The sequence below is a fragment of the Mercenaria mercenaria genome, chromosome 5 (genome assembly GCF_021730395.1).
Source record: "Mercenaria mercenaria strain notata chromosome 5, MADL_Memer_1, whole genome shotgun sequence".
Taxonomy (NCBI): domain Eukaryota; kingdom Metazoa; phylum Mollusca; class Bivalvia; order Venerida; family Veneridae; genus Mercenaria; species Mercenaria mercenaria.
In genome coordinates this window covers 84,625,341-84,697,429 of record NC_069365.1, presented here as the reverse complement: position 1 = coordinate 84,697,429, position 72,089 = coordinate 84,625,341, and the positions used below count along the sequence as shown (strand labels likewise).

Genomic DNA, 72,089 nt, shown 5'->3' with positions numbered 1-72,089 from the left:
GTTCAGAATGAAAACATTGAAAACCATTTTTTCACTGGTAATAAACTATACAATGTACAGTTGTATGTTTAGGACAAACAATTGTTCTAATTCGTTTATCTCCAGCACTTGAAGTAAGATGTCGTAGACCAGAGATTAGATATGGAACGCTGATATAAGATGCGTTTGATCACCAATAGATGTTGTGCGATCAAAATAAGATTTCATCAGTCGAGATAAGATGTGGTGCGCACGTGATAAGATATCAAGAGATCGGGATAATATGTGGTTCGATCGAAATAAGATGTCGTGCGTCCGAAATAAAATGTCATGCGTCCGAAATAAGATGTCCTGATGTCGAAATTAGATGTCTAGCGCTCGAGATAAGATGTCATGCTATCGAGGTAAGAGGTCATGCAATCGGAATAATAATCCATGCGCTCGAGATAATAACCTGTGCGCTCAAGTAACAAGTGAGTTTTAGTTTAATTTAATTAGTTTAAACATATTTATTCCAAAAATAGAGTACATATATTGGTACATATGTCATACTGTGGTGAAAGCAAACCATTAAAGGATAAGAATGAAAGAGAAGTCTTATAGGTGAGTTTTGATGGCCCAAGATCGGTTACTTGATTTTCACAGCTTAAAGTAGATATGAAACCAGTCCCGCCAAATAGCGACTATATTTTTTGTACAAATCAGTATAATTGTGAATTGCTTGAGTTAAATGTTCCCATGACGCATTGTTTTACCAGCACAATAAGAGAAAGTCAGCCATGTTCAGTTTACGATTGCGGTTATTTATTTGTTCTGATATGGAACTAGCTATCTGGACAAGAAGATGTTTAAAGTGTCCACTTAAAACATGACCACTAGTGACACCGGCTTACTTTAACATGTCAATTCATATCAGGTTCTGTCTAAGTTATGAAGTTCGGACGATTAATCTTAAAAGATCATGACCCTTTTGTTTTAAGACAGATATATCTTGAGAGCTCGACTTATTATCTCGAGTGCATTACATATTATCTTAAACTTTCGACATTTTGTCTCTAGTACATGACATCCTTTGTCGGGCGCAAAACATATCACCTCGAGCGCACAACATCTTATCTCGAGTGCACGATATATTATTTTGAGAGTTCAACCTCTTGTCAACCAATATATGTAAACATTTCAAAAGAGTGACTTAATCCCTTCATAACTCCCTTTTAACAAACTTACTTTTGTATTTAACGGAATATCCACAATACTTGTTTTGTATCTCATCGGTGACAGTCGCTTTTCCTGGTTTCAAGATCTTATCGCAAACTTGTTGAACAAGCATAGCATGAAAAATCAGTTCCGAAAATAAAGTTTGAAACACACCCGCTTGTCGTATGACAGAAGATTTTTTTAAGAAATTCATTTCATTCATGAAGTGTCAATAAATCATTATATGGTAACGCCGCTATTCCCATAGAAGTTACCATTATCATTTTCACTAAAGTTGAAACATACATGAAATCACTATACGTTCCGATATATATCCATAATGCAATTCAAATGTTCTTAGATTATTAACATGTCGTGCTGTTTGCGAGTACATATTCGGGGACTTGAGCCGGCAAGATTTTTTTTGTCGTCTACAACGCTCCTATCATTAGTATGATCATTATCAATAAATTTCATTTCTATTGCTTTTATTTATTATTACACAATTACATGTAGGTAGTGTTATATGCCCAAAGGCAATACAATATGATTAAACGAAACTAGAAAAATAATTCAATTGTTTTCATAACAACGACCAAATTACCCTTAGGCTTTTGCTTTAATTAGTTTAGAGCTAGTATTTTCATATTGACCAGCTACATTTTGTAAATGCATTTTATATAAAAAATGAGATATTTTTTCTTGTATAAACTTTTATGTACTGGATGATAGTTTATGCAAGAGTGTTTTATTTATTTATTTATTTATTTATTTATTTATTTAACTATGAGTCATAATTGCAACGTTAATCAGTTCATAGCTTAACAGATAAGAGATGATAAATGTTTTAAATAAAATGTTTTTCGGTAGAGATTATACAGATACCTGACAAAGTTCCCGGATTCATGGACATACACTCGACAATCGACAATGTCGCACATTGCAGAAAACATGAGTGAATTACCTCCCTTCCGCAGTGACTTCACTTGGAATAGGTAGTCATAACGTCAAATATTTCTTAGTCCGAAAACAAATCTTTAAATTATAACCGATCAGTTTAAATACGTATACCCCCAACACAACGAGTCATATAAAGTTATAAATGTCAATTTCATTTATATTGTACAGAGAAGATACGATCTGTACTTTCAATGTTCTGATGTATTATTGTATCTTCTTGTCAAAAAATGTTGCAAAATAACGTATTTGAATAATGGTTTTATTATCGTTAATTAAAATTTTCATTTTTCAAACAAAATTCTCGGTGTAGATGTGACTGGTGGATATTTTTCTAAAAGTCACTGACGGGTGCAGGTGCTGCCAAACTGATTATTTTCTATCAAAATTACATCAGTGTGTCAGAACATGAAAGTTAAAGTTGTGTTCTGAGATTAAGATTGCTTGTAAAATTATGTAGAAAAAAACGAAAGCGCCGAAATTTTGCGTCTAATGACGTACGTTTTAGAGAAATCTGGCTGTTCAAAAGTACATTCATCAAGTAAGCGATGAGACTGACAATTTCACAAACTGCAAATAAAACTTATAAGTAAGTAAAAGAAAAAAGGAGAACAGTGTAATCCTTTTTGTACGAAAGACCGGTGGTGACTTCGAGCTTCATACTTCACAGTTCAAACTTCACACTTCACACTTCTTATATATAATGCTTAATACACATACAAATAATTGGAAAGTCTGAAGTGTGAAATTTGAAGTCTGAAATGTGAAGTCTGAAGTTTGAAGTCTGAAGTTTGAAGTGTGAAGTATGAAGTGGGAAGTGTGAAGTGTGAAGTATGAAGTATGAAGTGTTAAGTGTGAAGTTTGAAGTGTGAAGTTTGAAATGTGAAGTCTGAAGTCTGAAGTTTGAAGTCTGAAGTCTTTTTCGGGCGTTTTTTTCTATTCTTAAAATAACCTGGAATTACCGAGATTGGGCATAATGAAGTAGAATAATGATTATGGCTGAGTTACTTCTGACTCCAGAGGCGTAATTTGAATAAATATCGTAGAGTATAATATACTGTCAGAGAAGAAAATATTAAAAAGGTTTTCATTTATAAGTCCGTTTAAAAGTACTGTCCCTCGGATGGGATAATTTTGAATCCAGTGGCATAATTTGAATACCTTCAATACTAGAAGAGGGGCCTCCGTGGCCGAGTGGTTAAGATCGCTGACTTCGAATCACTTGCCCCTCATCGAAGTGGGTTCGAGCCTCACTCGGGGCGTTGAATTCTTCATGTGAGGAAGCCATCCAGCTGGCTTACGGAATGCCGGTGGTTCTACCCAGGTGCCCGCTCGTGATGAAATAATGCACGGAGGGGCACCTGGGGTCTTCCTCCACCATCAAAGCTGGAAAGTCTCCATATGACCTATAATTGTGTCGGTGCGATTAAACCCAACCAGATTCAATACTAGAAGACCGCTAGGTAATGCCACACACTATATATCTAATTTCTATGCCTTTCTGTTTTATACATGAAGATTTTTAAACACATTTTCCTTTCGTTTACTATGGCAATCACATTTCTGCATTGAATGAAATTGTTTTAGCAATTTGTATGTGCGTCACCCATGTATCATTCCCGTGAGATTGTTTAAATAATTATCCCAATAGTTTTTCTCAAGAAGATTTTGAACGGACGGACGACAGACAGTGAATTTCCCCTTATTTTTCGAATATCAACAAGTGATATAATCTAAACTCGAAAAGTCGTTTATTTTCCTAGAACATTCAAAATGTACACAATCAATAATACTTAAAACTCAAATAAGAAATGGCATACACATCTATGCCAATACACAATAAGCAGATGACGTCAAGTCACGTGATGTTTAACCTATGAAGTGCGAAGCGTGCAGTGAAGTGTGAAGACTGAAGAATGAAGTTTGAATTGAGAAGTATGAAGTGTGAAGTCTGAAGTTTGAAGTGTGAAGTATGAAGTGCGAAGTCTGAAGTGTGAAGTCTGAAGTCTGAAGTTTGAAGTGTGAAGTATAAAGTGCGAAGTGTGAAGTCTGAAGTGTGAAGTATGAAACGTGAAATGTGAAGTGTGAAGTTTGAAGTGTGAAGTCACTACCGGTCTTTCGTATTTTTGAAATACACTATACAACACGAAATAACGTTAATATTATATGCACCTTTTAAGACACATTTTTGTCACTGCTTACATATATTTCATTAACCCTTACCCTTTCTATAATGAACTTGTCCATCTTCCAATTCGGACAGTACTATCAACTGTTAAAAGAAGTGCTTACCAAATATGTACTGACTTAATAGCGAACAGTGCAGATCATGATCAGACTGCACGGATGTGCAAGCTGATCATTATCTACACTGGTCGCAAAGGCAGAGCCAAGCGTGTCCAGCAAGGTAAGTGTTATGAAAAGAAAGTTGGAAATTTGAAAAAAAAAAGAAATACTAAATCAAGACTAAAGTGTCTTTTTTTTCGATCAGTGACAACTTGGAGCATGTTAGTTTCATGTTAGCGATTTTTGAAATGAACATGCATTGCACGACAAAATATGATACGAATCAAATTGTATTGAAATGACTGTATCTAAAGACAATTTTTAAATACATGTATATGCTTAAAGTTATCGGTCGTTACAATGAATGCAGTCGTCAGTCTGCGGCAATGTATGTATTTTATTTATATGTTAATATAAGGAGCGTTATGTTGGTTTATACTTATTTGTTTTTAGCTCGATTGTAATGAAAGCTTTAAGCTTATTGTAACCACTCTCGAGTGCGCAGTACTGGTATCATATGAGAAGTCATGGACCCACGACCCCTGGAGTGTTGTGTTGTATAAGTTACTGAAATATCTATTTTGTTTCTGTTCTGTAAACAATAAAATATATGTTTACATCAATCGAAACTGATATAAATTTGTCTGACTATCAAAACCAGTTAGGTTCATCCGTTCTCCCGATGGCCGAAAAAAAATATAATAGCTATGTAGGCATCTTGGTGTCAGAAAAAAGCCAGCATTTCGTTTTTATTTATTTACAATACTTTTTTTAAATCATAAGGTTATCAGTAAATCCTTAACGAATAAACTTCACGATTTTACGATTTCATGATTTTTCGATTTTACTTCACGACTGAATTTTCACGATTTCGCGCTTTCATTACTTCTTCATTTTACTTCACTATTTCCATATTTCTCGATTTCATGAATTCTAGATTTTAATTGTTTTACTTGTACTCATTATTTCTCGATTTCACAATGTCATGATTTCTCGATTTTACTTTACGATTTCTCGATTTCACAGTTTCTTGAATTTATGATTTCTTGAGATCGCGATTTCTAGATCAAGATTTCTGGATTTCAGGAATTTCACAATTTCTCGATTAAAATTTCATGTATTCTCGATTTCACAATTTCATGATACGCGACTTCACGACTTAACTAGTCGCGTGACATCTTGTATGACGTAAGAGATTGGTTCCATTGAAGATGGCACGTGAACGTATTTTGAGCTTTTGTTTTCCTGCTACTATGTCTTACCGACTGTAAAATAAATTTATTGAAGGCCCTATTGTAACAAATTTCTGATCTGAAAACAGAGTGCTTCTGAAACCTATGGGCAAATCGAGTCAAGTCATGATCAATATAGGTTGACGTTGTCTGAAACTCCTATATTTTATAGTAGATAGGTAGAGGTTCTGCTACCGCCTCGGACTGAAATAATGCTTATTTACAAAGAGAGCCACAGGGGCGGCCTTCTTTAAATGACATTATATCTAACACAAATACAATAAAAACGTGAAGTCGTTTGAAATTGAGAAAGCGTGAAATAATAAATTTGAAATATTAACCACCGGTCTTTCGCGTGTACCGTCACATTCCCGTATTTCAGAAAATGATCCGAAGAATAAACACCATGCATTCGTTTACAAGTAAACCACTAAATCATGAGAATATAACAGGTAGTAGCTTGATCTGGGATTCTGTAAATTTTGCCAGGTCGGATCACACGAGACGCGCAGGCCCTCTCCAGGGCTTTAAGAATGATTTATTATATTTGCAAGACAATTTTATTAAAGTATTGGCCAGATTAGTATAGTGATACAAATACAGATTTTTGTTCAACTTCTATTTTTTATATTAGATTAACCAGATTAAGCTCACTGAGATAATATTTACATGTTCCGTGTGTCTATAACGTCAGATAAAACGCGGGGAAATATGCAACACCAAACGCTGCTATTTACCCCTTTGGAGATATTACGAATCTCATGCAACTTCTAACACGAAAGCAAACCCGGTGGTAAAGCATTTATTGGTATCTGTTGCCCAGAAATGTCTTAACAGTAAGTGTATAAAATTTAAAGAAAATCTACGGACCAACAAAAGCGTGTCCAATACTTTTTTTCTTAAATAAATCTCTTCCGCAAACGATAAGTTTTGAAACAGATTCTACTAAAATGTTAAAGATACAGAAAAAGTCGGAACAGAAATGGTATGTGGATACTTTTTTGTGTGAAAGTGAAAATGTCAGAAATATCAGATGATTTTCTCATAATTTTGTCTTTTAAAGAAAAAATGGGGTGGTTAACGAAAACGTGTCAGTAAACCACCTGTGATTTTCAAATCATCTTAATTAACAAGCAATTAAGGCCTTCGAGTAGTTTGGTGCCTGATTTACTATGGTTCAGAGTTCAGAGGCGCAGGAATTGAACCACAAGATCGTTAGCCCGATTGGTTAAATATCTAAGTATCTGAACGAAGAACCGTGGTAAATTAGATGACAAACCAAGAAGACTTTGATTATTTTCATTCGTACATAGAGATATTTTGATAAAAATTATGCTGGGCTTCATTTATCCAAGTAGCAATGAACTGGACGTTATTCTGGGCTTCATTTATCCAAGTAGCAATTAATTGGACGTCATGCGGCAATTTGATGTCATAATTGACATCATATTGCTTTCTTATCCCCGCGTCTACCGTTCTTTTATATCGCAGAATATACAGAGATTGGCATTTTTTGTTTGTTTAGCTGGCAATTAAATCGAGCCCTATTAGAATTTAAAATAAATTTAATAAATAAATATTTTATGAGGGAAAACCCTTTGAATCCGCGTTAGATCTACTAACGAAAATTGCAGCTGAATACTTCAGAAAGTCTCAGTATCAGACCATTTCTTTCTTAATTATACAAAAATTAAAAATACATCACCACGAAAACCTTCTTCAGCACATTTTATTTTAAAGTTAAATAAAGCTCGTTAACTTTTGCACGCAAATTACAGTCTGCTATGTTTCGAAAATTAAATGAACGCATGGATTTTCAATGCGTAAAATTTGCAAAATAATTTTATGTTTAGCTAATATTCAATAAAAAATGTATATATACATGTACTACCACTATCGTAGACATTTCAGTAAACGGCTTAAGTTAAATGCTATAACATTATACAAATTTCTATAGTTTAGACATTTAAAAAAAAAAAAATTGTCGCCATTTTGAATACATGATTTTCACCTGACGGATCACTATTTCCTTGGTCCAATTGGATTTGATGGCCATATCTTTGGGAACTACCTGTCAATTCTGCTTAAAAGAGAGTTTTTGGCAAAACATGCCTTTTAGATGCAAGAATACTATATACTTACTTATGATATAACGTAGGACCAAACATTACAACTAGATATAACGGCCGCCTGTGTTTTAGTAGTATGATCACGGTTTCAATTTCTAAACATAATACTAGGTATCTGCCGGAAGTCTGAAGCACTAAGTCGACCTTAGAAATAGGCTTTACAATGTACGGCTAATTTTTGTGAAAATTGCAATGCACCAATAAAATCCTACACGTAATCTTAAAGCAATTTACATGTAAGGATATAAACATTCGGCATTATGTCATATTAAATTACAAACATCAAATTATGGAAGTATGTCCCTTCAATTTCTGAAAGAAATGCCGGCAAATGTAAATATTTGCAATCTTTTACCAGCAGAAAATGAAATAAAAGGTCTATTTAACCAAACAATTTATAATATTTGCTCAACGTAATATGAAAGTGATTATCAATAGGAAGAAAGCACGACATTCTAATTGCCAAATGTTAAATGACAAATGTTCAGACCCAAATGAATTTACTAATTATAAATGCTATACTTCAACAAACGACAAGGAAAATAAATTTAATGTAAGGGAGGTAAATGGGTAAAATTGTAACTTTTATTGTATATTTAAATCAAAGTGTTAAAAATTCAACATGCTTCTGTTATAACGTAATTGTTCATTACACGTGTTTGTTGATATTTACATATATAAACTAAGCCGTGTGTGTGTGTGTGTGGGGGGGGGGGGGGGGGGGGGGGGGGGGGGGGGGCGGATGGGTTTTTTTTTCATCTTTTTTTCTAAATGTAAAATACAGCAGTATATGTCTATGGTGTTAATATCAGATCTTAATAACATCTGTATGCTACTTAAAATACGCTGACGCATTTTATATCAGTTGTTTCTAATCGATGACCTTAACTCATTCAAAATATTTATGGCCGCCATGTTGACATTAACTACCTATACGTTTTAAAGGAGTTCATCACAATATTTTGTGCGCAGCTCAATCGCGCAGCAAGCGATATTTACTGTAAAGTTCAGAATTCGCCGCCGAAAGTGCATAATTGTCGGATATGCAGCGCACTCGCGCAAAATATATCGTATGTACTGACAATATAGGTCGTGCATCCATATTTTACCTTTAAAAGTGATGGTGTTTTATCGGAGGAGTAGTTGTAGGAAGTGCTCGAATCGAATACATTGTGGACAGCCAATTTGAAAGTAAACTATTTCGTCCAGTAATGATGCAGCCGACTCCAAGTCAAATAAAATTCCAGAAAATCTTAACGTAGATATATCTCCTTCAAGTTCAAATGTGACTTCCTAAAAATGTTGTTATACTTTTTGTGTCCCATCCCGCATTTCACGTAATAAGACCAGAGTTATGGCCCTTGATAGTCAAATTGTACATAAAGTGTCTAAACATTTGTGTCGCATGTACCTCAAAATTATATGTGCCAAGAGTCATGAAACCACACAAGAATTAAATTCAGCATGCGAAGTTGTGCACCAGTGCTTTTATTTGAGGTTTCACTCAATAAAAACAGATTTATGTCCCTTGACGTGGTCAAATATATACGTAAATGGGATGTGAAAGCTTGTGTAGCACGTATCTCAAAATGTATTTGACCTAGAGGCATGCAGCCTTAAAGGAGCATTATTCCGCATGTGAGTAAGAATAGTGGTTAAGGAACTGATAATAACTTTGTGCAATTTGTTTTGTAAGAAAAAAAATGTTCATAATTTTTAGGTGGGTGGGGTAATGAAAAAATACTTTTGTGGGTGGAGTGTATTTTTTAATTTTTCTTGAAAACAAGCACGGGTCGATATTATTTTTTTGGTTTAGATTTTTTGTCTTAGTTCTAGCTTACATAATATAAAATATGGAAAAATTCTGTCCGCTAGATTTTTCATATCATTAAGAAATACTTCGTGTTTTTCTCAGTTTCAGATACCTTCGACATCTGTCAAGAGTAATTTTTCTGAGTTAATATATCTATATGTTGACATTTTATGCATAGTTATAGTGGTGTTATAAATTCGGATGCATAAACAGTAACATCAGGGTGAAACTTCGAATAAATAATTGTTTGCAGTAGTTTCATTATGACATGTAGGTACTGTTTCTTTGGACAAAAATACCGATTTGGTGTTCTTAATATACTTCGAGTATTGAAAAAAGAAGCACGGGTACCTATTATTTTTATTTTTTATTTTAACTTGTCATACATCAATCTATAAATATGCAGAGTTACAAAAAATTCTGTCCGCTAGAAATATTTGTGAAAAACATCTTTAAGAGTCTTTTTTGTTGGGTTTAACGTCACACCGATACAAATATAGGTGATATTGCGACTTTCCAGCTTTCCATGGCGGAGGAAGACCCCAGGCGCCCATCCGGGCATTATTACATCATGGGCGGGTACCTGGGTAGAACCACAGAGCTTCCGCAAGCCAGCTGGATTGCCTTCTCACATAAAGAATTCTGCGCTCTGAGTGAGGCTGAAAAACATCGGTGCGGGCCAAGTAATTTGAAGTCAGCGACCTTAACCACTCGGCCACATAGGCTCCATAATTTAGGAGACTAACTGAACGATAAATGCAATCATATTAAACCTTGCTATCCCTTCTTCTTTTAACTGAGGTTGTAAGGTATAAGGATTATCAGTTCATACGAACGCAGGATCAAAGTATACGAACAATGTTTTAAAGAAAATAGTATTTATTTCATTTGTTTCTAATAGGCATAAACTGTGTAAGTATCGATAAATGTATACAATTATTATAATACACAGTTAAAACGTTATGATTATTTAAATATTTTAAACAATGAAAAAAACATGTTTTGCATATCTATATCTTGGATGCCATTTTTCATTCATTGGCGACCATCTTAAATTTGAGGACTTTGCCAACGGACTAGAAATTTACACCAAACGGTTCTGCAACAAACATAATGATATGCAATATATAATTAGAACATTCATAATACACCTACTATCTGCTTTAGGCTACTTATCCGGCCATGTTTGCAACATTAACAAAGACGAAGGTCCAATAATAACATCCACGTCTTCACCGAAACAAATTGCGACCAGCATGGATCCAGACCAGCCTGCGCATCCGCGCAGTCTGGTCAGGATCCATGCTGTTCGCTAACAGGTTCTCTAATTGCAATAGGCTTTGAAAGCGAACAGCATGGATCCTGACCAGACTGCGCGGATGCGCAGGCTGGTCTGGATCCATGCTGGTCGCAAAGCCACTATGTTGGTTTTCCCATGGCACGGCTCATATTATTATTAGTTTAAAGAGTTCGAATATTCTGAAGACTTTATAATTATAGAATAAGAGGTTTTAATTACACGGTTACCGTAGAACCTCATTCTACAATGGTTTTGGGGGCTATCTCTATCAAAACGGTCATTGCAATAATTTTTTGACATTTTCATCATATACTTTATTCTATGACGTAGACGTCAAAATACTATGTCATTTCGCTTGGAGAACGGTAAGTAAGAAGCAGATATCCCGACAAGAGTTTCTTTTCGTAGCTATGGTAATTTAATACAAATGTACAGAGTTTCTAATCTTGGTAGTAGCATACCAGTATTGGATATACTGGTCACGCAAGCGTTGTTTAATTAACGTCTACATTGAAATCAGTTCATAAGTAACTTATTTCATGTCTGCCTAACACTAGTTTGACTGATTGCCCAGCAATTGTTATACTTATTATTAAGTTATTCGATAAAACATGTATACATGGGCGAGTCATTACACTTTATTATCTTCGGCCAATATTTGAAGGCTCTTTCCTTGCATATGGCAAATAAAGGGTATCTGCCTAGTTCGCAAAACACGGCAACATTCGATTACCTAGTATATTTTTGCAAATTTATTGTGAAGTTTGACTATTTCTTTAAAATCATATATACCCCAAACATCCGCACTGTACAATAGAACTGGAACCACCATTTTGTCAAGCATTATATTTTGTTTCACGTCTAAGCTTAGCCTGCTAAATATTGAAGGGGCCTCCGTGGCCGAGTGGTTAAGGTCGCTGACTTAGAAACATTTGCCCCTCACAGATGCGGGTTCGAGCCTCACTCCGGGCGTTGAATTCTTCATGTGAAGAAGCCATCCAGCTGGCCTACGGAAGGTCGCTGGTTCTACCCAGATTCCCTCTCATGATGAAATAATGCACAGAGGGACACCTGGGGTCTTCCTCTACCACCAAAGCTGGAAAGTCGCCAAATGAACTATACTTGTGCCGGTGCGACGTTAAAGCCCCCCAAAATTTATAAATAAACTAAATATTGAAATTAAACAAGAATAAGCTTTAGTGCCTGGTCGGAAAATGTTCTTTTCATATTACCTTTGTAAATGAAATTCACACCTAAACAGCAAAAGTGGTCTAAAATATATGTCCCTTTTGCTCCATTGATGTCCCATTCCAATCATGATTGTATTTCCTTTTCTCAAAAATACAATTTTCAGTCTTTTTTGAAATTTACCTTTTTGGCCCATTTTACTGAGTACATACTTATATTAAAAAGTTGTGCTTGTAACCTTGCAGCACTAGTCGTCATATCAGCAAAAACAACCTATACATAGTAAGCTGATCATCTATTAATGAAGTTGTGTAGTTTACAAACGAAATAAAAAGGGGAGGAGTGAGTGGTTCCCCTTGTTTTAAACCGAGTGTGACGTTTATTAAACAATACCACAGTTATTCATCTGGATAGTTTCCTTTGCTGTTCAGTATATTTTCGTAAGAATTTACAACTTTATCATTTGGTACACGTCGATGGAGATCCATGCATTGGTGAATCAACATAAAAGTCAAGGTTGATATTTCAATATAATCTGACCGTTTGCCTGTCCTTCAATTCAAGTCACATTTTAACGTGTGTGCACGCGTGTGTGTATGTGTGTGTGTGTGTTCGGGTTTAACGTCTTTTTCAACATTTTTTCAGTCACACAAACGACGATGTCTACTTGTAGCAGTGAGCACAATGTCCAGATTTACAGTGCTGCCTCACCAGAATATCACGCCGTAGACATGTGACATGATACCCCACCCAGTTACATTATACTTACATCGGGCTGTCTAGTCCTATCACTATCCTCTTAATGCTGAGCGCCAAGGGAGGACGCTATTAGTACCATTTTTTACGTTTTTGGTATGACGCGGCCAGGGATCGAACCAACGAATTTTTTAACGATCTGTGACTGTTTGTTGTCGTTAAATAGCTAGACACAAACGCATCGTTTAAATGTGAGAAAATAACAGGCACACCATGCTGCTTTTATCCGATTACTAGACAAATATGGATTAATTGTATTTTGAAAGTGCGCATTTAGTTTTATAAAGGATCGTTGGCCATTATTTATTGTTTAGATAACAATGTAAAAACTCGTCAGTTAATGAAATATGTATAATTATGAGAAAACAATAGTTGTAGAATAACCGTGCGAAACAATGACTCATTGTTTACAACAAAGCATTTTGATAATTGAAAACATATTGTCTGAAGTGTTCACTGAAGCAATTACTCTAATGTAGGGTCAATAAACCAAAGTTAAACAAAATGAGAAAGCTTCAAACGGAAATTGATCTTTCAAATTCTTTACCCGATTAATTGAAAGTAATTGAATAAAAATAAATTGACGTAAACGATGAAAAAAACATTAACGTGCCATTGTCAGTTCCTGTTGATTTTGTAAATTGAACCTTTGCTTAAAAATAGACTCTAATACTACCGTACTACCGTTGACGAAGTACTTGTCATCTAGAATTCATCAAGAAATAGTTGATATAATTAGACATTTAAGGTAGGATGGAGTGTTCTCTTGTTGTTATATTGTATCTTTTCTTGACACATGCAGCAGTTGAAGCCGGGAAATGGACGTTATTTAGGCGGATGGACTCTCTGGACGGAAAGGTCTGTGAAGGTGCAGATACTGTATTTAGTAAACAAGTTGCCAAAGACAAAAATATCTGCTTACTGGAATGTGTGAATCACGTGGGCTGTGAGAGCATTTTCTATGTGCAAACCAATGGAATCTGTGTAGGATGCACAGTAAACTACGAAACAGCAACTCTCCCGACAGGCCTGGCAGCAGGGTCTATTTACTACGGACATGCTAGTAAGTGGTCTTTATCTCTTCTGATCGGTTGATATACTGTATTGTATGCCACCATATAAAGGTTTTTAATATTATCTCCCGGTACCTTATTTGTGTGACCATGTTATTAAATATCATCTTGTTGAGCGTTGTTTTATTTCTGAAATGACTTTAAAGGCTAATATTTGTTTGCTGATTTCATCTCAAAAGATACGTACTCACTTTAATATTATAAAAAGAAACTCGTCTTATAAAACATAACACACTCTTGCACTAAAAATACTATTAAATTTGTAAATCAAAAATTTACAAAAAAGAAAAGTAATAATCAAAATATCAACAGGGCTGTCCAGTTTTGATATAATGATTAGTATTTTAGTCTAAATTTTAGATTGCCCAGAAGGTTGGTTCATCATCGACAATTCATGTTACTTCATACCTGACCAACTGATGAATTTTGAAGACAGCGTTGTAAGTTTACTCTTTAGTTTCAAAAATGAAGCTTTTAAATACTAGAAAAAGTTTGTTTATAAATTATATATTTTTATATATTTTTTAATTTTTATAAAATGATTCGTTCAGAATTCACTATCGTTTATTTTTCTTATCTTTCAGAATTGTTCAACGAGTATTAAAATCTTTGATTAGTGTATAAAACATATCTACATTTCGTTTTCATAGCTACTGTCGTAGTTTATATAATGAATTTTGTAAATGTTGCCATACACTCTTTACGATAGTATTAAAGTCCGAAAACAGTTAAAATAATATAAGTTGTGTAGAGAATGAAAGTTTGGTGTATCGAAAGATTGATGATGTAAGAAAAACATTGTGTTCATTTACGAGACTGTCTAAATTAGTTTGTTTCACAATTTCAGGCAAAATGTGAATCACTGAATGCTCACGTTGTCATCATTGATAACGTCGATGAAAACAACAGTCTAAAAGCAAAGCTTATGACGTCTGCAGGTATGATTAAACGTTTATATTCAAATTGTCAAAAAAAAAAACGTTTCTTTTGATTCATTCTGACTACATGTACAAATATCTTTTAAGTTACATAAGCAGAATTTTGACTGATATGATGATCTTAATAGTGCATGAATATCACAGACGCGAAAAAAGAATCATATCACAATGAAAAATAAAGATCGAAATGGCAAATTAAATCATATCAAATGGAGAAAAGGTGGGGGGGGGGGGGATTTCTATCACGGCCCAGGGCGACTTGTTGTCCAGCCTGATAACATCTGAAAGCAAGTAGACTCAAAGAGAGACTGACAATTTGGCTAAAAGATAAGGAAAAAATGATATCGAATTGTATTGTCTTGTGATTTTTTTTATATTTTGCGATCTTACTGTACCGTTTTCACTGAAATAAACATAAGAGTATATTGTATAGGAAATTAAAAAAAAACGAATTTCATGACCTAACCACCTGATCTGAGAACACAGTGTTCATAAAGTTGAAAACGTGTCTCACGAAAGCACGAGTTTTAAAAGTTTCGAATGCCCACCTCACTAAACATTTTAGTTTTGGATATTTTTCCTTCAAATGAAGAAAGTCTTCACATATATTTGCCTTAACTAAATATATATAATATGTGTAGAGCTGCTCTCATTATTAATTGCCATGTAAAAACCGCCGATTTGTTTAAAAATAACTTCCACTGTTTCAATGGCATTACGCTGTGTTTAGCTAAACATGTATAAAATGTGTACTTATTATACCTAACGCATTGTACTTTTAATGCCCATAAACACAAGCCATCTTCTGTGCATGTCTGTCCAGAAGTGATTGTCAATTGGAGCTCACGGCAAAAATACGCAAATTATTACATGTCCACACGCATTTAGTGTATAATATGTATAATATACTGACTAAAGGTCAGGGTTAGTATTACCATGGTTACAAAATATTGGACTGAACATTTTCAAAACATTGTCTATGTCTGCCTATATAAAAAATGCCGTCACATAAGCTTTTCTACCATAATCCTTTAGTATACGGTTAGGACCCACGATAAGGGCCACGTATATTATATATTTAAAACATTTTTTTTTTCGAAGAAACTGTCGTCAATGTTTCCACAGAGTCTGCTTCTTATTTCCATAGACATTTCAAAACTGTCGCGTGAAATATAGCACATATATAATACAACAATAGTTTTGAATTTCAGAAGATGTAACAGGATACTTTATCGCCTTCACAGATATTGTTGAAGAAGGTACCTGGACAGTGTACGGCACTACAGACCCTATTACATTTCTGGACTGGGCACAAAACGAACCGACTGGAGGAAGTAGCGAAAATTGTATGGCCCTCTATGTTTACTTTAACTTACAATGGGTTGATATTAGATGCAACCTAGCGATGAAAACCATCTGCGAAAAGGAAATATTAAATTGATTAATGGCGGACTGAAACATGACTTGTGTGATCATACTGTCCTTATCATTGTTAATGCCTGTTACAATAGATAACATATTATAACATCTTTGTCCAATAGTTTATGTTGTAAGAAGAGCGCACATGAACGGATCACAGGGGCGTGCGTTTCAATCTCGGGCGAAGCATAGGTTTTCCTTGACAAGCTGATGCACAATCTTGGTGTCTGAGTCCATTTTGTCGTCAACAGGAGAAGTTACTTACGAAGAACAGGTTATTAATGGTACTGAATGCATGAATACTAGTTAGGCTAACTTTGTTCGTACACCATACAGACCAGTATATGCGAGTAACTTCGGCAAAAAATCTCTTTTACAGAACAATCGAGCTTATTGCGAATTTTATGCAAGACCGGATTTCTACAGTTTGGCTATTCGTTTTCGTCCTCTTTTGCAGCGGTGGTCAACAACTGCCTGAATCGAAATGAAAAGAAACCCTCTGTAAACCAGTTATTCATTGGTTACATGCACGTACCATGACCTAACTATTAAAATTAAGAGAAAGCGAGATATATGGAAAGATAAGAAGAGAGAGAGTCCGAAGTTCTGAGTCATAACTGGGGGAGGTACAAATGCATTAAGCTAATAATTTGGTCGCAATCAAGTATCTTAACGAAAATGCAAACTTCAGGTAGAGTATAAAAAAATGTTTGAAGTCGGATAAAGTTACTTTGTTACGCCCGATACCATGCGACTTCTCTTTCCAAAAATTGTTAATTATGTATTTACGGTAAAGCTTAGATTGACATACTTAATATTTGATATAATCTCTTTATAAACTGAACAGCAAAAGAAACTATCCAGATGTATAACTGGTTTATTTTTAATAAAAAACTTGAATTTATAAATTTGATTTGTTTTCTTCATTTCCCATTACACTTGAAGAACCTCACGTGTTGAAGTTTTAAAAAATCAAACAACCATGAAGTCAGTAACCCCACAATTTTGGTTTTGCATGAAATTCAGGCTATATCTTCTGCTCGACTGTTGTATTGTAACATTCCAATTACGCGCTGGCGCTGACTTTGATTCAGTCGTGCCATGCAATCAGCATATTTTTTTAACTTAACGCTGTTTTTCGAGTGAGTCAACCATCAATGTTTCTAATGACAATAAAATTTTACAAAGAAAATCGTTAATTACACGTTAACGTGAATTTCGTGCAAAACGGCTATTGTGAGACTACTGACTTCATGGTTGATTGATTTTTAAAATTAACACGTGAAGTTCTTCAAGTGTAACGTTTTACGAAGAAAACAAGTCAATTTTTTAAATTTAAGGTTTTTATTAAAAAATACCCCAGTTATACATCTGGATAGTTTCTTTTGCTATTCAGTTTATATAGAGATTATATCAAGTTTATTCAAAACAACACTCGTCTTCGACTTTGGAAAGGAAACTATGCGTTTTTAGCTCATCTGATTTATTGTCATTACTTGATCGGCGTCGGCGTTGCCTGGTTAAGTTTTATGTTTAGGTCAGCTTTTCTCCTAAACTATTAAAGCTATTGCTTTAAAACTTGCAACACTTGTTCACCATCATTAGCTGACTCTGTGCAGTAAGAAAAACAACCCCATCCTGCTTTTTGCAAGAATTATGGCCCCTTTTGGACTTAGAAAATCAGATTTCTTGGTTAAGTTTCGTGTTTAGGTCAGCTTTTCTCCTTTACGGTCAAAGCTATTGCTTTAAAACTTGCAACACTTATTCACCATCAAAAGCTGACACTGCACAGCAAGTACCATAACTCTGCATTGCTTTTTGCAAGAATTATGGCCCCTTTGGACTAAGAAAATCATAAGTAGGTCAATATTTCTATTATACAGAGACAAAAATGTCAGATGAGCATCTGCACCCGCAAGGCGGTGCTCTTGTTAATGTCCTTGTCATAGGGAAGTCTTTGAAATATATTTAAGGGTACTTCATGTTAATTGTTTTTTGTTACTATCATTCACATCATGCACATCAGTTCATCAGTATGATTTCTCTTTAGAATTAGCTTATCCGAGGAATTACATTTTGAAATATAATTATAAATCATATTTACTTAGAATATCTACATTGATTCCATCCTTATAATTATATATAATAAAAGTGTTGATGCAAACTTATGGTGGGTGTTGTTGTTGTTGTTTTTTTTTATATTTTTTCCTACATTCTTATTTAGAGAATGTTTCTTTTTCCTTATGCGGATGCAGACGTTATTCTATGTTTCCCTGTTAAATGACGTTATGTAATGGCTTTCGGTTTTAAGTTATCAAACGTGCAGAACTACCTTAACAAATAGAAAAGAATCGTGTAACGGATAATTTTATTATAGGTGGGCCGGTGGTCTAGTGGTAACACGCTTTACTGTCAATCCAGAAGTCCGGGGTTCGAATTCCGGTCCAGGCACTGGTAATTTCTGAGATGCTCTTGAGTGTCTCTGTGACAGGAAAGGCCGTACCGGCGACAGTATCCATCAAAACAAATCAACACCCTTTACAATATTTACAAATTTATTTTACATAAGATGATTATTTACAATGAATAGATGATATGAAAAAAAAAAACTGATTATAAGAAAGAAAAAAAAAGAAAGTTCAGTATCTCTAGATACAAAAGTTCTTATAGTCCATTCTAATCTGACGTGACACAGGTCTTTAATGTAATTGTGAACTTTAAGTAGCACAAACAAAACATAGCTTCTAAATTCAAAATACAGTCCCTTTAAACCGTGAATACGTTGATTCCGTGTTGGCTCCCTATGGTGGTAGGTGATTGCATCCCTGAGCTGACTTCAGAGGATAACAAAAATCATCGTCTTTGCGGTTTACGGCACAACCATGGGACGAAAGCTCTGCGCTGGGAATATCACATCCAGGCGAGTGAAGACAAGTGAACCTCGGGCATTGTACTTCCGGGTTATGACATCACCAGGAAAAATCGTCTGGCGGAAGAAGCTAAAATATATAACATATGGTAAGCACCATAGCAAAACAAATAAGTCAGGGCATATAACTGCTCCTTTGGGTACACCATACCTCCGTAGGCTCCCATAAATAATACGTGCTACTTATACAAAACATATGTGCTACTAAGTTCAAACGTCACATGATTAAAATACGTCACTTATTACTTCCATTATTACCAAAATTAATTACTTACTTAAAAGACTAAAGTTAAAGTATGAAAAAGATATGAAAAGTATATGATGAAACATTATAGATACGGACATGATAAACTGCAGCCATTATTTACAACTACAAATTAACAAAATTCAATGTAAATCAAACGTTATATGATAGTTGGCATCCATATAATATCTAATGCCATACACTACAACGGACATTAATTAGATGTGCTATAGACTGGCACACAATTACAAATTACAATAATATATTACATACACAGTACTAGACTTGCCATATAGATTTATACATAACAATACAATGCAGTAATGGCGTTCCATAATTAACAAAAATGTTTGACATAAGTTTTTGAAACAAAGTACTTTATAAATATCATGTTACAAATTTCAGTATAAATCTAACATCTTATATAAATGAAACATTTTAGATTCCTCTTTCGAAATAATTTACAAAAGTCTGAAAAATTTAATAAATCATCCTGACATACCGAAACTAGCCAAAATCACATGCCGAAAAGTAAATGTTACAAAATTCTGTAGAATGAACAAAAATTTACCAAATAAAAATCGTAATGCAAAAATCATACAAAAATCTAACAAATAAATTTCTTACCTCGATCGAGCATAAATTTCTAGCAAGAAAATAATTCAGACATAGATTCGTCTATAAAGTCGGAAGGTGGTGTGCGCAAGGCATATCTAGTCCAGTCTATTTAAAGGGTAATGTCCCGCCAAATACTAAATTTCATGGGATTCACGGCTAAGCCGTGGACTCCGACTATTTGTGTTTCCACGGGATTCACGATATAGCCGGGGAATCTAACTACTTTGGCGCGGATTTAAATTGACAATTTGAGGCCCATTATAGTGGTTTTGGGGATAAAAACATAAATTACTGAAGTTTATAAAATATCAACTTTCTTATTACTGAATAGAATTTAATGAAATTTACATGGAAATTTAAGTTATGAAATACAGAAAAACATGAGAGGTATTTCATGCGTGAAATCTGACATTTACCTCAATAACTCAAAAATTTACAAAAAGATGATGCAATACCTGCATTTACAATACATATAATATAAGGCCCGTATGTCAATTTGTGACAGTCTCCCACCTAACTAGAGGCTTGTACTGGTTCTTCCCAGGAAAGACGGCTTCGCGTGTATCGGTGCTATACACCGGGAACGTTAAAGAACCAGACTGTCTATTCGCAAAGAGCTAGGCTAAGTTAGCCGGACAGGCCTGTATCTAAAATGATTTCTCTCTATCTGTTATGGGGGCTTTATCTCACTCTGTCCCTCTGGTCGGATCGCTCTGTGTCTGTACTGGTAGAGGATGAATTTCGCACCCTGCGTGGCTGCGTTTGCTATATGTAAAGCGCCTTTGAAAGTGTTTATCATGAAAAGGACGCTATATAAATCTGGTATAATAATAATAATTATTATTATGCACTTGTTTAAATGTCTATAAAGTCCGTGGATATAAATTGACTATTCTCTTTTCGCCGCTGTGCTCACATGTGTGTGATAGCATATTGCATGTTAAATTTCAAAGAGAAATAAGGGCCTTGGTTTGTCTTAAATTCAACCAAAAGTTATCTAACTTGAGTATGTACGTACGATTGAGTAGTATGTCATCTGTGAAATTTAAGTCGTTATTGAGGTACAGCTTTATAGTTGCATGAATCTGAAACAAATTTTCTTCTAAGGAAAAGGGACATATTATCGGATTCAACCAAGAGTTATCTAACTTTGTTGTTAAAGCAGTTTGTTGACTTGAAAGTATTGAGTTGAAGTTTCATTCCAATACAAGTAGTTGTTAATAAGATACTCACACGAAAATCTTTAACTGAAAAAGGCGTAGGCTCCATAACCTCAGATCCCCTTTCTAAATTCCAGTTTGTTTAGTTCTGCTCATTGTTTTCTCGTTTAGGGCAAACCAGTTATTTTAACTGGGGACCATACGCCGCTTTTCATGGAATTACACACTAGTGTAGCATTGAAGGTTCCATGTGCACCGCCGTATGAACACATCTGCGGATGTCTCTAAAAAATTGTTTTTGTACTTTTAGCATATGTATATGTTGAGTTCTGCTCAGCCCGGGGCTAGAGGGCGTGGACGGTAGCAAGCATTTCCACTACCGTCCATGAATAGGCTCAATCAAACCGAGCCTGCAACATTTTCGTTTTTGTTGTGTTGAGCGACCTGTGGAGTTTCCACTTTTTCTTTTTCATGACATGTAATAAATCCAGCCAACAGTTATCTTACTTGGTGGATTTAGTAAGGTTAAGGACGTGGCAGCCTTGTATGTATGAAATGTCATTCTGTTACATGCAATGATTATTCAGATATGAATTTGCATGAACGACTTGAACCAGGGTGTCACAACGACGAGATAATAGGCTCTCACCATCCTTTGAATAGTTAGCCTGTAAATACGGTTATTTAGTAAGAATGAAAAAATGTTTCTTAGGGTAACGATCATGAAAATGAGCACTGTTTAACCGGGACGTTTTCGAGGGTTTCTCCCTCTTTTTCTTTTATTTGGTACAAAAGAATCATTACACGTGCATGGAGCGTTTAGCTTTGGATTATTTTTTTGGAAGAAGACACTTTCTTCTTGTGCAAGTAAGCGTCTACACTTGGGTGAACCACAATGTTTCACAGAATATAAACAAAAATTTTATGCGAATATATATACAGCAGTCTATCTTCATATCTTAAATTTGCAGGTTGAAATTTTAAATTTGAATCAGTTTATACGACTAGTTGACTGCTGTTGGTTGGAAATGAACCGAAATAAATGAGCAGAGTGGTAAACACGTGCTATTTTCTATTTAGGGAGTATCCTGTATAAAGCGAACACATGATCTACAGCCTAACAAATTTAGAAGATGAGGATCGATTACAACATACAATTTATGACAGAATAAACAATGCAGAAGTGCTGGAATAGTAATATGCAGGAAGTCACTTCTTGACATTCCCTAAAGTACGGTGTTCCGTTTGGACAATCGTCACTTTTTATTTAATACTAAACCGCGATGCACGATGGTACGATGACGAAAACGCAATGGCGCGATGGCACGATGATGAAACAACGATGGTACGACGGTGAAAACGCGATGATAAGATGATGAAATCGCGATGGTGCGATGGTACGATGGTGAAATGTCGATGTAATATCGCGTTTTCATCATCGTACCATCGCGTTTTTACCATCGCACCATCGGGCCATCGCGTTTTCATCATCGTACCATCGTGCCATCGCGTTTTCACCATCGTACTCATCGCGTTTTCACCATCGTGCCATCGCGTTATCACCATCGTGCCATCGCGTTTTCACCATCGTACCATCGTGTTTTCACCATCGTACCATCGCAGTAATTCAAAAAGTATCTAATAGATATCCTGTATGAAATTTTATATATAGCTTTAAAAAATCTATATTTTTGTTCAAAATACAATCGTGATTATTTCAGTTTTATATCTGTAGATTTAATATTACAACATTTATTTTACAGTTGTAGATTTCATTTTCAAATGATGCAAATCAGATACTGTAATAGCTGAAAAAAATTACAGTTGCAAAAGTGAAAAAAGTTACAGTTGTAGAAATATTACTGGTGTTGAAAAGGGGCATTAACTTAGGGGACGAAAGCACTGGTACAAAAAGTTTTAGGATAAATGATAATTCTCTGGAAACTACAAAATGGCAAACTAAATCAAATAGTAACGAAACAAAAACAAAATATGGAATATGTTTGCAGTACGCAGGAGTTAAAGGTGCAAAATTAAGACAAATGAATAGACATAAATCTTAAAAAAAGACTACACATTTTGTAATATAGTACTAAACATTATGATAGCCGTGCAATATTCCCTTGAAATCAACACAAGAACAGAGAAACAAATGATTGTTTCTGTATTTTCTTAGACTGACATGGGGGGTCATTTTGTCCTACTTTCATGTTTATCGTTTTTCCGTAATCGGTCGGAAATTCTTCGGGATCACGTGATTTTAAAATTGTTTCAAACGAATATCCGTTTAAAGACGCGCGACAAAATAACTGTATTTCCATGAGGGTAATTAAACACGACTTGCACGAAAAATATGAAATGTACAAAATTTATGTTTAAAATTGACAGTGACATATATTAGGCCAAGACAATGTAATTAATGTCTAAAATCGTTTTAAATTAATGTAGCCATATGTATTATGTACATAAATCAGTGTATTTAGGTAAATTTCAATCACATTTTGTTTCGGCAGTGTAAGACAGTTATTCATTTATATTCTTAAAACTATACTGAAAAGAGATTAACTGAAAAATTTTGCAGACGAAGTTGTAAAAACACTTTTATTCGGGAAGGGCCTGAATTGTCCTCCCGCAAACTTGTAGTATAACTGTTTATTACCAGTATTATAAGAATGATTTTCATGAAGGTTTTGTGAATTACAAAATTGTTGAATTCCATGTGCTAAGTTTGTAAAAATCACGTTATCGTTTGGGCATATAATATATTTCGCATCTATTTAAAAATTATAGCCTCGTTTCGGAGGATTCTTCCGAAAAAATCCGAAGATGCTCGACGGGTTCGTAAGCAGTCGGAAAACATACTTTCGGTTTGATATAGGCAACATTTTTTGTTTATTTGTTAGTTATTCGTGAACATATTCATGACTATTTGGTCAGATCTGATGCAGTGAGCCATATTTTCAGTAAATAGGAAGTCTCAGCTACAAACTCTGGTTTTCATATAATACTCGTTCGGGTTTTAGTAATGGACTTTTAAATAGTAGAAACTATGCATCAGATCTTGTTTATGAAAACATCTTTGTCATAAAAATATATTACAATTTAACATATTTTTACGGTGCCCCTAAAGTGACATGTTACGCATTTTTTTCCCACTTAGGTAATGTGAGACTTTTTTTATTTCGTTTAAACGAAATTATTCGAAATAACTATTTCGTTTAAACGAAATAACTATTCGTTTAAACGAAATAGTTATTTCGTTTAAACGAATTAGTTATTTCGTTTAAACGAACTGATTTCGTTTAAACGAAATAGTTATTTCGTTAAAACGAAATGATTTCGTTTAAACGAAATAACTAATTCGTTTAAACGAAATGATTTCGTTTAAACGAAATAAAAAAAGTCTCACATTACCTAAGTGGAAAAAAAGTGCGTAACATATCACTTTAGGGGCACCGTATATTTCAGTTTTGTAATTATTTCTTTTAAACTTATCAGCTTGAAGTATATTGTAAAGAATTAATGTCAGTGCTTATACATGCCGTTTTAAAACTAGATTAGATGTTTAAACAATTACACTTACTCTATAACAATTAAAACTCCAATATTTTAGAAGATGTGGTGTCTCTCCAGATTTCACATATATCCCGCCAAAATGCATTAAAGACGGCCGACGATACTCAAGCTTCCCTCCTAAAATATTTACAGCTGTTATTTTGACAAAAGACAAGCTGTAACTTTCAACTAAAGTTTTTACATCTGTATCTTTGAGACCTGAATATTTTTTTCATAACCTTCAACATCTCCCTTTAAAATTAAAAAGTATGCAAATAAAAAACAAACATTTTTTTTTAATTTGTAAATGACATTTATAATTTTATTTACGCAAGTTTATCATTTAATATACCATATCATTATTATAAAATTGATTATAATACTATATAATGATCTTACTAACCTGTATCAACTTTTGCCACACGTATATATATATAATCATATTGCAAGGATCATAATAGAAACATTCAACACAAAATATATAAATCAAATGGTATTACAAAATCCTTATATCCGACAGGATTGCTCGCTTTAGCTGAATGATTATATCCCCAAATAGTTCACTCAAAATGCTGTGATTTTCCTGACTGAAACACCCTCCATTGGAGACTACGTCGCCTAAAAGGAAATTAAAGTAGAAAATTATATTAATTTCCGCTAAATATATTCATCAAGTTTGTGGTAATTGTTCTAGACGGATGGTGATTCATATTATATCAAATATTAAAACTTCAACTCAATACTGACTGTTGATAAACCTTTTATTTCAAATAAAGGCTTTATTCATGTCAGAATTTATAAAACAAATAATTTCAATGATTGAAATGGGATTTTTTTATTACAGTTTGTTTTTAAACACATTTTAAAACGCATTTTTTCACTGGACTTGAAAGGAATAAAATGTAAACATTTCTATATAGTTCTATATTTCTAGTAACCTTTTACGCAATTAATGTGACATTCCTATTTAACATGTTGCAGTGTAGGGTTTGGCTGGGAAATATTGAAAAAGAATATTTCTAAAAATTGTTCTTTTTTCTTAGAAGGTTGAGGAAGGTGGGGGTATGTTTGATTGTAGTTAGGCTGAGTAAACATTTTAGTGTCAAACAATGTAATTGATTGACAAGGATGATATAAAGCATATCATAATAATTGCATTGGAGGTTATATAGCAGTAATTCGGTCAAAAAGTAGTCGAAAGAAGTCCCTAATAAATAGATCCTAATTTTTCCATGTTTCGCTCATTTGCGCGTAAACTGGGGGCCAAATTGGCATTATTTCACTGGTGGAATGAATTTTACATAAAATAACACACTTTTCATGATTACGTTCGCATGTTTTTTAGTTGTTTACTTGAAAACGAATGTAGGGTGTTTATTCTGCGGACCGCTTTCTGAAATGCGGCAATATGAGGGTAGTTGACTTCCATTTCACTGCATACTATTCAACACACTTTTTTCTTTTCGTTTTCTTGTAGCAAATGTATGGATATCTTGTGGAAAATAGGTCTACGACGGAGTGAAAATCTAGAAACTGTATCAAAATTGATCTGAAGTAGCTGAATTTTATATGAAACAAAGAACAATTTCTTTTATTGGTATATAGCCTGGAAGTACCTTCGTTGAATTACCGGGCTAAATGCACTTAACGTAGACGCATAAACTGTACTATTTTCGACACAGTTTGCGTTCTGTCGTTAATCAAGAGAACCTTCCTGCTCTAAAAAAGGTAAAGACTGACTTATCATGTCACACACGTGTATCCCGCGAACTGCCATTTTATTACAATTGTCTCTAGGACACCGATGTAAATATACAGTGCAGTTCAAAAGACAGAAATTTTATATAAAAGATATGAGTTCCTCCAATAGCAGTATTCGTTCATTTAATCTTTAAAATGAATCATGCTATTGTTTAGGGGGTTTTCAGGCTTTAAAATTTGGCATTTCAGTCTTATGTACACTTTGTTATTTGAACTGCATACTGCAAATATTTTACATCTTGCATCTTGCACTTTCAGTTCGAATTGCAAATATAATTCTTATTTTGCGGTTCAAGATAGTTATTGAACAAAATATCCTTTATTTCAACAATTTATAAATGCCGAAAGTTTTTCACTGTGTTTTATAAAATTTAATTATCTTACACTTTATTTATTTTTGTAATAGAACATACTTTTATCCATGTAGGTTTTTTTTTACCAATAATCAGATCGAGGACACTGAATAGTAAGAGAGTCAGGACGGGTCATGGCATCAACATATCTCAAATATTGTATCTAAAGCATCGAAAATCCTTGGTTCTATGAAAATGCTAAAATTTAAAGTTGAATCCCATCTATATCTCTTATTTACGACCTCAGCTTCTTTAGTTTGGGATAATTGCGCACAATATGAAAAAAGATACCTTAGAAAAATTACAATATGAGGCAGCTCGGGTAGTTACTGGCCTAACAAGATCGGTTTCAATACAAAAATTACTATATGAGATAGGTTGGGTAACACTCTCCGACAGAAGAAAAATTCAAAAATTACTTTTAATGTACAAAGTCAAAAGCCAATTATTACCACAGTACTTGACACAGTTATTCCCCCCTACAGTTGACTTGACTCAGCCAATGGCAATCACTGCTGGTGAAGATATAATGCCGACTACGCTTCAGTAACAAGAAGAACTGGAATTTATTCCAAGTCTGTTTTACCATCTGTATTACAACTTTGGAATGATCTTCCGTTAAATATTCGTGACTCAGTAGTTCCATCTTTTTTCACTAAAGGCGAAAGATGTTCAGCCGTTCATCATGCCCTTATAAGAAATAACTGCAGTAATCTAAATTCTGATTTGTATAACAATCATCTCTTTCCGAGCACGCCCTGTGAATGTGGTGCTGAGCATTATTTTTTCACTTGCAAACAAGGCGGACATTATTCATTAATACTAGAGCCTTTCATCCTCTTAGCACAAAGAAACTCTTATTTGGCATTGATACTTTAACAGAATCCCAGAATGAAATACTGTTCAAAGAAGAACAAACTTATATTAAGAAGAGCAAAAGATTCAAATAATAAAAAAAACACTAACTCGAGTTCACCATAAAAATGTAACTGCAGCTTTTGTTTTAGCGAAAAATGGGGCGTGAGGGTGGGGGTGGGGAGGGGTGGTGTCAGTACTAGCGGCAACTTAACAATGGTATAACTTCCTGATTGTTAATTTCCTTATTATCTTTTTTTTTCGTATTTTGATAACATTCTGTTAGATATCTAACAAAATGAATATTTAAGTTCATTACTTCTTTTCAATGAATATTTTCCAAAATCTTTAATTATTGTTAAAATCTTGAAATTGTACAGCCAACCACACAACCTTAACACATTACTTTTGAGCTACCTATAAACTGACTGTTCTGGGGAGGGCCCTAGATAATGTTGAAATAACTTTTGGCCTAACCCATTTGTATGTATTTGATTTAATGCTTGTATTAAATGTGATGTATACATGTGTGAATATATATATATATGAGTAAAGTCCATAGATAAATTAGGCTATTGCTGAAACGTTGTTTTATAGATCAGTAAGCTAAATTAACTTTGTAATTGTTAACCGAAAAGCGATAACCCTATATGTGGTATCGTCATACTCTCGACTTTGACAACATGATACGATAGCACGACAACATGATGCAATAGTAGGACAATGCAAACATAAGCTTATGGCCAAAAAATGCTGATGATTTCGCGCAGCAATTGACACGTAAGGTCATGACGTCTATGACATCATTTTAACGTCAAAACTTTAGAAGCTTTTCTGCTGTAATTGATTTATTATTTTGGCATTATTTAACCAGTAGGCATCAAATCGGAGACAGTTGTTTGTCATTGTCCAGAGGAATGGATATACAAACATATATTGTCGTGAGTGTTGTAATTATCCGGTTCCGCTTCAAAATGGACATGCGCACATTCAAAATGAATGGTATGCTAGTAGTAAACATTTTAAGCTCTATGCAATAACGGGGTCTCCGTGGCCGCGTGGTTAAGGTCGCTGACTTCGAATCACTTACCCCTCATCGGTGTGGGTTCGAGCCTCACTCGAGGCGTTGAATTCTTCATGTGAGGAAGCCATCCAGCTGGCTTACGGAAGGTCGGTGGTTCTAACAAGGTGCCTGCTCGTGATGAAATAATGCACGGAGGGGCACCTGGGGTCTTCCTCAACCATCAAAGCTGGAAAGTCGCCATATGACCTATAATTGCGACGGTGCGACGTTAAACCCAACAAAATAAAATAAATAAATCTATGCTTTTACGTTCAAATAACAGGTGTGTTTTTAACAAGGTGATATCAATTAGTTTCATTTTTATTTTACTTATAATTCCTCGCAATTACAATAACTAAACAAATCTTAAGAAATGTTTTTGAAACGTTGTTGTCAGCAGAAAAATTTAAAACTCGAAGGTGGCAGATTAATACAGATAACAGTCAAAGAGGGACAAAGAGTGGTCTTTATTTTAAGTGATCTTTATTCATATAAATCCACTATAAATTTGAAAAATACAAACAAAATCAATTGTATTAAGTGCTCTGAGGTGAAGTATAGTACTGGTTTAACTGTGTTTGTCTCCATGATTCTATCATTGAGCTAACTTAATGTTGTTTTTTTATTTTAACAGTTGTTCCTGTTTTGTCATAAGCTACACTGTCAGGATCAAGGTCATATGATGTCATTTCAGTTAAGATGAGGAAGATATACCTGATGCACCTCTTGTGCGTGCAATTTGTTGCACGATAGGCCACATGGAAAGACAAATCAGAATAAACACCTGAACATTACATTCCGAGCGTGGTTGTACAAACAGTGTTGAGAAGCAATAGATAAGAAGCTACATTCACCACTCGGTTGCGAAGTCCACTACTTATATTCTTGCAAAAGTTAAAAGTGATTGACGCGGACGACTGGTTAAATTCACTGAAATATTTCATCTTTGTTTGGCCACCAAAACCATTCCATTGTTTTTCAGAATGGCTTGTCCGATTCTTTTCTGCAACTGTCCAAATGCGACCGTGAGTTTTATTTCACTTTTTTTAATCTGCTATTTCTCTTATGCTCAAAAATATACAATTTCAAATATATCAAAAGCTCTATAAGGTGAGATATTGGTGAATAATACAAGTAAGTACCATTTGAAAAGTAGATTGCGCATTTGCGCATAGATAAAGAACATGTATACAATATATGAAATGGTTTATAATTATATATTGAGATGATACACTCACAACTGCGACACATTTAATCGTTTGTTCAAATTAGCATATCTAAAGATAAACAATAATCAAAGCAAAAAGTCAAAATAAGAAAGCCATTTGAATTATAGTCTGTATGATATTTCAAAAATATTGTTTTTTGAGAAAGCCATATAGCCGACTGGTCCAGTTTTCTATTCACTTAGCGTCTGATAAAAGGTGTATTCTTACAGAGGTATATGGTAATACTAACAAATTATAACATAAAGCAACATAAATAAAAAAGGATAAAAAAAAAAGGTAAGGGTAAATTTCCTGGAATCACAGAGCACTCCTAACACAGCCATAGAGCCATGAATTGCAAAGTAGGACCGCAACAAAAATAAACTGTAACTGAAAAAATAGCAGATGGATGGCTTAAAAAATCCAACAAGTACATTCTGATTATATGCAAAGTACAAATTAGGTAAGTGGTAGATAGAAGGGTGGGGATGTTGGGGAAAGTGAAAAAAGCAAGGATGACTATTCAACAGGGAAAGCCACACTCCAATAACGCACTCTCCCTTAACCGTATTCCACAGCGCAGACAAGCAGGAAAAACAGCACTAGGAACGGCTGGCGGCAAAAAATCTGGTGAGCATTTAACCTCACTAATACAAAAGAGAGGGCTTAAATGCAAGGGGAAAGAGAAAAGAAACACCATCAACAAGCAAGAAAATACACGTAACATAAAGTAAGAAACGGACAAAAAACAAAAAAACAAGTGGAAAATGTGGCCACCGCCTTCGAACGGTCGATAACCGGTATAAAGGAAACTGGGGTTTTAATCGTGTTAAGTTTTTTAAGTTCTACTTAAAGACCCACCATAACCTAGTGACCTACTTTTACCTCCTACCTGAACTTCGTGAAAATCATTCTGATAATACCGCTATACTACAAGATGACAGATGGAAAATATAGGCTCTCCCTGAATTAATGTGTTTTCACAACTTCATCTGCAAATTTATTCAGTCAATATTGTACACTCTAGAAACAAAATTTGACCAAACTCAACATGATGAAACTAGTTCTGTGGATACCAGTACTGTTACATAGATTAAATAACATATTTAGACACTTTGCCTTGATCTATAATATGTCACAGTGACTGTCAATTTGTAACAATTTGTAACTAAATTTGTACTTTCTCTTATTTATCGTGCAAATCATGTATGATTACCATCGTGGAAATACAAAAGAATACAGTCATTTTGTGGCGCGTCATGATACATTTAGAAGTGTGTTTGTTTGTTTTGGATTTAACGCCGATTTCAAACAGTATTTCAGTTATGTAACGGCAGGTAGTTAACGTAACCAGAGTTCCCAGATTGTGTAACAGTACAAGCCTGTTCTCCGCAAATACTAGCTGCCATCTTCCCAATGTGAATCAGAGGTGGAGGACGAAATGTTTTCGGTCTGTTATCAAATCGCCACGGAGAACATACATCTCTCCCGAGGATTGAACTCACGACCCCACATGGCAATCTGGCCAGATGGATGGACAGAGTAAGATAAAGACCCCAGATCAGAGAGAGAAATCCTTTTTGATAAGGCCTGTCCGGCTATCTTAGCCTAGCTCTTTGCTAATAAACAGTATGGTTCTTTAATTTGCCCGGTGTATAGCACGGATACACGCGAAGGATTACGTGAACTGGAACAAATTTTGTAGACAGAAACATTCTAATCGGTGAGTTGACTAAGCTCTAACGACAACTTTCTGATTACTACAAAAAAGTTTTTGTCAAAAGGTTTCATCAGACAAGTTTGCCCTAATCTCTTTAACATGTTCTAGCGTATGAATTTACTAACATGTACAGTCAGTGAAATATAACTAGCACATAAACTTTCATATAAGTATTGAAGCAGCTGCCGAGTGATAAAGACAGCTAGCCTTACCACAATTGGAAGCAAGATTTTTAAAGTTTCAATAAAGTTTAAGGTTTAGGAGTATATCATCAAAATACAGAACTATTTGATAAACGAACAACATCTTTACCAACAATCAACCTAACGATTACGCGTTCTGTCATACTGTCGTGTACAATGGATACTTAAAATATTCTGAAAAAGTTGTCCCCCTTTAGAAATGAATGTCATTAGTAAACAATTGCTGAAAACTATGTTCCATCTAGTTATCATGTTAAATGTCAGCACTGGGACATTATTGGAAATACATCAAAACAACGATATGTAACAGGTCTTTGAAAATATTGAGTTTTTAAAGGCGTAGAACTGTCCGAATGTGTGGCCCCTTTATGCAGTCCTTTTTCGGAATTCAATCTATCTATCCGAATACTGTCAATTGTTTTGGAGAGTAATATACATGTTTTATACACAGATCAATTTTCATGTGAAACAATCCTTTCTTTCAATGATCTGGCGTTGTTTTGTTTTTTTCTCAAAAGGCACTGGTCTTTTTGCAGCACCTTCTGAGACTACATAAGCATATTCGGTCAACTGATGTTAACAATGAACACCAATTACGTCAAACATTGTCATATTGGGTAATATTTAATCATTTGTGATAGGAATTAAGCTTTGCTAATGCACATTTATTATTATAGTATATGTTATTAAGCACATTTAAAAATATATATTTAGCCAGTTCAATCACGGTAATTATATTTTTGGTATGAAATCAATTTGGTGTGTTTAAAATGTAGACCTTCGGTTGATACCGTTACACATCAAGTTTAATCCAATCTCAAAAGAAATAGCATAACTGATCTCATTCTGTAAATGAATGCAATAAAGTGTAGATAAAGAAAAATCTTATACAAACGTATAACAAAAATGTTTCTTATAGAAACTTATGTCATCGTGTACTTATTATCTCTGTGATCGCTTATTTATGTTAATATACGGGTATGATTTAATTAAAAGCCTTGATAATGAATGGAAAACCAATCCGAAATAATATCATATTAAAAAATTCTTTCATCATTTCTTCATCTTCTATGCGTTTGCTATCGCGTTCTATAGTCATCAAATGTTTGCATACGTTGAATTTCCCTAAACACGAGAAGGAAAGTACAATGTCATAGTAGAAAGAATCACCTGTATTTTTATCAAATGTTAGTATTTGTTGAATAAACCTAAACATGAGAAGGAAAGCACAATGTCATAGTAGAAAGGTTCATCTGTATTTTTGTTAAATGTTAGTACTTGTTGAATTACTAGTAATCTAACTGCAGGAAAACATGTTAGTCGCGAGTATACTCTTCTAGAGTGAGGAGATTACTGAAGATGATGATGATGATGTTGATGATGACATGGCAGGATATTGTATCAATACTTTTGTCAATACTTTCATCACATATCAGTATATGTTGATTTCCTCTCAATATAGAAAAGCATACTGTCAATGTAGAATAGTGTATCAATATTTATTCATTCGTCACCTGTTGAATTGCTCTTTGTTCGAGAAAGCGGGATGACATGATAGAAATGATAAAATAATGTATCTATATATCTGTCACATATATATGTCACATGTTAGCATATGTTGAATTGCTCTCAATATGGGAAAGAACAACGTCATGGCAGAATTTGAACTGCTCCTGAAAACAGACAATATAAGAACATAAATCAGCCATTCATTCAGAAGTATATTTGCTGATAAATGGTGAGATTGTTATTTTTTCCTTCGAGTGAATAACTGCAAAAAGTTTCATAACTGATCTAGTCGTGACTTAAACTGAAATATAAATGATATTGTTCACGGTTGAAGAAATGTTTGATCTAACATGTAAAACAAACGTATTTCAAAGATCACCAATTTAAAAAGAGGCTATTTACTCGAAAGTTATGAATATTTCCATTATACTTGTAATATTGATTATGAAATGAAGCGGCAATCCAGCGATTAGAAGAAATCTTAATAAACGTACTGGTACATTTGACATATAAAGAGATACTAGTATTAGGTAAACTACAAATGCATATGTAAATAAATACATAACATAAAGAGACATGTACATGAATGCACGTACACATAAACTTTGCAGAAGGCAGAGGATAACAAATACGTCATAAATGCGCGAAGACAAATCAAATGAAGATCAAACATAAACAACAAAACAAACTATCAAAAATCTTTTAAGGACATATAAATAATATCATCAAAATACAAAACTTAAATAATGAATTCAAATTAGCTCTCTTATATCTTTTATTAACTCACAAAGTTTGGAACAATCTGTTGGCGTCTGACTTTCAACTGACGTATCACTAGGGGGATTGAAACTTCCTTATCGAATCTCAAACGCTCAAAAATATTCATCAAAACTGCGACTAAACCGCTTCGTTCAGCACCATTCCTGTAATAGTAATATAAACACTGATTTTCAAGAATAGTACATTGAAACGAAACATTATAAAAGACTTGTTGCTGCTTTTCTAACATAATTGAAATAATGATGTATAAATAACATCTGTCTAAATTTCCGTCGCCGAGTGATTAATGTCGCTTACTTCAAATCAATTGTCCCTCATCGAAGAGGGTTCGGAACCTCGCTTGAGGTGCGGATTCTTTTATATGAGGACGCCATTCAACTGGCTTATGGAAGGTCGTTGGTTCTACCCAGATGCCCGCCCACGATGCATGATTGACCAGCATGTGGGGGTCTTCCTGCACCATACAAAACCTGGAAAGTATCTAATTTAAAATCCAAATGGCCTACAATTCTCGATTTGATGTAAAACCCCGGAAAAAAAATCCATAAAGGTTTTGTGTTGATATAAATAGCCAGTTTCAAATTGTTAACGTTACGAAACACAGCATTTCACAAAGTAATATGTGAGTATATACACCTGCTTCTGTGATATGAACAAATAAGCAAGCTTTTAACCGGTAAACGGTGTCATCTGAACGGTCGCTGATTGTAAATGTTGTCGGAATTCAAGTGAGTTGATACCCAGTTTATTTAGAGGCGGTCATTTTTCAAAATCATGCAGAGCGGACGCAGATGTCCAGTAGTAAAATTGACTGACATTCGAAACAAAGGTTCGTGAGTCCGAGACCCCCTAGTCAAACTTAGAATTACTAGCATCGGGGTAACAGCTTCATGTTTGGAAGCTGGACACCCGGTACGCTAATGAACCAGGAGATATTCTGCAAATAAAGCGTATTCTGTATCTATCTATTGAAATTACTAATAAAGCTTGTCAAGGAGTCGCCTATATTGCTTATCGGTAGTGTACACACACATACGCACATACACACGCGCACACGTACACACACATACAATAATGATAATCCGTCCAACACTCATTAAATGTAGGTAATTGCTCACAAAGTCTATGACTATCTTATGTTTTAAGTCAGTCATTTCCAGTTCTGATCAACAGCTGTTCTTTTTTTAGTCGGGCAAGGTCAGTCTAAAAATCTTGCAATAATAACGTAAATAAGGAAACTATCAATGAGATTCAGTTGCAACTTTATTTCAGTGACAGTATTTTTTGTAATATATATAAAGGTTATGACTTACAGACATTGGATCAGTATTGTTTTATTGTCGTTTTGTCTCTGCAATGTTTCTAACTCTTCCAGAAAATATAACATTTTGCAGGGATCCGATGGTACCAAACTTGTCGGTGGCCATTGCTTGAACATAAGTTGTGTAACCGAGCGCTTCTACAAATTAATACAAATCAGATATTATAGGATGAATGCATGGTGTACGCATATTGAATGACAATTCATAGAATTGTTGATTCAAAAATGCACTGTAGAGAGGTTCCATCAATGCAAAGCCACTTAGGTTTAATACAGTTTATTGGAAAATGAAACTTGACGATGTCCTAGTTATTGTGCCTTTTTATGTCTGCAACAATTCCTGGAGGGGTATCGAGAGCCGTACTCCACAGTTAAAAGCTGTATGACCTAATACTGTGATAATGTGACTTGAGGTCCATAACAAACAAATAAGAAAACTTAACTGGACATGAGCAGTGCTCTAAATATTTAAAATGTTCGCGAGTTACTTCTTTTTACATACAATTGTCTTCCCTTTATTTCCTGCCTATTTCTGTTATCAATGTTATTTGATTACTTTCGTATAAATACCTCTGACCGAAATGTTAACTGGTAATCACGTTTGGTGTAATTCATCTGGTCGTCTTCCGCAACGAATGCCATAGAATATGGGCCAAGCTTAACAGATCCTTTCTCTGGTAAATAGGTACCGATCTATATATTTTAAAAATATAATTGATTAAAATTAGAAAAAAAATCTGATTTGGAACATTTGTACAACAGCACTTTTATCAAATTGTTATAATGTCGAATGCACAATCTACATCAGTCCTTGAAAGACCAAAAATGGAGAGTATGGTACTTCATCTGACTTTGAAAACAAAAACAAGTACCGAACAGGGAAAGCCTCGTTCCAAAAATGCACGAACACTCGCCCCCAGCCCCACCTAACCACAACCTAGCACGAGTACGTGCACACCCACAAACGAATCAAACACACGTAATCTAAAAGCACAGTGAGGTACTGCCAAAAACATTAATGGGAAGCTTAAACCGGTTAATGGTGCACCCAACCTTACCTTTACCGCCACCATTTTCCAAAGTCAAAGGACAGTGTAAAAAAAGGATATAGGAAAAAGGCATGCTATATATAACACAAATATGATCTTGTTTATGTATATAAAACAATCCTGAAGAAGCAAAAACAAATGTACCGAATGCCTTTACAGAAGACAGAGCAACAGGGAAAACTTAAGGGTCCGACGAAACAGGCCAGAAGACAGAAATCAAAGTAGCTCTGCCAAGGGGGAGTTTTCAACTACCCATCGTATTGACGACATATTGTTTGTTTAAATTTACAAAAGTGGGAATGCATTTATTTGCTAATTATATAATAATACCGTGCTGTATATAATTTATCTAACACCTTTCAATAACATGAACCAGGATATGACAAAATGTATTTACATCATCATCACCATTTTCTTGAAAAGCGACAATGACCTTGACCTCCTGCTCATAAACTAGACGACAACAGTCGATAGCTGTAGCCTGCATTGGTGTCTGGGTCAGAATGTAGCCAAACTTATCTCGGTAGCCCTAAAAGCGTATAACAAACGTTCAGTGAAATATACTCTGTCTTTTTCAAACAGATGAATTATATAAAATAAATAAAATGCTTTTTATATCGCAAATATTATTTCTTTGTTATTGTGTCTATCAATACGTATGACATTTCAATTGTTATATAACTTTAATTTTACAAAAGGGCATGATTAAATACTCCATGCCTCCTCCGATTCGAATAGGTGCAATATATCAAATTGATTTAATAATATTTTATTGCTTAAATTTTAAAACAGATTCACATATCACTAGAAATGACTATTGTTTTATAACCAAATTAATAAATGCATGAATAAATGATATATAAACAAACGGGTTCGGTCACTATTAGAGGGCTGGCCCCTCCAAGTTGTCACACTAAATTTTACAAAATAAGCATCACTGTCTTTGTAGTTCACAGTAATTAAAACGGCTTAAAGAAATTATATGATTACAACAAAATGATTATTAATACAGTGGCAAATAGAAATGTAACTAGAAAGGGCAAATACTATCTTTTGTTCATTTGAACACAACTCTGATCAAAGGAGCCTGTAATTCTAATCTAGATTCCATCATTCTAGTGTTATTGTTTTCATGAAATGTTACACATGCTGAAATATATCTTTCTACAAAATAAAGATAAACAGTAGATTGGCCTAGTAGAAATCCAACTTGATATTCATGTATAATGTAATTTTCATTTAAAACAAAATAAAATATTTATTCATGTTACACTTACTTCCAAACTTGAATATTTATGAGGTTGAAAAGACATTTTGAAAAAAGTAGTTAATGGTTTACAAATTGTGTTACAAGAATCCTTTAACATTTTCGGATCCGCAGAGTCTGAATTTATTTGTTACATGATTTGATTAATTGTCTGTAAAACGCTTGTTCTGTACTAGTGATGTCCTCCTAAATATTGTTTGTTTTCACCGAACTATCTGGCAAACTGGAATTTAAATCATCAGTAGTTAAAATTGATGGAACAAAATGTAGTTTCTATCTATAATGATCAGATTATCATTTGCATAAAGCATAATTGTTTCACAACTCGAACTTTCTTTTGCCAATAGTTTAACTATTTTCCAGTATTGTGGTTTATCAGTTATTGAGATTAGATCATAAAGTGCAAAAACAACCCTATATTAGAGAAAAGTTCCTTTTCATATATTTTATATTATTGACTTCATTTCTAAGCATTTTATAAGAGTACACGTTAAAGGTTCTTCCCGAGCCGTCAGCTTTTCTTTTTGTCTTTTGCGTTTTCTAGAATTTCAAAGTTCCGAGTTATACCAAGACCTGTCAACTTGCCTATTGTTTCAAACATCTGGAGTAAACATGACTATGATTCTTCAAGAAATGTACTTGTAAAAGTCTGCGTTGTGGAATTTATTTTATTACAAAAACAGGACATATCATTCTATCAAATGACTCTCTTGATCAAGTTTGTCAAAGTATGCGCTATCTGCGGAATCTTATCAAATGCATGCGTTCCAAACATATCACTGATATTTTTGATTGTTTCAAAATCATAAATATAATAATTAGTTAAAGCAATTCGGTCTAGTAATGTTACGGAAAAATCACTTGTAATTCAAGAAGGCACATTTCCGACATTAAAGATATTATTTCAAAACTCGTGATTATAAATGTAACAATTTCTCAATGCAAATTTTTATTCAACATATATTTCACAGTTCAACGGCTGAATGTTGTGGACAATATTAGCGGCATTTGTTTGTTTCAAATTCAATTTCTATCCAAATAGATTCCGACAGAGGGTTCTGTAAAGCAGTTATTCTTCAAAACCATAATTTATATGGTATGTGAATAAAAAAATTTCTGCATGGAACCTCTTTCTTATCGCAAAGTCACTTTGATCTTGACCTCTGATCTTGTGACTTCAAAATAATAGTGGTAATCTTCCGAACAGAGGCAATTATCCAATTAACTATATGTCAAAGCGTTCTTAAGTGTTTGAGCGGAAACCGACTATTGCCTCTCTATGATCTTGACCTTTCCTTAACAGACATTCAAAACGTCTGACCTGCAGCAATTATCCAATGAAGTATGACGATTGTTGGTCAAAGCGTTCTTTAGTTATTGTGTAGAAAAAGTTTTTTGTCTCAAGGTTACTGAGACCTTGACCTCTTCTGACACTTAAGACAACAGAGGGGTCACCTACTGACCAAGGCAATCAACATGAAATTAGACTTAACAATAAAAGGTAAGGGTAGATATAAGTTGAATTTAGTCTTATTTGGGTTTACTCAGTCTCTTAGTCACTGTGAGCCTTGCCTTTCACTATTAACCATCAAAACAATAGTGTCCACGACTTGACTACTCATCCAGTGAAGTTTGATCAATTTTAAACCAAGCATTCTCTAGTTCTTGATCGAAAAACAAAAAGTTTACCTACAGACCGACCGACAGACCAGCAATGAGCAAAAAAACAATATACCCTCCTCTCATCAAGTGGGGCATTATAAAGCATAAAAATACCAATTAAAGATACTAAATACATATTTTTGCTATTTGCTATCTTTTCGGTTGAAAATAATTCCACATCAGTGGTCCCAGATGCATTTAATGTACATTGTGTATATATCTGTTTTCTTACAACACCAAGAGCACTTCAAATTTAATCTTACCGGAATAAACACAGCATTAATATAATCTGTGCATCCAGGCACTTGTGTAAGCAGAAATGGCCGGAACTCGTTTGCTGAAAACGAAAAATATTTAAATAATTATATGTCTTCAAAAAGCGCAAAATATTATTTCTACTCTTGACGGAACTAATTAGATAATGGAAACGCTTAACTTACAACACAGAAGTATTGTATTAACGATACTTCTAGAAGAAATTCGTCTTCCCTTCATATATACGTATATCATTAATGTATGTATTTTCTCTCCATAATGCCACTTTTGTTATGTCGAAATAAATCCAAGATCCCGTTACTCATATTCAAATGTATTTATGTCTCGATGTGCCAAAGCGTAATTTGCTTCCTAGAAAAGCCGTGACGTTGTATTGCAAATACAAAAATAAAAAAAAAACTATACACTACTATTGAAAACATTTGTAAACAACGTATTCTAAGTCTTTTAACAATAATATGTACACAATCCAACAATTGATTGTATATACAAAATACGTAGTCTAACCTCATAAATGCAAACAATTTAAAATATATCTCAGTGAAAAGACTTCTAAAAAGTATTTACGTGCAAGTATATTGTCGTATCTATTTTTCTTTTTGTTCTCTGTTCTCTTTGCTGATGTATAATTATCATCCTCCGAGTCGTTTCCACTGGCAGTTCCTGATTCTCCCATCAGAGCCTGAAATAGTTAAAAACGACAACATGGCGTTTTAGTATGTAATATATTGCAGTATTTCATAAGTACAATTGAAAAAGCGTTATCTTATTGTGTCCCGTTATGAGTATCGCCGCATTTTGTGAGCTCGAAACAGCAAAAGTACCATAGTACGATGCTGAAATGTCGAAATAATGAAGCTGCGATGATGAAAACTTGAAACCACATGACGAAAACCTGAAACTACGATGTTGAAAGCTCGAAACAACGAAACTACGATGGTGAAAAGTCGACATTGTTTCGTACATTCGTCATCGTACTTTCAACTTTTCACCATCGTGGTTTCGATGTTTCTAATTTTCAACGCTATGGTTTTGTTGATTTGACTTTTCACTGTGGTACTGTCGGCTTTCCGCCACTGTAGTTTCCAGTTTTCAACATCTTACTATCGCCTTCCTTTCGCTCATGTGCACATGTCTGTTTACCGTTACACAAGGTAGAACATAATCCTGTCGTCTTAAGATGAAGCTGCTTTGTTACCATTGTATTCGTTGTTTTAAATTCCTTGCGTATGTGCATCTGGAAAGCGATATTACGATGGTAAAAAGTCGAACGTTCGATGGTAAAAAGTCGAAACTTCCTTGTTGAATAGTCAAAATAACAAATCCACGACGTTGAAAAGTCGACACAACGAAACTACGATGGTAAAAAGTCAAAAGTACGCCTATAACCATTTTAAAAGCAGATCATCATTATTATAAATAAACATTGAAAAAAAAATCATGATCTAAACAACTAAAAAATAAGAACAACACTGAGTCTACGGCCACTGAAATTGTTTTTGATGTTAACAGAATCTATAAACAGATTAATTTGAAGCAACCAAATCAATTCGGATTCTACCTCGTACTGCAAGTACAGTTTCGTCTTTCTGGTCTTCGAGTCAATCTCTTTGAGCTCACTGTATACGCCGTGAAACTTGTCCGTGTGTACAGGTTGCGATGGTAACACCAGTGCTTCCACAATGATACCATGTAGGTACTTATATTGTTCCTAAAAGATTCACTATTCATGTTTGTGTGCAAGAGATATTCATCATATTAACATTTAATATGTAATTTGTAAACCGCAACGTACTACACTAATCTTTGTTAATATTTAAGCTAAAAGTCTTTGAAGTATCCGATGCCGTTGCTTCTAAGTAAACTCTTTTTGAAGTCGTTGACAGATCTAATAGAAATATTTATAAACAGGACTGACAAAAGGCAGTGGAAAGTAAGCCAAATTGCCTGTGCGTCAGTAAAAGCCACGTTGGCTATAATACGCGAAACAAGAAAAATGTAAAGCCTTTTTCCTAGAAATCAATACAACAGATCTATAATGGCGATGAAAATATGAAAGTGTTAATCTTTTATTTTGCATAAAATACATTTGGACAACTGAAAGAAATCAATATAAATAGAAAAATACATACACATCATTAATATTAACATATATTGATATTTGTTTGTTCAACAAGAAATAACTTATGTTTGAAAAGCATGTATTCTATACAATATGACAACACTTCTAAGTTTCATAGAAGAAAAACATACATTCATGTATAGTTCACTTTGATAACAATGGAACCTGTTGGATTAAGTCGAAAGGAAAAAGCTGGAAATACCAAAACCTGATATATTAGTAATGTAGCAAATTCAGTTGAAATAAAATGTAACAGATGACTATATTGTTTACAGACCACATACACAGGTGACTGGATAGCACCACAATACAAATTTATTCAGAATACTGTTTTACTTGCGACTAAATCCAGCAGGTTTCATTGTTATCAAACGGAATTATGCATGAATGAATGTATGGTTTTCTTTTATGAACCTTAGTCCTTTTCAAACATAAGTTTTATATTCATATATATATATCAAAAAACCTACCAGAAAGACAAAGAACAATTACAGTTAACTTAATCTGTAATATAGGAAAGAATGAACTATAACACCAGAGAAAACGATTTTCTGTCAACACTAATTGAGATTTCAAATGTTTTTGGGGGCAGTATCTTATTTCAAAGCGTATTTGAATAATTAACATCACCCATTAGGGTTCTAAAGACTGTTTGTGAGCGCAATCAATACAGCTGAAAACCTAAACTGTTTAATCATGTATACATACTGGATCGCCATAAATGTTTTTGTAGAATACAAAAATGATATTTAATTAAGTTTAATTTGGGCTTATTTTTGAAGTTTTATTATATGACTTGAAATAAGTTATTGCTGTCGCCCAACAAGGCACAATTTTTACTGGCTTAGAATGTGCTGAGCGATGTGAAATGGTTGATATACAGCAACTCATACTGAATGAACAAGACTGCTTTCTATAGATAACACTGCTGTAGCAATTAAAAACAAAATATGGTAATAAACTAGCCGCTTAACACGACAAAACAGGGAGATGTTTTAGGACTGATTTTGATAGAGGCTATTATTGGACGATAGCAGAAATGCATGTTACCTTCCGCGGTTTCAGGTCCCTGCTTGAGCAGAACTACTCTTTTGCACATGTTGTAAACACCAAAATACAATTAAGATACATCCGCGGAGGTGTTTATACATCGATGGACATGAACCTTCTAAAGCGGCGTATGATACCTTCTGATAAAATGTTATACATTTAACTATTTAACTTTCTATTCGTTTCCCATACGAAAAGTGTAAACAAAATATTATTGTGTGTGTTTTTGAAAGTTATGAAACCTCAGCCATTGTGAATTTGTTTGGAAATGCATTGTGAATGTCTTTCTAAGAATTACCTAAATATCTGGTTCGTGTCCTCTGTTCTTTTTTCTTATTACGGACACTCTTTATTCTCTGTCTAGTGCTCCATTTTCTACATTGCCGAAGCTTGATTGACATTAGTCGATCACACTTACGACTCTTTCCTGCATTTTAACTGTTTCTTCTAGAGATCCCAGGCCTTATTCAGAGATTCTATATGGAAGCACATTATGTTTTATACTTTTCTAGAGACTGTAAGGTATTTCAAATCTTTTTATTTATCTTTGAGGTGGCTTTTCAGTATCTTTGCTATATTCAATGGATAATGCCATACCCTGCTAAATTTTCTTCCGTTGTTAAATAGGATTTTCTCAAAGTTCTAGACATATGTGAACAATATTTTTTTTCAAAATCTAGTTTGTTTCAATCAATATTCAAGGAAAATTAAAAATGTTCTGTCATTGCTTTTTTGTATGCCTAAATTATGGATTTAACAATTATCACGTCGTCCCTTCAAAGTATTCTCCCTGTGGAGTATCACAGGGTTATTATATTAATATAACTTTCATAAATGTGCAATATGAATGAAATAAACAAATCAGATGTATTCCAATGCTTGATTTCAAATTTAAAATCACTCATTCATCATCTTTAGTTCTATTGTATAACTGTGAATATTTTGCATGCTGTTCCTGTTAGTTTACATTTCGCCTAACATGTACACACTGCTGTGACCTCTAGTCCGGATGTATATTACGGAAGCTCATGCAAGTTTTTTTTTCTGTAATACAGTAGACACCGTCGATTATATAACTGAACAATTATTGAAAAAGTCGTTTAACCCAAACACACACACACACACATTGATGAAAGTATAAAATATGTGGTGTATCTCTGCAATATGACATATTTGGACAAAGTGACTGGTGCACAATGGAAGATAAATTACCACTTGTTCAATATGTTCCGGTCATCAAGCTGCGCATTTTAGGTGAGAATTGTACGCTTGAAATGAGTTTGTGTGTTTTCCCGTTCATGACCATGGTTCTTGTATTATACCTACGGGGAGGGTATGACATGTAAAGAGATATTTTCTTTTTGGTCTTGTGCCAGTGCCCTGTTCATGCTTTTTTTTAGTTTTCCCCTTTGTTTGTTTAGGGCTTACTTTGAACTGTATTTCACTTGCTTTATTTGCCATGCTCTGTGCATTCAGATGATCTTCCCTCAGTTTTAAGTTTTTGGTACGGTTTACTTTATTAATATGCTTATCAGTCCTGACTCTATTACCGGTATTGTTGGAAATTCCAGAAAGCGTTGACAAGCGCGTCCTTCAAACTTGATCTTTCGCCTGAACTGAGTTATTGAATAAGATAAGAAATGTCTACCAGTATGTCTTAGTTTAAGTGTTATTATTCTGAACTTGTTGCAGTATGTTTACTATGATATTAAGCCATAGGGATGTGTTGGTTGCAAAGCCACAATATTTCAGAATAGACAAAATGGACTTGAAGATTAACAGCAACATGCTTAAGACATATTTGTGCCCACTTAAACTGTTCAGTTGTTTATTTAAAATATTTAAACATAAACAGAGAAATGTTGTATTGATTTTATTACATCTGTAGTAAGTGGGGCCGAGTTAGGCGATGGTCCACTACACTATACAGAATAGTCGGCAACCTGACGTCTTATTCAGTGGCCTACTACCTTACACTGGAACCAAAATAGCGTTAGAATTTAGACCTTAGTTATGGAATCGAACAATTATGTTGCTCTTCGTATTTTGCTTGTCCGAGATTAACTCCGCCCCGAGAGGTCAAATAAAATGCAATATATAAACAAAGTGGATAAGACAAGAAAAAAGTAAACTTTTACCATGTAGCACAAAACTAACGAATGAATAATTAATTATGTCCACATACGTATATGTTCCGTGTAGACAAACCAACATAAGAATTAAGCAACTAAAACATCTATAAAGAAATATTAGGAATTTCTATGGTTAAATAACTTTGAATTTTTCTTGGTTACTAAGTATCCTTAATCTCAAAAACAGCAATTATGTTTCCATCAGGTTCAGACAATACAGACTGCAGAAAAGTTTTGGAGAGCCGTCCCTCAGCAGAAAGTGGCGTATATAAGATAACTTTATGGAATTCAAAGAAAGTGATTCCAGTCTTCTGTGATATGGACAGTGAAGGTGGGGCCTGGACGGTAAGTCTTATGTGTGGTATGGACATTGGCGGTCGGGCTTTGACGGTAAATCTTTTATTATACAGACAGCGACGGTGGTGGATGGACTGTAAGTCTATGAAATGCAGAGTGACGTTGGGGGCTGGACTGTTAGACTTCTGTGATATGGACAGTGACGGTTGCGGGTTGGGCGGTTAGTCTTCCGTGATATGGACAGTGACGGTAGGGAGTTGGACTGTAAGTGTTCTTTAATACAGACAGTGACGATGGGGCTTGGACGGCAAGTCTTCTGTGATATGGACAGTGGCAATGGGTGTTGGACGGTTAGTCTTCTATGATATGGAAAGTGACGGCGGAGCTTTGACGGTATGTCTTCTGGATATGGAGAGTGAAGGTGGGTTGGACCGTAAGTCTTCTGTGATATGTACAATTACGGTGAGGATGGGACGGTAAGTCTTCTGAGATATGGACAGTGACGTTTGGGGTTGGACCGTAAGTCTTTTTGTTATGGACAATGAATGTTGGAGTTGAACGGCGAGTCTTCTCTGATATAGACAGAAAGGGGGTTGGACGGTTAGTTAATTGTGATATGTACAGTGACGCTTTGGGTTAGACGGTAGGACTTCCGTGGTACGGACAGAGACGATGGGGGCTGGACGGTAAGTCTTCTGTGATATAGAAAGTGACAGTGACGGTGGGGCTGGACGGTAAGTTTTTTGTGACATGGACAGTGACGATGAGGTTGGGACGTGAAATCTACTGTGATATGGACAGTGACGGTGGGGCTTGGACAAGAAGTCTTCTGTGATATGGAAAGTGACAGTGGGGGCTGGACGGTAAGTCTTCTGTGACTTGGACAGTGATGGAAGTGGACTTGACGGTAAGTCTAATGTGTATTTTTATGTGATATGGACAGTGACGATGGGGGTTGGACGGTAAGTCGATTATCAATAAAATGAGTGTGTTAGAAAATAAGTCTCATTTGCCGTGTTTTTTTTTTTTTGTTGTTGTTTTTTTGCGTTACTTTTGCATTATTCCGTAATGAATAAAACGCGTAGTAACGTGCATGTGTAACTTTAAGATGTCAAACTGTAAATTAAAACATGATAATAATATATATTTGTAAACGCAGGCTTTGACAGTTGTGCGCTTTAGCAAAATACTGAAATGATGATGTCAACTCGAGTAAATAATTTCTTCATGTGAAATTATATAATGAAATAGAAATATTCATTTTTAGTGTTTTCTAGGGTCCTCCGTGGCCGAGTTGTTAAGGTCGCTGACTTCAAACCACTTGCCCCTCATCGATGTTGGTTCGAGCCTCACTCGGGGCGTTGAATTTTTCATGTGAGGAAGCCGTCCAGTTGGCTTACGAAAGGTCGATGGTTCTACCCAGGTGCCCACTAGGGATGAAATAATGCACGGAGGGGCACCTGGGGTCTTCTCCCACCATCAAAGCTGTGAAGTCGCCATATGACCTAAAATTGAGCCGGTGTAACGTTAAACCCAGCAAAAAAAATAAATATTTTCTATGTAAAGAAAACAGTATTTCAGTCAATTATTCATTTTGAACCACCCAGTAAAAATCTCCCAATGTCTTCACGGGTCTACTTTGCAAATGTGTGACTCTAAGGCTGTGTTTGTGGTGTTTTGTGCTTCCGAGAAATCAATTATATTATCTTTTATCATTTTATACTTTGTATGATTTTCTTCAATAAGTTCATCTGTCAAACGAGTTATTTTAAACCATATCTGCATATACGTACACCATCGAAACAGAGACTCACATAGTAATGATAATACATTTTATGTATGTTAATTACCTTTTTATTTATTTGCAGGTTTTTCACAACCGGTTTGACGGTTTAACTGACTTTTACAGGAATTTTTCCGAATATGAGAATGGTTTTGGTGCACTTGATGGCAAATTTTGGCTAGGTATCTAATATGTTTTTGATAAAAATGTGATGATATGTTACATTATAATAAGTTTAAAGGGATACTATACCTTCAGAGAATATTTAGAAAAGTATATGCATAATTTCGATTCTAATTCGCTGTAAAAGCAGTTGGTGTTTTATTTGTGGCGCATTTGTACTTTGTTTATGTATGTTATGTTTAAACTGCGTCCGATATAGTATAATTATTTATCCATAATGGCTTGTGTTAACATGAACTTGGAATTTTTTGTTAGAAGTCTTTGCTCATGCTTTAAATTTGAATTTTTGATCTTTATTATCTTTAAGTTATAGTTATATTTTTAGTAATACATTATTGCGCATAAAGCTTTTTGTTTAAATTGAAGACGGACTCTCATGTGTGATTGTATGTTTAGTATCAAACATCCCACAGAAACCCTTAATGTAATTATGCATTTATATAATTTAATCCAGGAGAGTAGTATCTGAAGATTACAAAATATTATAAAAACTAGCAAAGGAAGATAGGAAATGGAAGGGTGTATTACTCGCGCATGGTATTTGTTTATGTTTTTATTGAGAAAACGGGAAGCGGGTAGAGAAACCATTATCTTTGACAAAATAGTTGTGCTACTTTTGAATCGTATTGACTTCAAAGAAAACCCTGAATTACCATGAATTAACCCTGTATTACCAATAAGGACATAATCGGCTTTTCCGATAACGTTTTAGTTGTCGCTTTCTCTTTATAACTGTAAAGATATTATTGTATGTTTGAATTGGATAAATCTCGAATTTACCCATATGTTTCAGCTGTCGTTTACAACCAACGCTCTTAACTTACTACTTGTAATTATGTATTGTTCCAACGCTCTTAACTTACTACTTGTAATTATGTATTGTTAACAGTAAAACATGTAATAATTTTAGGACTGAAATACATCCAAGAAACAGCTAGTCAAGGGGCAACGGAAATACGTCTGGAAATGAAGAAGAATAACGACGAAGAAGGCTACGAGACATTCAAGGACTTCAAACTTGAAGATGGCACAGATTATGCACTATCTGTCGATGGAAATTCAGGACAAAAATGCAAAGATGAGCAGGTACACTCATTAAAACGCCATTGAACGTTACTTTGTTTACAAAAAGTTAAATGAATTTATATATTTATCATATAAATCAACGCAAATTGTCCGATACTATAACTGAAACCTTGCATTCCCGTAACAATGAATGGCAGTCATGAATAGTTGGAAGGTGTTGTCCGTACGGGCATGAAATGCATAATGTCGCCTTTGTCAGACTTCTTTTAACTGATCGGAGACCAAAAACGTCCATGTACATTTAAAGCAAAATGATTGTCATATCGGTGTTGTTATGCACCATGGGGTTCATTTAATGAAAGTCTTGCTATGATACGCAAGTTGCTATGGTACGTGCGGGATGTTGCATAATTCATTATGTTTTATAAACATATTACTATATATAATTATAATAAGTTAAACTGGTTCTTCTTATATTTTGCTTGTTTGTTTCTTTGTTGTCTTTGTTTTGTTTTGTTTTGTTTGCTTCATATGGAATTCATTTTACATTTAAATGAACATTCCAAACAATTATTCATATAACAGAGTATCAATTTAGATATTGTTTTTTATTCCCATTTATTTACCTGTTAATGCGTACGTCGTTACTTGATGATATTAAGCATGTAAATACGAGTAAATGTACCTCATAAAATATCGATCGAACGATGTTCCTTTGCATTCAGTACACTCACTTGATAATGATTCATTCATGTGAAAAGTGACTTTTTCGGCGGTATCAAGGACGAATGATTTACGTCAAGAACTGAACCTGCAACATTTTGTTAGGCAATCTGTGACTTTCCACTTTTTCTGTTATATTTTTGTAACGTTAGTACAGGGTGAGTTGAAGGATCTAAGGTTAAGCCTGTACCCATCGTAAAATAATTGAAATAGTAATGCGAAGCGGCATTTTTATCATATCAGACGAACTGTGAAAGCATACCTCTCATTTAATTCATGAAAGTATTTGCAGGTTACATTCTAATTTCTTCATTATTAAGTTAGACTGGTAACAAACAAATATGTTGTCCACTTCTAAATAAAGTTTTTGTTATTATCATTATTATGTTTTATCCTATCACTCCAGATATATAGCTCCAGGCCTTCAGAATACCAGCCAAAATTTGAAAATTTCTTAGAAGTAACGTTTATATGTTAACATTAGAATAAAAAGAAAATAATACTATATCAATTACTTGAACTGATATGTTTTATATCTGTTGACCATTATATATACATGTATATATATCATTTTTCAGGTATATCCGAGAGAACTTCATTTGCTGACGATATTGGGTATCCATTCTCAACCTATGACAGAGATATGGATCTTGACAAAAGCAGGAACATTGCTATAGAAAGACACGGCGCGTGGTGGTATTCCTCGGGTACAAAACCGAATCTTAACGGGAGGTATTGTCAACCGGGTACAGTATGTAAAGATAGCGCAAATGGATATTCAGGTCACATTCATACTGGATTTGCGGGCTCAGAATCACTGAAGTCATCTAGGATGTTAATTAGACGTGTATGAAAAATCAAAACCCACACAGATAAAAACAAGACATGATAAGGAATGCAGTTCTTCTGTTTGTTAAAATCACATACAATTTGCTATCAGTTTTTAGCTCACCTGTCACAAAGTGACAAGGTGAGCTTTTGTGATCGCGCGGCGTCCGTCGTCCGTGCGTCCGTCCGTAAACTTTTGCTTGTGACCACTCTAGAGGTCACATTTTTCATGGGATCTTTATGAAAGTTGGTCAGAATGTTCCACTTGATGATATCTAGGTCAAGTTCGAAACAGGGTCACGTGCGGGCCAAAACTAGGTCAGTAGGTCTAAAAATAGAAAAACCTTGTGACCTCTCTAGAGGCCATACTTTTCAATGGATATTCATGAAAGTTAGTCAGAATGTTCACCTTGATGATATCTAGGTTAAGTTCGAAACTGGGTCACATGCCATAAAAAACTAGGTCATAAGATCAAATAATACAAAAACCTTGTGACCTCTCTAGAGGCCATATTTTTCATGGGATCTGTATGAAAATTGGTTTGAATGTCCACCTTGATGATGTCTAGGTCAAGTTTGAAACTGGGTCAACTGCGATCCAAAACTAGGTCAGTAGGTCTAAAAATAAAAAAACATTGTGACCTCTCTAGAGGCCATACTTTTGAATGGATCTTCATGAAAATTGGTCAGAATGTTCACCTTGATGATATGTAGCTCAAATTTGAAACTGGGTTACGTGTCTTAAAAAACTAGGTCAGTAGGTTAAATAATAAAAAAAACCTTGTGACCTCTCTAGAGGCCATATTTTTCATGGGATCTGTATGAAAGTTGGTCTGAATGTTCATCTTGATAATATCTAGGCCAATTTTAAAACTGGGTCAACTACGGTCAAAAACTAGGTCAGTAGATTTAAAAATAGAAAAACCTTTTGACCTCTGTAGAGGCCAAATTTTTCAACGGATCTTCATGAAAATTGGTCTGAATGTTCACCTTGATGATATCTAGTAAAAAATTGAAACTGGGTCGTGTGCGGTCAAAAACAAGGTATTTAGGTCAAATGATAGAAAAACTTTGTGTCCCCTCTATAGGCCATATTTTTCAAGAGATCTTCATGAAAATTGGTGAAAATTTTCATCTTGATGATATCTAGGTCAAGTTCAAAACTAGGTCACGTTTTTTCAAAAACTAGGTCATTAGGACAAATAATAGAAAAACCTTGTGACCTCTCTAGAGGCCATATTTTTCAATGGATCTTCATGCAAATTGGTCAGAATTTTTATCTTGATGATATCTAGGTCAAGTTCAAAACTGGGTCACATGAGCTCAAAAACTAGGTCACTATGTCAAATAATAGAAAAAACAATGTCATACTCAGTTCAAAACTGGGTCACGTGGGGACAGGTGAGCGATTCAGGACCATCATGGTCCTCTTGTTAGATAAAGAGGGCTGCCTTAATACAACATTATTAACATAATTGAATCATATCTCCGCTATTTCATAAACTGGCGACAAGCCATAGTTATTCTTAGGTTAGTGTAATTTTAGTCTGAATATTGGTGGTCAATTTGATAAGTAGGATATTCTAAAGTAATGGTTCGGACTGAATTAGGCTGATCAGTGTGATTATAAGAATATAAGAATATTTTAATGAGGCTGCTTATTGGGATAACAAGTATTTTCTAATGTATTGGTCTGAATCCGGTTGATCGGTGAGATGAGTGGGATATTCTTACGTTTCACTTATTAGTTGATTAGTCTAGAGGTCAATTTTCGATTTTTTCCTTTCCGGATTTGCTTCCTGTAAAATTGTCATTATTGTCGTTTTATTATTTTCACTACCGTTTGCAAATTTTGGGGTATTTGTTTTAAGATATTGAACTTGCAAGAAAAAAAGATCGTCCCTATGCTGTGCCCCACTGTGTTGTATTTTCCCGCTTGTCTGTTTGCTTGCTCTGTGCGTGTGAGTGTGGTTGTCTGTCTGTGTGTGTGTGTCTATGTCGTGTCTGTAAGTTGAATGTGTGTGTGTTTTGTTGTGTGTACGTGCGTGTCTGCACTGCTGTGGTTTGTGGTGTAGGGAGACGGCGTTTTTCTGGAAGGTCGCCTCCTTTTAAGGTATTGGACCCGTAATAGAGTACCTCCTTTTCGAAGAGTATTCAATTCCTACCATAAACCTACTTTGAATGCAATTTTCAGGGGGACGTAGGTTCAAGCCCCACTGGGACCAACTTTTTTTTCTCCATATTTTCCTTTTTTCTAGTAAGTGTTTACTTCTTTCAAGACTTATTATGGATTTATTGTACAAAAGTGGAAAACTTTCATTTTATAGGCGTTTTCTTGCTGTTCAAAGTGAATTTACCTCTGAATCAGGAGGGGTAGAGTTAGACTTTTTTAAAAATACTGAGTTACTGTGACAGGAATGGCCGTACCGGCGACAGTAACCATCAGAACAAATCAACACCCTTTACAATATTTACAAATTTATTTACAAAAGATGATTACTAACAATGAATAGATATGAAAAGAAAAAAAAAACTGATTATAAGAAAGAAAAAAAAAAAGTTCAGTATCTCTAGATACAAAAGTTCTTATAGTCCATTCTAATCTGACGTGACACAGGTCTTTAATGTAATTGTGAACTTTAAGTAGCACAAACAATATATAACAACATATCTTCTAGTCCCTTTAAACCGTGAATACGTTGATTCCGTATTGGCTCCCTATGGTGGTAGGTGATTGCATCCCTGAGCTGACTTCAGAGGATAACAAAAATCATCGTCTTTGCGGTTTACGGCACAACCAAGGGACGAAAGCTCTGCGCTGGGAATATCACATCCAGGCGAGTGAAGACAAGTGAACCTCGGGCATTGTACTTCCGGGTTATGACATCACCAGGAAAAATCGTCTGGCGGAAGAAGCTAAAATATATAACATATGGTAAGCACCATAGCAAAACAATAAGTCAGGGCATAAAACTGCTCCTTTGGGTACACCATACCTCCGTAGGCTCCCATAAATAATACGTGCTACTTATACAAAACATATGTGCTACTAAGTTCATACGTCACATGATTAAAATACGTCACTTATTACTTCCATTATTACCAAAATTAATTACTTACTTAAAAGACTAAAGTTAAAGTATGAAAAAGATATGAAAAGTATATGATGAAACATTATAGTAATGGAAATGATAAACTGCAGCTATTATTTACAACTACAAATTAACAAAATTCAATGTAAATCAAACGTTATATGATAGTTGGCATCCATATAATATCTAATGCCATACAACAAAACGGACATTGTATGTGTATGCAATAGACTGTCACACAATTTCATATTACAATAATATATACATGGTACTAGACTTGCCATATAGATTTATACATAACAATACAATGCAGTAATGGCGTTCCATAATAACGAAATGTTTGACATAAGTTTTTGAAACAAAGTACTTTATAAATATCATGTTACAAATTTCAGTACAAATTTTACATCTTATATAAATGAAACATTTTAGATTCCTCTTTCTAAATAATTTACAAAAGTCTGAAAAATTTAATAAATTATCCTGACATACTGAAACTAGCCAAAATCATGTGCCAAAAAGTAAATGTTACAGAATTCTGTAGAATGCACAAAAATTTACCAAATAAAAATCGTAATGCAAAAATCATACAAAAATCTAACAAATAAATTTCTTACCTCGATCGAGCATAAATTTCTAGCAAGAAAATAATTCAGACATAGATTCGTCTATAAAGTCGTAAGGTGGTGTGCGCAAGGCATATCTAGTCCAGTCTATTTAAAGGATAATGTCCCGCCAAATACTAAATTTCATGGGATTCACGGCTAAGCCGTGGACTCTAACTACTTTGGCGCGGATTTAAATTGACAATTTGAGGCCCATTATAGTGGTTTTGAGGATAAAAACATAAATTACTGAAGTTTATAAAATATCAACTTTCTTATTACTGAACAGAATTTAATGAAATTTACATGGAAATTTAAGTTATGAAATACAGAAAAACATGAGAGGTATTTCATGCGTGAAATCTGACATTTACCTCAATAACTCAAAAATTTACAAAAAGATGATGCAATACCTGCATTTACACTACAGATAAAATAAGGCCCGTATGTCAATTTGTGACACACGTCCCCCCTTAAAAAGAAAATTTATAATTTTCTTAGATGAAACAAAATGACATACTGAAAATAGCAAACATAAAAGAAAACACACTCTGTCACTATCTGTACACCATATAATATAGCCACCTGTCTACACTCTACTCAAATAATCTGCGCCTACATTTTCTCTACCAGGAATTGCTCTAATATTGATCCTATATGGCTGTAATGCTAATGCCCATCTCATCAGCCTGGAGTTGCTAAGTTTCGCTTTATTCAAATAAGTGAGCGGCTGATGATCTGTCTCTAATACAAAGTCTTTACCGAACAAATACCGGTGAAACTTAGCTACTGCCCATACTATCGCTAAACACTCCTTCTCTATCACTGAGTACTTTTGCTCCCTAGGTAGCAATTTTCTACTAGCATACGCTACAGGTAATTTCTCTCCATCACTTTCCTGAAGCAATACTGAGCCTAAGCCTACATCTGAAGCATCTACTCTCAATATAAAAGTCTGATCTAAATCTGGCAACTTCAAAATAGGCGGACCCATTAAGCTAGCCTTCAAAGTCTGGAAAGCCTTTTCTTGACTTTCACCCCACTCTACAAGATTTGGCTGACCCTTTTTCGTCAAATCTGTGAGCGGAACTGCAATGGCGGCAAAATTGGGGATAAACTTTCTGTAAAATCCGACTACACCTAAGAATGAACGTATTGCCTTCTTGGTTTTCGGTCTCTCGGCATCCTGTATAGCCTGTACCTTATTTGGAACTGGTTCAAGGGTTTGAACATCTCCTATCATGTGCCCTAAACATTCTAACTTCTGAAAACCTATAAAACACTTAGTCGGTTTTGCTGTTAACTTAGCCTCTCTTAGTCTGGTTAACAACTCAGTAAGAGCTACTACATGTTCTGGCCATGTGATTGTATACACCAGGATATCATCAATGAAGCTATCTGAGTGCCCTAGGTCCTTCAAAACCTTCCGCATCAGTCTACAAAACGTTGCTGGTGCGTTAACTAATCCAAAGGGCATCTTACGGAACTGGAACAAACCTTTCGGGGTTTCAAAAGCAGTCATGGGTTTTGCCTTTTCAGACAAAGGAACCTGCCAGTAACCTTTGCTCAAGTCTAGTTTAGAAAAATATCTATACTTAGATAGCTTTGAAAACATCTCCTCCATGTTTGGCATAGGTTCAGCATCGAAAACCGTCAGTTTGTTGACCTGATGAAAATCTATACAGAACCTTATACTGTTATCTTTTTTCCTTATGAGGACAATAGGGGAGGAAAATGGAGCATTTGATGGTTCGATTACTCCCAACTCCAACATTTTATCTACTTCCTCTTTCACTACTGGCTGCGAATGAAAAGGAATAGGATAACCCTTTACTCTTATCGGATCTGTAGTTGACAACTGAATATCATGTTCAACTAAGTTAGTATTTCCAGGAATATCTGTCAGTACATCTGAGAAATTTTCTAACAAGTCTACTACTTCCTGCTTACATTCTACTGGTAACTCTGAATTTATCTCTACATCTTTGTACGTTTCTGTACCCTGCTTTATAGGACACAAAACTATATCCTTTTCTACTCTACTTGAAAACTCATCACTACTTTCATTCGGATCTAATCTGTCATAATCTCTCTGATCCTCCTCTACAATAGCTGCTCCAACCTTACTTAATATACCCTTATCTGGTATAGACTTACTATCATCCTTCCTTTCACAGTACTGTTTCAGCATGTTTGCGTGAAAAGTTTTCAACTTTCCGTCTACATCTATCCTGTAATCTAGTCTATTTACTACCTCTACTACTACGTAAGGACCCTTCCAATGTAACAACAACTTATTATGTTTCGTAGGTAACAATACAAGTACCTTACTACCTGCCTTAAACCTCCTATCTCTAGCCTTCCTATTGTAATACTTCTTGTATCTAGCACTACTTTTTGCTAACTGTTGCTGAGCTATCTTACACGTATCCTCCAACTTTTCTTGCAAATCCATAACATACTGGTAAGTGGTTTTAACCTCATCATTCTCCGTCTTACCAGCCATAACTCTCTTAGCACAGTTATCGGTCCACGGATTGTTCTACCATAAAGTAACTCAAAGGGAGAAAATCCCAAACTTTCTTGCGGAACTTCACGGTAAGCAAACAACATAGCATTCAAATACCTATCCAATCTCTAGGTCTCTCACTACACATACGCTTCAACATCTGCTTTAAACTACCGTTAAACTTCTCTACTAAACCGTTACACATAGGGTGATACGGTGTTGTAGTTAACTGCCTTAATGACAATAACCTACTAACTTCTGCCATAAGGTCTGACGTAAACTGCGATCCACAATCGGTAAGCATTTCCTCTGGCACTCCTAATCTACTGTACATATCTACTAATGCCTCTGCTACTCTCTCAGTTTCAATACTAGGTAGTGCTATAGCTTCTGGATATCTAGTAGCATAATCTACCATAGTCAAAATGTACCTGTTTTTCCTATCAGTCATAGGTTCGATCGGACCAACGATATCGACGGCAACTCTCTTAAACGGAGTATCAATCAAAGGCATTTTTCCTAACGGAACTTTACTTACTCTACCCTTAGCTATAGTACGTTGACAAATACTACATGACTGACAGTACCTCCTAACCTCTGCCATTACTCCTGGCCAGTAAAATTCGCCTAATACCCTATCACTAGTTTTCCTTATACCTAAATGGCCTGACAGTAACGAATCATGTGCAACTTTCATCACAGTTTCTCTAAGACATTTAGGTACAATCAACTGTCTACTTTTGTCTAAATTCTGGGCGGTATACTCTCTATATAACAATCTATTCCTAATCTCAAACTTAACTGAACCTTTACCTCTACACTGCTTAATCGTACCTTCCTCAGCCTTCTTTCTACACAAATCTAACGTGCTATCTTTCTGTTGCTTTTCTAAGAATTCCTCTCTAGATACATCTAAAATCTGAGACGGAACTTTAAGCTTTACTTGCTTCTTAACTTTGGCTTGCGCCCTAGTCTCTACTGCTGACGCTAAACTACTAAACTGAGGTTCTACAGCTCCCTCTACGTTACCAATTATAACATCATTGGTAGGATTATCTACAACCAACGCCTGTACTGTACCCTTGAAATACGGACAATCAATATCTATTCTAGCTACATCTAGCCTATGTTCACTCCCATCTATGTACTTACATCTACGGGTTTTCTCTAAAAACTGACTTGCTTCTACTAAGTCCCGTTTCACTATCACACATGTACAACCTGTATCTCGCATAGCGATTACATCCCTACTATTACAAGTACCGGGTTTTGTAGGACATGTACTTACACTAAGCATACCTAACTCCTCTACATCACTTAGTTCTATAATACTATTTCCACTCTCTGACCTACTTGACTTACTCCTATCTCTATCTCTATTTCTTCCTCTACCTCTACTCCTAGATCGGTCACGGCCTCTACCTCTATTTATATTTTCCTTACTATTTCTATTCTCCCCTTTACTACTTTCCTGCTCTACCTCTAACTCTGCTGCTGCATTGGCACTATTACCGCCGTACTTTCCACTCCTACAGTAATATGAGCTATGCCCTATTCGACCACACTTATTACACTTCAGTACACCAAAGGGTTGAAAACCTCTACCTCTATTAGCAACATTGCTACTACCTCTATTACTAGTGCCTACATTACGACTACTAGGATACTGTCTCTGAGGTATTTCATATGGTTTATAGCTCCGGTCCTTATTGGTTCGATTCACGACATACTTGGGACCTCCACGAGTCTTTGCAAACAAATCTGCATCTTCTGCTACATCCTTAGCTTTAACTAACCTCTTACTACTCAAATTCTGGTATAGTTCTCTATTACATACATCTAAAAATTGGTCCCTAAGAATAAAATCTAACAATCCTTCGTACGTTTTATCTACCTTACTCAATCTAAGCCAACCATCTAAATATCTACTTATTCTGGCTAGAAACATCACAAAGGTCTCATTATCACGAGGCCTCTCAGTTCTAAACTTTTTCTTATAGCCATCGTCAGTGAGTTCGAACTGACGTAGCAAAGCGGCTTTCAGTTTATCATAATCCTTCCTATCTTCCAACGGAAGCCTATCAAAAACCTCTCTTGCCGTACCCTTTAGAAGGAACGGTAAGTTAAGTGACCATATCTCTTTATCCCAATCCTGCGCAACAGCGTACGTTTCGTACACATTCAAGTACGCATCCATGGAATCAATTTTCTCATCAAAGGGAGACATCTTAACCTTTACCTTTTTCTTACTCATCTTTTCTAAGTCTGTCTTAAACTTATGCTCTGTTTCTAATTTCCTACTTTCTGCTTCCTCCTTCTCTGTTTCTAACTTCCTAGCTAACACTAACTTCTCCTTCTCCATTTCTAACTTTTCCTTCTCAGCCTCTAAGCTACTACGTCGTTCATATTCTATCTTTTCCTTCTGCAACCTAGCTTCTAACTCTAATCTTTCCCTATCTGCTTCTAATCTATTCTTTTCTGCTTCTAAACTACTTTGTTTTTCATATTCTATCTTTTCTTTCTGCAACCTAGCTTCTAATTCTAATCTATCTTTCTCTGCCTCTGCTCTTAATTTCTCTGCCTCTAATCTATCTTTCTCTGCCTCTAATCTACTATGTCTTTCCTCACGTTCCCTAGCCTGCTCTTCCTTAACAAAGTTACGTAACTCCTCTCCTTCATAACCTAACTCCTTTCCTACCTTCGTTAACTCTACTACACTAGTCATGATTACACTACGTTAACACTATATACCACTACAGTACAACAGCTACTATAACAACCTGAGACACTAAATAAACAATCGTGAGGGAATACTAGACTACACTAGTTTACACTAAGGCTATACAGTTACCACTGAAGCCAAAACAAAATACTATACTCTACGTATATACTACACAAAACGTCCTCACTAAAATAATACACTAAGTTGCGCAACAGTACTATGTGTCAATCAAGGTTGCATAGGCAACAAGCAACAAAGTACAGTGACAGTAGGCTGCAACAATACCCTAGCCTTATCAAATATCAATCAACTGTAACTAGTGTTAACACTTTAGTGTAACAAATAAAACAAAAATAAATCAAAGTGCTTTATCCTAAGATAAAGTATAGGTATAACACAACAGTGTAGCACTAAAACATAAGAGTAGGTTAAAAGTATATGCAAGTAAACAAGCTTGCTAAAACACACAAATTAAAAAAAAAATACTGTATCTGGTATGTATACAGTACACTAATACAAAATAGGATCACTGGGAGAAGTAGGGCGACGCACAAGTAAGAGTGAGTAGGATAACTCTCCTTGTCAAGGGCGGTCACTCTCAGCACAGATATATGGTGGCTTAATCATAGAGTGACACAAAATAAACCCAAAAGAAAAATAAAAGGAACGAACTCACCCCAGAATCCAAGTGTCGTAAACAACTGTCTATCAGTCTGTGACCACAAAAGCTGGTTAGCTGAAGCTACGGATCTGTCTTGTCTTGTCTGAGGTAAGACGTCACTCTGAAAAATGAATAAAACTATTATATGTGTAACAATAAAACAAAACAAGAGGAATCTTTACAAATTATTGCTGCAGTTAAATGGGTGTTAATAATGTTCGAATAGCTACTGTGTCTGGTCGACCAATCCCACTTCTGACACCATTGTGACAGGAATGGCCGTACCGGCGACAGTAACCATCAGAACAAATCAACACCCTTTACAATATTTACAAATTTATTTACAAAAGATGATTATTAACAATGAATAGATATGAAAAGAAAAAAAAAACTGATTATAAGAAAGAAAAAAAAAAAGTTCAGTATCTCTAGATACAAAAGTTCTTATAGTCCATTCTAATCTGACGTGACACAGGTCTTTAATGTAATTGTGAACTTTAAGTAGCACAAACAATATATGACAACATATCTTCTAGTCCCTTTAAACCGTGAATACGTTGATTCCGTATTGGCTCCCTATGGTGGTAGGTGATTGCATCCCTGAGCTGACTTCAGAGGATAACAAAAATCATCGTCTTTGCGGTTTACGGCACAACCATGGGACGAAAGCTCTGCGCTGGGAATATCACATCCAGGCGAGTGAAGACAAGTGAACCTCGGGCATTGTACTTCCGGGTTATGACATCACCAGGAAAAATCGTCTGGCGGAAGAAGCTAAAATATATAACATATGGTAAGCACCATAGCAAAACAAATAAGTCAGGGCATAAAACTGCTCCTTTGGGTACACCATACCTCCGTAGGCTCCCATAAATAATACGTGCTACTTATACAAAACATATGTGCTACTAAGTTCATACGTCACATGATTAAAATACGTCACTTATTACTTCCATTATTACCAAAATTAATTACTTACTTAAAAGACTAAAGTTAAAGTATGAAAAAGATATGAAAAGTATATGATGAAACATTATAGTAATGGAAATGATAAACTGCAGCTATTATTTACAACTACAAATTAACAAAATTCAATGTAAATCAAACGTTATATGATAGTTGGCATCCATATAATATCTAATGCCATACAACAAAACGGACATTGTATGTGTATGCAATAGACTGTCACACAATTTCATATTACAATAATAATATACATGGTACTAGACTTGCCATATAGATTTATACATAACAATACAATGCAGTAATGGCGTTCCATAATAACGAAATGTTTGACATAAGTTTTTGAAACAAAGTACTTTATAAATATCATGTTACAAATTTCAGTACAAATCTTACATCTTATATAAATGAAACATTTTAGATTCCTCTTTCTAAATAATTTACAAAAGTCTGAAAAATTTAATAAATTATCCTGACATACTGAAACTAGCCAAAATCATGTGCCAAAAAGTAAATGTTACAGAATTCTGTAGAATGCACAAAAATTTACCAAATAAAAATCGTAATGCAAAAATCATACAAAAATCTAACAAATAAATTTCTTACCTCGATCGAGCATAAATTTCTAGCAAGAAAATAATTCAGACATAGATTCGTCTATAAAGTCGTAAGGTGGTGTGCGCAAGGCATATCTAGTCCAGTCTATTTAAAGGATAATGTCCCGCCAAATACTAAATTTCATGGGATTCACGGCTAAGCCGTGGACTCTAACTACTTTGGCGCGGATTTAAATTGACAATTTGAGGCCCATTATAGTGGTTTTGGGGATAAAAACATAAATTACTGAAGTTTATAAAATATCAACTTTCTTATTACTGAACAGAATTTAATGAAATTTACATGGAAATTTAAGTTATGAAATACAGAAAAACATGAGAGGTATTTCATGCGTGAAATCTGACATTTACCTCAATAGCTCAAAAATTTACAAAAAGATGATGCAATACCTGCATTTACACTACAGATAAAATAAGGCCCGTATGTCAATTTGTGACAGTTACACGCGGTAAAAGTTCTCTATTTTGCCTTCATTCTTTATATTACATATTGTGGAAGAAATGCAGGTAGATTTTACTTCTGCCCCAAGGTTATTTTTGAATGAAGTGAGCAAAATTCAAAACAGACCCACAGGATTCGACCTTAATTTATCAATGTTAGAGTTAGAATTCTGTCTCATTAAATCTGTTTACTTGAGGCACCCTAGAAAAAATGATATTTACAGTTTTATTTTGTTTTTTATAATTGTTTAACAATAGTTTGATGTTTCCTTTATCAAAATTAATGCTGTAATGAATTCTCTACAAACGTTTTAGATAGTGGCCATCACATTGAAATTTGTTTCTACTTGAGCTTGACGAAATACCATAAATTATACAAAATTTACAAAAAAAAACGGCACGGTAAAAGTTGTTTAAAATTTGCAACACAGTGCAAAACATGGTCAACTTTAAGAATATACCAAGCAAATGCCATTTTTTAAACATTACTTTTACGGGTCCAATACCTTAATTATTCGTCTTTGCTTTTTTTTTAAATTGCTACAACACCAACACCCTTTTTCTGCCCCTTCCCCCACCACCCACACACACTTTTGTATTTTACATGTAATAAATATGTACATGTTTGGCTTTTAAAGCACCTCGTCTGCTATAATATTATTTTCAGTTACAGTTGGCCGTTTTCGCGGTACATGACTTTATCGCTGTGTTGGGAGTTGTAAGACAACACGTAAAGGCTTGCAAATAGATTGCGTGAGCTAGATAAATATCGTTAACATCACTTGCATGTGTAATAAAATTTAAAAGGTAAGGATATATTTCCCGGAAGCACGGAACTGCATCTGGGAAATCTACATCTACTTCAGACTTTGAGTGAAATAATGACATTATTACTATCAAATGAAAATAATTTTACATGAATTGTGTTTTAAGTGTAAGATATATTTTTGAACATACAGTTCAACTTCTCCAGAGCGACACTCTTTCAAGCAAAAACCTCTCTATAACAACATTATCAAAATTTCCCTGAGCTAAAATATATACTATCGAATTTACCTCTCTAGAACAACAACCTCTGCATAACAGTCGATATTTGTATCTCCAGAAGGGTGTCGCTCTACAGAGGTCGCACCGTACTTATATGATATGAGATATTGATTACATCTGTGTGCATACAAATAATATGCAAATGATATTTGAGAAGGTATGTGAAAATCGAAATTTTTTTTTTGTATGCGGTTGTGTGATGCACAGAAGAAAACAAATATATCCATAGTGCATTTGTGTAATGTTTGTTTACAAATCAAAATGATCTATATGCTTTGCATGTGATATATATGTTATCAAATTTATATATGTCTCTTTAAAGGTTGTAAATTGCTTTACTCTTGTGAGTTAAACGGTCCTTAGTCCTGTATGGACGATTGCTGGTGGTCAATTAATAATCTTGTTTTAAGAGTCAGTATATCAAAGCTCTGCTTCACAGTACTTAAAATCAAGAGCAAAAGACTGTATCTGAACAAAAGTGAAACAAACGGTTTGTTGTAGAGAAGGGAGTTGCCTTTCGTCGATACTGTTTTGGGATTAGTAGTCACTGTGACTCGAGTCATACAGCCGTTAATCGTTATGCGAATAATACTTGTGGTCTTTGAATAAACTCTGTTGTATTTGATCAGTAGATGACCATTTACATTTAATGGTCCAGTGCATCAACGGACAATGTTACTGTGAATAAGGGTCTGGAAATGGCTTACTACCAATAACTTAAGACTACCTCCAAACTGCATATGATGATTAAATGGGAACGTTGAAGATCCTTATTGTTTTGGAGTACTTCAACTGCTAATATTAAGAAGAACTTGGAAACTAAATTCAAATTACGTACTTCATAATATACGATGAACCATCATGTTCGGGCGTATGTACTGCATGTTCTGTATGTTTTATATATTATATGTAAAATGCAAAATCCTTTCTACTATATTGTGATAAAAGTCCTAAAAATAACACATTCGTTCATGTTCAATTTTCCTTTATAATGACGTATTATTTTTAAGTATATAGCGTAATATACTTTTCCAACCAATTGTTTGTTGTACGTTACGACTGAAGTATTTCTACGTTCCCACTAAACGTCTGATGCACCTTATGAGATAAATATTTCCAACATTCTACTAAGCGTCTGATATGCAGTATGAATATTATGCAGCGAATGAGTACATAGTCAAACAAGTATCAATTTTCCCAAAATACGTCTGACAGTCTTAAGGTATGTTTAAAGCATTAATGTTTTTGTAAGTATGCAATATCGAATCATAATAATTTCCTTTGTAACTATTTTTGCAGCGAAACTGGAAGAAAGCAATCTAGCTTTTTGAAATTGATACACAAATACACATTGGTGACAGTCATTATGCTTCTAGTTACCATTATAAGTCTGATGTTATTTCAGCGCCAGAGAGGTACTTAGAGTCTGTCGGTTGTTATCAGTGTGTGATTATAGTCATTTGGCAGTCATTATAAAGCCTACACGGCAAAATGTTAACCATAAGGTATTTTACGGTCGTTTCACCATTGGTGGCCATAAAACCTCTGACGGACATTATGTGTCTGGCAACCATTAATCATATGGCGGTCATTGCGAATCTAGTGGCAGTTAAACCTCTGATGGTCATTTTATGTCTGGTTACAATTAAGTATATGACGGCAATTTTATGTCTGGTTGCAGTGAAGCCTTTATTGGCTACTTTTTGTCTGGTGGCCACTAAGTATATGACGGCCATTTTATGTCGGGTGGTAATTAAATGTATGAAAGCCCTTTTGCGTCTGGTGGCCAATAAGCCTTTGGTGGTCATTTTGTGTCTGGTTGCCATTAATTAAGCTTTTGATGGCCATTAAGTAAATGCTGTTACATTTTTTTTCGCCTCTGCCTTGGATTAAAGGTTGTATTCACTTAAAATGCTGTATCAATTTCATGTAAATGTTAATTATTTCAGATTTTCATGCTCATCTGCTGCAAATTCTAAATATTAACCAAGTGATAATCCTATATAATATATAAAATCATATACAATAACTGATGTTATTATATCGTTACAATAACAATGCATATGAAAGCAATTAAACAAACTTCGGATCAAACAAAAAAAAAGTAGTAATTGCTTCAAGTCAGACTGCAAAACAAAATTAGTAATTCTTACATAGAGATTTAAAAGATCAATGTTGAATAATTTGATTCAATAAGCTTACCGTTTCTGATTGTTACAGCAAATTATGTGACGATTTCTTACGCAACATGTTAAATGATTTCACACGACATATGTAGTAGTCATTATTCCTTAACAGAGTGCACATATGAGCAGAAATTCATCTTCAAATTCACATAGAAATGGAGCCACTTAAATATGCTTTTAAGACATCGCATTTTCTAAATAAAGTCGTATAACATTTATATAGGCAAATGGCCCCCAATTTTAAAAAAATTAAAAACACCGATAACAGTGTTAAAATCGACAGTTTTCGTTAAATTTAACTTTAAACTACCGAACTGTGTCGTTTTTGATTTTAACACATTCTCAGTATTGATGTAAAAAGTGTTCAAAGTACGAATGGTATAGGTATTTTGTGTTAAAATTGCTGAATTTGGCCAATTCAGATATGTTTAATAGAGATGCACTCGCGTAGACCGATGTGAAGAAGGAGACCGGATTATCGACTAAAACTGTTTCTCAAAGTAATTACCGTAACAAATATGGAAGCAGCGACAACTAAGTTATGCATACATTTATTCCTTATTTAAAAGATAAACCCCATGGATCTCCTCCTGCACACTAATGCTGCACATATCTTCGCAGTAACAGACAACAATCTCCTTGGATTGGACCACACAGAACTTACACATCTATATATCTATATTTGGCCTATTGTGTGATCAACTGATACTATATACCTTCTGTAATTTCTGATATAAAAAATTATCGCACACACATTAATTTGTCTTTTTTTTGACCGCGTTTCATGCATAATTGAATTATGCAGTAAGGTATTACAACTGGATGTCTATGTGGAAATATTTTGTAAGTTAACAGAATACAGATATGAGGAAAGTGCAAATCTGCTGTACCAATTTGGTGCATTAGCCTATACGTTTGTGCGTCTTTCTGGTGGCAAAAAAGCACTGATTCAATATTATATATTACCACTGTTAGCAACCACAACCTGTCTATGAAGACAGCGGTATTTTCTATGATCTGGATGACACTCGTGTTGGTTATCAGTAGGCCTATATAATTCATGGCTGGTGCCATCTAACAGCCACTTGTAGAGGCCAACGTCATCGCAACCAGTTCTGAATATTTGGCCACTGCAAATACGATGAAAGTTCAACATCAGGTGTAGGAAAAGAACGCTTTTATTTCCGTCTCAATGTACTAAAGTCTAACACCAAACATGCTTGACAACTTCTGGAAGGATTAATATGTCCTCAACCTCATTAGATTATTAATCGCCTGTTTAGCTCCATAGGGCTGAGATCACCGCTTAATACCCCAGTCACACATACGGCGCAGAAAGCTACGTCAAGCCACGGATAGAAACTTAATAATCCGTATCGATCCGTACAGGAGCCTTGCGGATTGGTACGGATTGATACGCATTGATACGGATTACTACTTTAAGGTACGGCTTAGGTACGGATCGATACGGATTACTACGTTTCTCTCCGTGGCTAGACGTAGGTATCCGCACCGTATGTGTGACTGGGGTTTTACAGATCGCAGGTCGCGAGTTCGATCCCCTGGCGGGCCGTATGTATTACGTAACCATTTGATAAAAGACATTGTGTCGGAAATCACTCGTCCTCCACCTCTGATTCATCTAATTATTTGCGGAGAAAAGGTTTGTATTGGACACTGGCTAGGCTAACTGCCCGTCGTTACATTAATGAAATACTATTGAAAAATCTAACATTTTTACAACATTTCACTGTTCTGGCGTCACAATTATTACGTCATAGCGTCAAACGGTATAGCGGCGCATTGAAAAAGAAACTAACGAGAACAAAGAAAGGTGTGCTTATAGATCTATGTGAAAAAGTGGCATTCATACATGAACGAAGAAATATATCAAGCTAATTATATGCAAGTGTAGCAATATGCAGTACGAAAAGTATAGTATACACATTGGCACCGGGCCATTCCACAGGGGTTTTATTACGCAATATCAGAAATAAAGTATCTTACTTATTTTCTTCAGGATTTGATTTTAACCCTGCAAAATTTAGTGTTGAATACAAACCTGCCATATAGCGCAAATTATGGACCAAAAATAAAGGCATGTAATAGTTACAGCTATATCCATCTATAGATAAACAATTGTGACCTTACAAGAGCTGTTTGCAAAATCAATTTTATAAGCTGTGACCATATGCATAAAGCAATTTTGCATGCTGTTACGTTTGACCAAATGACTTAAAAATAGGGATCATCTACCGGCTACAGACAAGCATTCTGTAAAGATAAGCAGCAAAACAATTTGTGTTTATTAAGTATGAACTAGAAAAGTATTCATTCGAAACAAGTATCACAACGGTAGAGTTATCTGTATTGTTACATCATTTAATTAAGCCCCAGTCAGATATACCTTATTGGCCAGGGAGAGGACGGGGACTTTCCCACGGAGATGCAAATATTAAGAAGAAATATTCTCTGTGGTGACACTTAAAGTCTGCTCTTCAGTTTGGAGAATCCCGCCCTCGTTCGCGTTCCGGAAGTAGGTATCACACAACTTATAGTACATGGCCGCTAAAAGTACCATCCGTCACAACACTTTATAACAAAAGCCACAATCCAGACTGTGAGAAACGTTGTAAAGGAAACCATCACAGATTTATTAGCCTGAAGAGAAGTCCTCAATAAACTGCCGGGACTAGTAGTCATCTGGAAAGCCTTCTGTAGTTTGGATTAGAAATTTAATTGTTTGGCTTGTGACACTCAATGGCATCATGTTGAGGTGGACTACAAATCCATCCTGTACGGACTGCTGGTTCCAATACGAAATGGTCAGGAATTGGCACCCGCAGAAATCTGCGCAACAAGGCCATGTCTTTTTCTTGTCTAGGCGTTATCTTAGTGTTATCAGCAGTTCTGAGCATTCTCTCAATATCCAATTCATCTAACGAAGCAGGCCTACCCAAAAGCCATATAATAGCTTGAATCAAAGCATTTCTCCTATCCCGCAGAACCTGTTCATCATCAGGTCTGAGGCTTTCGTCGAAAATCCCGGGCACATGGTTACAAAGCGTTAAATTTCATGTAGATAATTGGATCAGTACAGCTAGGTACCCAGTAAGGCCAGGAACGACTTTTACCCGAGGATTTTCGTCTTTCCTGTACAGTTTCTCTGACCTGAAGTAGAATATCATCAGTCTTTGGTTTCTTCAGAACTGTTGTAGATATAACCATAGGTTCCAGAGGGACTGCTCTTGCTGGTCTCTCCTTCATGCCTACAGTCGATTGCTGGCTATCAACGGTCAACCCCTGCCAAATGTCACGTGGCGTTACACATTCCTGAAGCCTGGTTGGTCTGATAATTTTGGTGCATTTTCATTTTCGTTCTTCCCTGAGCTAGAAGCCCAACTGGAGGTACAGGAATGTGACCCCATTTTTGTTACGGAGAAAGCAGCCCGTTCTTGGTGATGATGAGACGAGCTAGAAGCCCGGTCATCCTAGCAAGACTTTAAACGGTCTGAATGCTTTTTTGTGTGTCTTCAGCCATACTGTCCTTGAACCTCGGGGTTCGTGTCTATGTTCTCTCGGATGTCTAGATAAGGAGCTTGAGGCCCTCTTGTCGACTTTATTGTCTTTATATCTATGTTCTTTTTGATGTCTAGGTGAGATTTAGAAGCCCTCTTCTGGTCTTCCTTGTCTGGAGATCTATTGGAAGCTCTAGGAGACTTCGGCTTGGAGACTTCCTGAGGTGCTTTCACCTGCAAAATCCTGGATTTCTCAGTCAGTCTAGGAAACTTCCTGGGACTGATTACGGCAGTAGCTAATAGTGAATCTGCGTGCTGATCCACTTCAATGGATTGTGTTGGTTCTGTTGCAGTTTCTGTATTAACCTGAACTAATGGTGACGCAATAAGTTCGTCTACGTTTTGTTTCAAATCCAATACATCATCATCAACACTTTCGTCTCCTGCTTCATTTTCCGACGTTTTATCAAATTTTGAAGTTGGAAAGTAACGGATATCCCTTTTCCCTTTTGTTGGATCATATATTTGTTCCTCAGGTTTAGGTAGATCTAGGAGCTTCCAAACATTGTTGCTGATCCAATCCCTGTTTGCAATTTGGAAGGTCAACATACTATGTGCTGCCTCTTTCAACCGCTGTTGAAACCTTCTTTTGTTTATGGTGGCATCTTTCTTTTCCTTGACAAGGTTTACAATTTTGATCAGGGTTTTCAGCAGCAATTCAGCTTTTTCTCTCCCTGTCAATCTTGGGCAAAGTGAAAGGTTCTTGACGAACTCATCGGCTGTGAAATTACCCCGACCCTTTTCCAGATGTTCTTCCGCTGTTGTCAGGAAGTCCTAGACGTTATAGTATTCAGCCATACCTGAAAAGTACAAGCAAAATGACATATATGTTTTACGCTCACCCTTAACATTATCTTTTGTCCTTACATGCCTTGCTCGTATATTTGTCGATGCTAAGGGTGTCAGTCGCGGTGATGTTAATACAGATCCGTGGAATCATCCATCACTGTGACAATAGTCGCACTGTATCATACATCTTTCGTTCCATGTTTCCTGAAGATACAATACACATCGTTACCACGATCACTGTCATCTTGCTGTGAAAGGTCTGTGTAATCAGGTGATTCTTTGTATTTCGTAATCTACATGGGTATATTTCGATTATCGCAAGGCATCATTCTATCGTGATTCGTTACGAAAACTGCATTCTGCAATTTCATCCGATATAAATATGATCTTTCTCGAAATTGCGCCCATGGATCTGAAGTGGAAAGTCGAACGACTGAAAAACTCATCGATTGCTGCCTTAGCTGTAACTTCAGCTCTCTGCGAAGGTAGCGGTACATATTCAACCCACTTGGTAAACTGGTCTACCATCATCAAACAATGTTGGTTTCCTTGTGCAGGTTTTGATAATGGTCCCATAAAGTCTATGTGTACATAGGTGCTCCCGCTTGAGATTCTGGCAAAGGAAATCTACCATAGCATTTCGTTTTCCTGTTCAGATTACAAACATTACAGAATAATACATATCCTTCGACGTCTTTTGAAAGCCGAACCCAGAAGAATTTTTCCCTTAGCTTGGCTTTAGTTCCGGCTACCCATTGATGCCCTGAAGAAGGTATATCGTGATGCCATATAAATGCTTGCTCTCTCAGACTCTGGCACTACCAACTGAAGATCTTCTGTATCTGGATTATTCTTAAGAAGTACACCATCAATCAACAGGAATAATTCTTTATTAAGCCAATGGCATTTTGTTTCTGGACTGGATAGGAATAGAATTCCGGTTCTTTCTGTCTTTTCAACCAGACGATAATGACACGCAGATTTTTGTCTTTTACCTGTTGTGTTAGCAACTTTTCGAAAGTGAACCTCCAACAAGGAAGTTGAGTTGTACTGGAAAATATCGCTTCATTAACTGGGCATGCGCAAAGGTAGCGCTGATCACTATCCCCATTGAAACGATATCAAAATTTGATTCACTTCCGCCAAGACCCAGGAGGTCTACTGTAAGAACACTGTCTAGAAGACTGTCAGATGTACCATCTAGAAGACATTTACACCGTTCAGGATCCCAGGGCTGTTTAAACTCTGGTTTACTGTTGAAATCTGCATTGTTGTACTCCGAACGAACAGTATCCTTTACAATTGCTACCTTTTCTATCGTTGACTTGTTCATCTCTGCAGGTGTCCCTAAATGGAAATTACTGTTCTTCCTTACGGCTGTCTGACTTTCCAATATTGACAGTTTGACCGCATCATTTACTTGTTCTGTGAATCGGTCTCATTGGCTGTGAGCTCTTGTGCAGTAATAACAACCACCACATGGCAACTCTGCAGGCTTTATGCCAGATATATATGCTGAACATGATACCAAGGTGTCCGGAATCCTTGAAATTGTATCCGCATTTATGTGTTTAACCCCAGGCAGATGTTTACAACAATGTATTGAGACAGTTCCTCAATCCATCGTGCCAGCTGACCCTGCGGTTCTTTGAATCTTGATAACCAAGTCAAGCTCGGATGATCTGTTCTCCTCACTGTGAAGACTTTGCGTAGAAGGTAATGTCTAAACTGTCTAGTAAACATAACACTGCTGAAAAGTTCTTTTCTGGTGGTGTAGAATGTTTTCTGTTCCGTAGTCAATGTAAAACTGCTAAACGCAACTGCCTTTTCAACTCCATCTTGCACTTGAAGAAGTTCTACACCTATATCCTTGTCTGACACATCACAGTCAAGAATAAATGGATCCTTGTTGTTTGGTAAATCGAGAACTAGTGGTTCAGTTTAACGCCTCAAATGACGCTCTTTCCTTTTCGCCCCAGTTAAACTGTTTTTTTTCCCTATTAATTTGTAGAGTGATTGTTCCACGAAGTTCTTTACAAAAAAACGATGAAAGTTGACGAATTCTAAATACCGTTCTACGTCTTTCGATGAGGTAGGTACTGGCCAATAAGCTACCGTTTCTGTGTCTTCTGTAGTCATAGATAAATTATTTTTGCCAACGATTCCCTCATGGAATTCAACTTCAGTCTGGAAGAAAATACATTTTCGTGCCTTTGTGGTCCTGTATTTGTTTGTTTGTCCTTGTGTGTTTTGTGTGTGTGTGCGTGCGTGCGTGCGTGTGGTGTGCGAGTGATGTTCGTGCGTGCCTTTGGGGAGGCTGCGTTTTTGGAACGTGGCTTTCCCTGTTGGATATTCTTCCTTGTTGTTTTTTTTACTGTTTTAACAGAATTACTTAAAGACATTTCTGAGCCCTCTTGTACAACATACTTGCAAGTATCTGAATGACTAGAAGTTATGTTTCAAAAATACCATGTATTTCAAATGCAGTTTGCGATTTCTTTACCTTTCTTGAATGTCTTTTAAGAGTTTGTGCCATTGATTTTCCGTTTTTAAAGATCTAACTGTTAATGGCATCATTACACCCAAACGACGATCCAGCAGTTTATCTGGCTCTATGAAGTTTTTTGTTTGTAGAAGTTATGTTTCCAAAATACCACGTATTTCGAAGGCAGTTTTAGATTTCTTTACCTTTCTTGAATGTCCTATAAGAGTTTGTGTCATTGATTTTACAAACTACTAGTTCCGTTTTTGAAGATCTAACTGTTAATGGCATCATTACACCCAAACGACGATCCAGCAATTCATTTGTCTCTATGAAGTTTTTTGTTTGTTTGTTTTGGGTTTAACGCCGTTTTTCAACGGCGGGCAGTTAACCGAACCAGTGTACCTGGATTCTGTACCAGTACAAACCTGTTCTCCACAAGTAACTGCCAAC

The 72,089-nt window shown here is 35.2% G+C and overlaps 2 protein-coding genes across 2 annotated transcripts; one reads left to right on the top strand and one right to left on the bottom strand.

Moving 5' to 3' along the window:
- The first annotated feature begins 13,541 nt into the window (after positions 1-13,541).
- On the top strand, positions 13,542-17,115 carry LOC123557811 (perlucin-like protein). Its single transcript, XM_045349517.2, has 4 exons — positions 13,542-13,900; positions 14,271-14,350; positions 14,758-14,848; positions 16,060-17,115. The coding sequence occupies exons 1-4, from the start codon at positions 13,591-13,593 to the stop codon at positions 16,287-16,289; spliced, it is 711 nt and encodes a 236-aa protein (XP_045205452.1). The 5' UTR covers positions 13,542-13,590; the 3' UTR covers positions 16,290-17,115.
- Positions 17,116-29,266: 12,151 nt separating this feature from the next.
- Positions 29,267-44,433, bottom strand: LOC128557395 (receptor-type tyrosine-protein phosphatase alpha-like). Its single transcript, XM_053544734.1, has 9 exons — positions 44,401-44,433; positions 41,362-41,511; positions 40,368-40,482; positions 39,788-39,861; positions 36,993-37,124; positions 36,117-36,239; positions 35,539-35,684; positions 34,233-34,368; positions 29,267-33,609 (listed from the first exon to the last, which is right to left on the bottom strand). The coding sequence occupies exons 1-9, from the start codon at positions 44,431-44,433 to the stop codon at positions 33,538-33,540; spliced, it is 981 nt and encodes a 326-aa protein (XP_053400709.1). The 3' UTR covers positions 29,267-33,537.
- Between the last annotated feature and the right edge of the window lie 27,656 nt (positions 44,434-72,089).

Bases quoted from the DNA above. Each gene is read 5' to 3' on its own strand.
- LOC128557395 (XM_053544734.1), bottom strand. From the start codon at position 44,433: ATGGCAAATAAAGCAAGTGAAATACAGTTCAAA. The intron at 36,240-36,992 runs GTAAATACATTT...TAAAATATATAG, and splicing joins AAGAAAATGGTGATGATGAT to ATCGGTACCTATTTACCAGA. The intron at 35,685-36,116 runs GTATTTATACGA...ATTAATTTGTAG, and splicing joins AGTTAACATTTCGGTCAGAG to AAGCGCTCGGTTACACAACT.
- LOC123557811 (XM_045349517.2), top strand. From the start codon at position 13,591: ATGGAGTGTTCTCTTGTTGTTATATTGTATCTTTTCTTGACACATGCA. The intron at 14,351-14,757 runs GTAAGTTTACTC...TCACAATTTCAG, and splicing joins TGAATTTTGAAGACAGCGTT to GCAAAATGTGAATCACTGAA. The intron at 14,849-16,059 runs GTATGATTAAAC...TTTGAATTTCAG, and splicing joins AAAGCTTATGACGTCTGCAG to AAGATGTAACAGGATACTTT.